The sequence below is a fragment of the Strongylocentrotus purpuratus genome, unplaced genomic scaffold (assembly GCF_000002235.5).
Source record: "Strongylocentrotus purpuratus isolate Spur 01 unplaced genomic scaffold, Spur_5.0 spur5_scaffold_1, whole genome shotgun sequence".
In the NCBI taxonomy this organism is placed as follows: Eukaryota; Metazoa; Echinodermata; class Echinoidea; order Camarodonta; family Strongylocentrotidae; genus Strongylocentrotus; species Strongylocentrotus purpuratus.
The window spans coordinates 28,720,268-28,779,372 of NW_022145594.1; the positions used below are offsets into that span (position 1 = coordinate 28,720,268).

The 59,105-nt window shown below is 36.6% G+C and overlaps 2 protein-coding genes across 2 annotated transcripts; one reads left to right on the top strand and one right to left on the bottom strand.

Annotated features, from left to right (window-relative positions):
- The first annotated feature begins 6,216 nt into the window (after nucleotides 1-6,216).
- On the top strand, nucleotides 6,217-42,853 carry LOC765108 (SID1 transmembrane family member 1-like). Its single transcript, XM_030978671.1, has 23 exons — nucleotides 6,217-6,604; nucleotides 13,325-13,446; nucleotides 15,791-15,946; nucleotides 16,392-16,437; nucleotides 16,900-16,998; nucleotides 17,481-17,567; nucleotides 17,682-17,781; nucleotides 19,212-19,277; nucleotides 20,561-20,651; nucleotides 21,539-21,585; nucleotides 22,188-22,243; nucleotides 24,676-24,813; nucleotides 26,173-26,246; nucleotides 27,086-27,191; nucleotides 28,254-28,365; nucleotides 29,028-29,164; nucleotides 33,060-33,162; nucleotides 35,237-35,355; nucleotides 38,450-38,502; nucleotides 39,179-39,284; nucleotides 40,016-40,123; nucleotides 41,613-41,726; nucleotides 42,128-42,853. Exons 1-23 carry the CDS (start codon nucleotides 6,305-6,307, stop codon nucleotides 42,188-42,190), a joined length of 2,403 nt encoding a protein of 800 aa, XP_030834531.1. The 5' UTR covers nucleotides 6,217-6,304; the 3' UTR covers nucleotides 42,191-42,853.
- Nucleotides 42,854-51,658: 8,805 nt separating this feature from the next.
- On the bottom strand, nucleotides 51,659-53,260 carry LOC105444932 (tripartite motif-containing protein 3-like). The gene has a single exon (XM_011679823.2). The coding sequence runs from the start codon at nucleotides 53,258-53,260 to the stop codon at nucleotides 51,659-51,661; it is 1,602 nt and encodes a 533-aa protein (XP_011678125.2).
- Between the last annotated feature and the right edge of the window lie 5,845 nt (nucleotides 53,261-59,105).

The window sequence follows — 59,105 nt, forward strand, 5'->3', positions numbered from 1 at the left end:
GAACACTTGTAGAGAATTTTCTATTTTTTATAAAGAATATCACATACATTTTAATGAGAATCTACACATCAATAATAGATTATAAAAACTAATATGAGGTACTTTCACAGCTTTTGAGTTTCCTATCAACCTTTTATCAATTTTAAGAAATATTGAATTTGATATACTTTGACAGTTCCATGATTTTGTATAAGGAAAGTTTCAGTCATTCCATCAGAAATCTATTTAAAATACATTGTTTTCAATATACATTTCATGAATGGTTGATATGAAACTTAACTGTTATAAAAAAATATATAATAATAATATTTTTACTTTTTTTAAATAAATAGGATCATAATATTCTTCTCTCTAAATTAAAAAAATCTCTTAAAATGTCATCCTGTATTGCTAGGAATTGACCATTACATAGTTAACAGAAATGTACATGTATGTAACAATGGGGTACAAGTGTAGTGATTTATCATGGTGTAGGAAATACTTTTAGATTTAAGTGGTGATAAGCTGGGAACATGAATATGTTTACTGTAATTCTCTGTAGAAGGTTGTATGATGTGTAATTAAGCATTCCAAATGTTAAAGGCCTAAACACTCTTACCATACTCACGAATATACTGGACGTGTATTCTTTTCTGCTGCATTTGTGCAACAGATGGAGCTGTTCCATGTCTCAAATCAGAGCCATCTATACACAGAGTTTGGCTAACTTGGTTACACTTGGTCACAACCACTATGAACGTGACGGACAAAGAAAGAGGACAAAATATACAGTTCCTCAGGTAGACAAAGGAATTTCCCTTCACTGCTATTATGTAAAATTGAGTAAAACAGGTGAATATGCATGTGACACCTGTTCTACACATTTTTACATAATAGCAGTGAAGGGATGTTTCTTTGTCTCCCTGAGGAACTGTATATTTCGTCCGCTTTCTTTGTCCGTCATGTTCATAGAGAACAAGGCGTGTACTCTTTTGTTTTGTGCTTGCCAAACAAAGCAGTATTTCGCCTTAATGTGCCCCACTCGAACGGGGTTGGCCAAACTCTCCTAATCATTGGTTTTGTCCTAAGTTAAGTTTTGCCAACCATTTTGTTCCTATTTTTGAATAAAAATTTACAGAGGGAAAAAAATGTTACAAGTGAAGATGTGCTTTTATTTTATCAATGTGACCATTTATGTAATCACGTAATATATATAGTTTATTGTCCCTACATTATGCTATGGTCACATTACCCAGCGGAGCGGCGAGTTTTTAACCAATTCTGCCCGGCGGCTGCCCAGCCACCGAGCGGCGGCCGCCCAGGCAACGCTCGTTTTTAGGACATCGCTCGGTCGCCGCTGAAGTTTTAGCGCGGAGTTAAAATTTGGGCAGAGCCTGCTCACTTTTCACTCGCCGCCCGAAATACGCTCGGTGCCTGGGCGGTCGCCGCCCGGGCACCGACCTAATCGCTGGGCGATGCCTAATTCGAGCAGCGACCGAGCAGGCTACTGATCGGTCGGTCGCTGCTCTGATTTGTGACCATAGCTTTACACAACTCATTCTAAAGTAGATGAACAGATGAGAAAATAACCGTACAAGACCACTTTTTCTTTTTCCATGGAATTTCGAAATACGTAAGGGAGCTAATAAAGGGAAGAGACGGAGCCAGAGGATAGGGCGGGGAAGACATCAATCTAATATACCTAAATTCTTCCCTAACGCCCCCTTCACAAAGGAAGCTTTTGACCCCAAAATGCATCTTTAACCTGATTTTTCCCTTCAAAACAATCCTTATTCTATTTTTAGTAAAAAGGTTGACAAGAACGAAGTGATGATACGTCATATTAAACAGAAAACAAGTATAATGGGAGAGAAAGAGGGGAGAAATATATAAATGAAAACAGAAGGGGAGAAAATTGAAGAAAGAAAAGGACTGGAAGAGGGAGAGTAACTGAAAGAAAATAAAGACTAAAAAACGAAAGACTGAGAGGGAGAGAGAGAGAGAGAGAATAAAAGGAAGAGGGCGTGTGGACGAAACATAGTCTGAAAGAGATAAAGAGAGAGAGAGAGAGAGAGACTGAATGGGACTCACAGAGTATGAAAATGAAGACAGATGAGACCAGGACCTATCAATCCATCTTCATGAGCGCGAATGAAGATTTCGAGTACCCTCACGTCCACACACTCACAACTGTAAAAATAGGATATGTATTGTCGTACCTATTTATGACCAACAAAACATTAATAAAACGCATAAGCAGTATTCAAGCACTCAACCTTATTTATCGCAAACAAATTTGCTTGCGCATCTCGTAATGTGCTCCAGTTTTGATGGAAATATCGCCAACCGTGTCGAATAAATCTTCAGGGGCGAGGCTCGGAGAGGGGCGACCGTGACAAGGCTCTTATAAAACGGTTTTCGATAGGCTTCTTGACTTGTTAATGGAGGGCAAACCTGATTGAGAAAGATGTCCGTAATGGCCGGTTAGCAAGAGCATAGTGATGTCACGTCTTATTGAAGGGATAAAGAATAAAATGGGAGAGAAGAGACAAAGAATGAGAAATAGAAAGAGAGCGAGAAACCCCCCTCCCCCTCCGCCTGTCAGAAAAGAAGGGGAAGAACTAAAGGAGAGAAGAGAGACTGAAAGAGGGAGAGAGACTGAAAGAAAATATAAAGACTAAAACAGGAGAGACAGAGAGAGAGAGAGAGAGAGAGAAAGAGAGTGAGAGAGAGAGAGAGAAAGGAGACTAGAGAAAACAAAGAGAGAGAGAGAGAGAGAGAGAAAGAGAGGGGATATAGAATGAAAAAACATACTTGATATTCAATCACATAATAATATTAATAATGATAATAATAATAGGCATTTCTAGAGAACGCCGTCTATCTAGAAATTCTATTTCGAGGCGCATTTATTATTACCCCGGCTTTAGCCTATAGCTGCCATTACAGCGCTCCAGCATTTCAAGGAATTAATTCCTGCTAGATATCCATTCACTTCACCTGGGTTGAGTGTGGCTAATGTAGATCAATGTCTTGCCAATAGCTATAACCGATCATGCAGGATTGTCCGGGAGCAAATCTTTTTCATTTGCAAGCAGCAACATCAGCATCAAGGTAACAGCAAGAACGACATCAAAAACATTTTTTTCTCCCTTTTAATGCTATTTATATCCAGATTTTTCTGCCAAATAAAGAAAAAGGGAAAATGTGAACGTAGGAGTTACTTTCGGGGGTTTAAATTAGTATGGGTATGCACATTTCTTTTGCACTCAATATATTGTTCCCTTCTTCGACAGAGAGGGAAGGGGGCGTGTGCCAATCCGCCCCACCCTGAACTGCATGTGAAACGGGAAAAATATCCTTTATAAAATGGGTAGCATATGAAGTCCTGCAGACTACTAAAAACATAGAAAACCTAGTATAATTATCGAAATATCGGAGAAATTGACACAGTGAAGGGCTTTTGGTATACACGTACTAGTTTGAGTGAATATATGCGCATCGTGAACTGCACCGCGGAATAGATCTGAATTAACTAATTACATGTGTAATTTTTATCAGCAATTATGTCAACATCAGATTCGGTAGGAAAGGTAAAGGAAGATCCCTATCTGAGGTCCATCCGTATATATCGAGATTTATAACCTTATCTGGACTTTGTAGAAAAGATGAAAGATTATTACATTAAAATGGGAAAATGCAAATTCAACTTTTACAAATTATGTGTTAATGAACATGACAATTATGGCCTTTCTGATGTTTATCATGAAACTGAAACAATTGAACGTTATTTAATGGCCAGTAAGAAATATAAGAGAGAGAGGGGAAAAAAGTTCAGGAAAACCGTCTGTACTAGTTTGGCGGGATTATACCACCCAGGATTGTCACTGACAGATGGCTATCTCATCAACTCAGCTCTCAATTAATATAAGAAAAAGAGGATCATGGGAGACCAATGGTCACCTATTAGGCATTTTTTTCTATATAGGGGGAGCAAGTAGCTACACGTAGTACAGCGAGGGCTTAAAGGTTGAGAAAAAAAAAAGAGTTTACATAATGTATTGGGGGAAGAAGATCATCTGCACGCTCTGATGGCTTTTATAAAAGCCACAGATAGATATCGCTCATTGTAGCTGGTGAGTTATAATGAACTTTGCCAAGGTGATGTAAAGACCAAGTCGTATTTTTTGATGTACATAATCATTATATAGCCCTGTACGCCAATGTTTATTTTCTCTCCTAAAGGAAGGAAGGTACAGTATAGTTAAGCACTGCACAGTTAACCTTTGTTAATACTCGCACTGGCTCTATAGCTCTTAAGTCGATTCGACTAATAGTCGTTATTTTCCCACTGAAAGACATTTTCAAGCCCCCCTTTTAGGGAAGTTCTAGATTAGTATTATCTTTCGAATGCCGTTGGAATTTTACTTTTTCATTTTTTGGCCTGCAAATGGGACATAGTACCTTTAAAGGGACTTAGTTACATTGTTCAGATGAGAGAAAATGGTGCTGAGGTAGTGACTTCAACGCTAGATGTACAAATTATTAAAGATAATCTGAAAGTTTGTGTGAAAACGGACTATTATTAACGATAACAATTGGGAAAACTGATCTGACGATTCCTTAATTCTCCACACTATATTATTACAATTTAATTACATTTTAGGTGAATGTAAATCGTCACAAGGTAATGAATTGGCTCTATATACCATTCCAGACATTCAAGTGTTGACAGATTTTTTATAGCCTGTTTTATGATTTATTTTCAAGGAAAAACGGTTGTTGAAAAAATTGTGTAACTTTTGTATGAAATGTTACTTATTATATTCTTTTTACTGTACTAACCCTGTAACAGGCAAAAGATCCTGAGAAAATCCTCAAACCACAAATATATTTATGGTTTTCTATGAAGGTGTCACTGGTCAACACCTTCTAACAGTGATTAACAGAAAATTCTCCCAACCATTTTTGAATTTTCCCAACCGTTTTTCAGACCAACGGTTTTCCGTGTTTGTAAATAAACGAGCGTTGCATGTTCTTGTTAACGTTCTGAAGTGCGCATGCGTCAATCTCGAGATTATTTTTCGAGCTAGTTCGTGATGAGCGTATCGGTCTGGTGAAGCGCGATTTCAAGCATTGCCTTTATATCCCGATTTAGTCCAGAATCTGGCCTATTTAATTTTGATCTCCACCACACCAACGCTAACCTCTTCCTACTTACTTGCTACCAGCCGATGATGGCGTGATCATTAAATTAAGACGCCATGCTGGGCTGGTGAGCATAATTATGAGTTTGTTGATAACGCCATCTTCGATGGCTTGAATCAAGTGTAGGGAAATTATAAATGACCGTGCAGATTCTGGACTAATCCCGATTCTGAAAATATCGAGATATTTGGCAATCTTGAGCTGATGAGGACAGGCCTCATGAGGCTGCGCGTGTGTGTATTGTGTGTTGATGCGTATTAAACTTAGTCTTAGCTAGCTAGAGAGGTGTTCTGGCGTGAAAGTGCCTGGATGGACGAGCTTAAAACAAGCTTTTTTATTCTCACTGCCTCCTTCAGTATAATCTTATTCTATTCATGCAACATACTTAACATTGTGATGATTGTAAACTGTTATGTTAAAATGTTATTATTGTGTCTGTATTCAATTCATTTATATACATGTATGCACCTTCAAATTTCCGAAAACAAATTTTATGTATTGTTTACATAACAATACAAATTATCTTATCTTTCTTTCTTATCTTATTTTAAAGTGGGATCTACAAAAGTTGGTATACTTTTTGATACGCACTGTACATTATATGCGTAGTTAAGAACAGGCTTAATGGAGGTGACCCTAGGATGGTTGCATTGGCTTGATGGGGTCGATAGCTTGAACGAGAAAGATTGTATCTGACTGATCTATTTCTTCTGAAAGAATGTGACATAATATCAATAAAATCATATTTTTAACGTCATATATAGTTCCATGTAATATTTTGGTTATAGGCTGGTGCAATACTGGAGCTAAAATACTGAATGATAGTTCTACGAAATGGCGCATATATGATAACGAAAATTATACATAATTATGGGGCTGCTACTAAATTATAACTCCCGCATGCAGCGCAGGTTGAGCGACACGGCTGACGTTCGTGACGTCATAGATCATGTTTGTTCATGACCATCCAGCCTAGCGCCTAACAACATATAAAATGCGTGTACAAGTAATTAGTAATTGTCCAATTACATGATTTACTATATTGGTATAGCTGCCACGGATTTCTTGTGAAAATAATATTCAAAACATATATTTCAAACTCTCTCAAAAAGCCACGATGACATCCAAGATGGGAATGATTCGACTCTTCATATGTCTGGGCGTCATTTTGCACATTGGTGCTTTGTTTTCCAGTGCCACGAGCCCAGGAATCCAGGCGGTTTTCAACCACACCTATTCGGGAAGTGTTTCGGAAGGCAACGATATCATATACCCGTTCACACACAACACGTCCAATGTACCGTATCGTAAACTGAGACTGAGTGCGGGATTTGAGGCGGTTTTCAACCAAACCTATTCGGGAAGTGTTTCGGAAGGCAACGATATGATATACGCGTTCATACACAACACCTCAAAGGTACCATATCGTAAACTGAGATTGAGTGCGAGAGTGGGGACATGGTCCAGTATACTATGTGAATGATTGATAATGCATATTATGTACAACATAGAAATAACCGTCAGGTATCGGAGGGAGTTCTTTATCCAAACTGACATTTTTCAACCGTGCCTTATCGAGGGGGGAATTAACTTTCCGGAAAGTGCCCTTGTTCGTTGGTGCCCCCCCCCCGCCCCACTTTGGAAGTCGCTCGGCCGCCCCTGACCGAAACTTTATGTTAGTGATAATGAATAATAAGAGAGGTATATGTAGTAACTAATTTACTATATATTGGCTTTGCTTAATTGTGTCCCCCCCCCCATGTTTAAAAAAAAAATTGACGCCCCTAACTACTAGTAGTACAAAGCTTCATGAACTATATTACTGGTGCTCGTGCTTCTTCTACCGCTGTAGTGCTAATAACAATTCAAACAAAATCAATATCAAATGATGAGGATGATAATGATAATAATGGTAATGATGATTATGGTAATAATGACGACAATGATGATGATAGTAATAAAAGTAATGATAATAATGATTAAAATAATACAAATATAGGGATGATAACAATATTAGTAGTAATAATAAATTAAAGACAATAAACAGGCCGATACCCGTACTATAGCACCACCATGGTTGTCGATCCGGGGGGGGGGGTGGGGGTGGGGGGAAATATCCCACAAAAAATATTTCAGGTGGGGGGATGGCCGGTACAATCATCCCCTCAATAATTCACCATCAAAAAAAAATGAAGAGAACAATTAATGATGAGAGCCCGATGAGAGTAATTAATGGTTATTACTCTCAAGATGACCATCAATATACACATTTTGCTATCTCATTTTCATAATACATACACCCCTGTACATATATGAAGAGAAAACGAAGTAAATGAGACAACCGTATATGAGACAAGAATAAATTGAATTCTCGCTCATACGGCTTAATCAAGAATTGATGAATTTATTCAATTTATTCAATCAACAGCATCATAGGGATGCAGTACGCCAAATGCAAAGCCGCAGCGTTAAAAAGTAACGAGCTAAATGTTAAGCGCGAAGCGCAAAAGAGCAAAACAAAAGTAGAGAGTGGGAGAGATAATGAGAGGCAGAGAGGATAATAACCCAGGTAGCAAGCCCATGCGGGACCACATGGGTCCCATATGAAAATTATCAACCAATTCCTCAATATAAAGAACTCTTAAAGGTAAAGGAAAGCATCTGAGCAAGAATATCACATGACTTTTGGCCAGTTCAATCTGAAGTGATTTTTAAAGCTGTGTGGGGTTAATGATGCGTTTTTTTCCTCTTCATAATGCAAGTAAAGTAATAAAATATTGTATCATTGAAGACAAAGACGGTTTTGTCCAAATGGCAGCATGTAGGAGACGGAACTTTCAGTTTGTTCCGTGATTCATACTCAGTATCTATTTTGTTTGTTTGATTTCATCCATTTCTCTGTTTTATATCTCTACATGTAAAACATTTGAAGAGCTATTTACCGAAAGGAGCAAAATCTTTTGATAGCAAATGGAGATAATGATAAACATTTTTCTCTATTTAACTTGAACAAAATTATCAATCTAAATTGCGAGAGAAATTATGAACACATGCATCTTTTAATAACAATTTTCCATAGACACCTGAACAAAATCGGGTAAACAAAGAGTCCTTTCTTAAATTACACACATTGATCTAGTGCTTCTTGAAAATAAGCTCTTTGTATGTACATAAACAAGCAATACAACAGAATACTCCAGTTCGATATTTTGGAGAAAGATTATAATGTCACAACTTATTTTTGTTTTATTGAAAAGCTGATGTAGGCATATGTTTAGTATTCAATCGTAACAGGCATAAGATAGTTAAGGTGTTTTTGAAGGTTAGAATGTTATTAAGTTTGAAGTTTTGTTTCTAACACCGCTTCCAATAATAATCCACTTTCTAAGACTGGTTATAGTTTTTGAAGAAAAAAATAGTGCTCTGTTCAGGGCCTTAGGGGAATATTATACTTATATTTTAGAGCGTATCTGGTATGATAAGTATATCTGGGTGACGAAGGAGATAATGGAAGTTTGTTGTTTGGTAGTTGGAACGTAAGTTTTATATTATGTTTTTTAAGAAACAGACAGTTTGTATGAGATCAGGAGTTTAAATTTTCTGTCATTTTGAGAACCAAATTTGCATCAGTAGTATTCTGTATCATTGAGTTGAGTTTCCCGCAGAGAGGATTCAGTTGGTTTAATTAAAGAAGGAAGAGAGTCAAATGAAAAACCAAAAGCAATATGTTTTTCATTTACTAATGAGAGCTATGTTTTTTTGAGATCTCCTTGCACAGAATATTGGAATGGGTTTTTCCCGATGAAAGTTGTTTGGAGACATCAATATTCATAAAATGTATGTTTCTATCACCAGGAAATAAGAATTTTCTGCCTACATGATCCTTTCCTGGTTGCGTATTAATGCATTTGCCCACTGGTAACATAATACTTTCACAAGTTGATGTCCCTAACCATTGGTTTTTTTGTTGGTAATGTCTAAATTTCGTTTAAAAATAGATTAAATTAGTCTAGTAGGTTTACACTGCAGGCAAGAGTCAGGACTAATATTTAGCATGTTATTAATGTTATTGCCACTCTTATATTCTCTGAAATGTTATCTTAATTGAGGGTGACTTGAAAAGGTTAATAACTTGCAAGGGAGGGAGTGCAACCTGCCACACACTTCTACCTCTTGGTTGCTTTGAACCATTGCCGAAAATATTTTGGCACCTATCATCCCCCCCCCCCAACCACGGATACACATCGACACCCATGAGTACCACTATTACTTTTACTACAAATGTGCATTATGATACTGCATCTATTACCACTACTACTACTAAATAATACAAGATGAAGAAGAGGAAGGAGAAGAATAATTTCGGCGATATTAGTGATTATTTTCTCTATGATCGAGGCACACAAGCACAATACATGCTTAGTGGTAATAAGGAAGTACGCAAAGGAAAGGGAAGCCAATAACAAAGAGAGAGAGGGAGAGAGAGAGAGAGAGAGAGAAAGAGAGAAGGATATTTATTACACTTAAACAATACCATGAGACATCAAGCTAGGTAGAACTATGACCGACAAATATCATTCTGTCTTGGAAACAGTCAGAAACCACACATTTCTTAACAACAATTAAAACTTCTCCCGGGGGCCTGAAATGTAATCTCTGTTTTCCATACAAATAGCATTGTAAAAAACGATAACAAAAATACGAATGCTAAAAATACATCGTCGTTAACGTTGGGAACCTCCACTTTTATCTCTTTTTGCCAAATATTCCGAACAATAAGACCAACCAAATGGAATCGACTGTGAAATGAATTTATCATGAGTCCGGAAATATTGATTTGCTGCTAATCTTATGACAGTTTTAAAGAGCAGCAACGGCGAATAATTACCGCTAAAATTCGGCAATCGTTGCTTTGAATGCTTTTCCCTGAATAATGCTATGGGCATAAAGCTAGATAGAAGTATGATCGACAAAAAAAATTATCTTGAAAACAGTCAGAAACCATTAGAACTAGAATAAAAATGATACAAATAATAATAACAATAATTATCATAATCAAAATCATCTTATTGATACTCATACTAATAACAACAATCAAAATGATAATAAAAATAAGTATAACTGTATACTACTCCTACTACTACTACTACTACTACTACTACTACTACTACTACTACAAATATAACTACTAGTACTACTACTACTACTACTACTACTACTACTACTACTACAAATATAACTACTAGTACTACTACTACTACTACTACTACTACTACTACTACTACTACAAATACTCTCCTCTCTTCCTTTCACTATTTTTTCTTTCCTATCAACGTTCTGTTATATACAATGTAATTTTCATAATAATGTCTATAATGTTCTTTCGGTAACTGTGTTAATTTATTATGGGCGTTCCCAACTCAAGCTACGCTTTCCGGGTTTTCGCCTCCTTCCGTATCTGAATTAATTACTGTATACTCTATGTTGAAATAATTGTTACATATATCATGTATATATACATTGTGTTTTATATTGTGCTGTTGAGAAGGAAATAAATGTTAATAAATACAAAATACAAAATATAACTACTAGTACTACTACTACTACTACTACTACTACTCACTAGTACTACTAGTGAAAATTATGTGACGCTATACATACATGTTGTTTATTGTTCTAAAGATATTTTTTGCTTACACCCAGTAGATTAATAACTTATGCTCGATCTTGTAACTTAAAACAAGTTAGAAAAGAAATCTTGAAACCAGCGGGATATTCTGGGTGCAAGCCAGTCAATTCTTGACAACAATTGAAATCTTTCCCAGGGGGTCTACAATGCAATTCTTTTCTTCTTTTTTTCTTACTCAAATAGCATTGTAAAGACGCTGAAAAAACAAGAATACCAATACATCGTCGCGAACGGTGGGAACATTCACTTTTATCTATTTTTGCCAAATATTCCGAACAATAAAACCAACCGAAAGGAATCAACCGTTAAATGAATTTATCATGAGTCCGGAAATATTAATTTGCTGCAATTTGGCAGGAAAATTTTAAAGAGCAGCAGAGGCAAACAATTGTCGTCAAAATTCAGCAATCGTTGTTGTGCTTGCTGTCCCCTGAATAATACCATGGGTATAAAGCTAGATAGAAGTATGATCGACAAAAATAATATTGTCTTGACAAATTTGTCAGAAATTATTACAACTAAAAATGGATAAGATATAGCGCGATCATTTATTTAAAGACCGTCAATACTACTGGGCCAGAAGAGATTAGACAACACAGCGAGGTCACTGACATGTGGCTATCTCATTAATTCAGCTCTCAACTAACATAGGAAAAAGAGAATCATGGGGGACCAAAAGGCACCGATTGGGGAAGTTTTCTATATAGAGGGAACAAGTAGCTACAAGTAGGACAGTGGAGCTTTAAAGCAAGTTCATTTTGACTTTGAGAATTCTCCAGTACCAAATATCAAAGCACATCTCGAGCCAGCTTCAAATAAATCTAAATTTGAAAACAATATATAATGACATATTGTCTAATGTCATGATTGTGTTCTTTATTTTTATCTTCTTTATATTTTACTTTATTAAACAAAACTTTTATTCTAATGTATCTTCTATTATCTTGATAATATTCCAGCAACGAAAAGATAATCCTGGTAGACACCTTGGATTTGGTATAGCAATACATTCTGGGCACATGACGTATTGCAAAAGATCATTACTAGCCCTTCTAATTAATGTACTTATACACTACTGCCGTCGATGTTTATGCTGATGGTGCCAATGATATGGCGTGGAAGTGCCTCGATGGACGAGCTCAATAACAAAACAAAACAAGCTTTTTAAACTGCACTGCCTTTTCCTCAGTATTATCTTATTCTTTTAATGCAACCTTCTTAAAATTGTGATGATTGTTAAATGTTACGTTGAAATGTAATTATTTTGTCTGTATTTATGTCTGTATGTAAATGTATATCACCTTTAGATGTCCGAAATCAAATGTTATGTATTTTTTACATGACAATAAATATCTTGAATCTTGAATCTTGAATCTTGATATTATAATAATGATTCAGAAAAAGATAATAATAATGATAACGTAAAAGATAATAATAACAATAATTATCATAGTCATAATCATCTTTTGATAATCATACTGATAACTATAATAATAATAATAATAATAATAAGTATAATAATAAGTATAATGTCTACTACTACTACTACTACTACTACTACTATTGATACTAGTACTACTATTACCACTACTACTACTTCTACTACTATTGAACTACTACTACTTCTACTGCTCACTACTACTACTAATACTACTACTACTACTACTACTACTACTACTACTACTACTACTACTATTGAACTACTACTACTTCTACTACTCACTACTACTACTAGTGAATAACATGTGACTCTACATACAATAGTAACACAGTGTTGTTTATCGTTCAAAAAACATTTTTGGCTTGCATCCAGTAGAATGATAATGTGTGCTTGATCTTGTAATTGAAAACAAATTAGAAAACAAATATTTGAACAAGCGGGATATTCTGGATGCAAGCCAGAAAATTCTTAACAAAAATTAGAACTTCTCCCAGGTGCCTAAAATGTAATCCTTTATTCCATACAAATATCATAATAAAAGGACGGAAAAAATACGAATGATAATAAATACATCGTCGATAACGGTGGGAACCTTCACTTCTATCTCTTTCGTCTGCTAAATATTCCGAACAATAGAACCAATCAAAAGCAATCAGTTGTGAAATGAATTTATCATTAGTCCAGAATTATTAATTTGCTACTAGTTGTCATGAAAGTTTTAAAGAGCAGCAAAGGCGAATAATTATCGTATAAAAATCGGGAACGGATTGTTATGCCACATGTTCGTGTAGTCCCATATACATATTGTTGTGTACAGTGCTTGCAACTTTACCAGGACTAGGCCAAATCCCACAATTTGCAGTACACACCAATACTTAAATGCTAGATGATCAACCTTTTCTGATCGATTTTACACCGTTTCTTGCAAAATGTAATCGCATGACCATAAATCAACGTTATCTTTGACAGTAGCTTTCGTATTTTCCCCACCTTTCAACCTTTACCAGGAAACGGCGATCCGATTCCACTTCCTCAGCGATGATGCAGTGCCAGACTTCCCAATCCTCGTCGTGGTAAAACAACCCCGGAGTGTCTTCTCCTGGACTGTACCTTATGTCTCACCCGACGGGTAAGATACATGAAGGAGCATTTGTATGGGTTCTCGTAGTGGCTATGAATGTGTGGGAACCTGCACAGTTTAATACCTTTGTGTATTAATTACACAAAGGAAGAATAAGGAGAAGAAGAAGACGAAGAAAGAGAGATAGATATATATATATATATATAGAGAGAGAGAGAGAGAGAGAGAGAGAATAACATAGAGAAAGAAAAAGACAAAGGAAGAAACTAACAACTAAACCACTCCTCCAAAAAAAGAAAAGAGAGGACGAGGACAAGGACGAGGAGAAACAGACACAATAAGATTTTATAGTTCAAGAGCATATTATCGATATATCAGCTATCAGCAAACTTCTAAATTAAATGTGTAAAGGTACCATGTCTTATTTGCAGGCCAAAAAATGAACAGGTTAAATTCCAACGGCATTTGAAAGATAATACTAAAGGTTGTGGTGTGCAGGTAGGGTATATCAATGGGAAAAGTGACACTTTTTGCCGTCACTAAGCTGCTTAAACCAGTAAGCATTGATACAAATGGAGTGATTGCAATACAAAGACATTGACAGAATGTTCCGACAATCTACTCCAAATTTTATAGCAAGCCCATAGGCGGAGATCCGGGTGGGGGGGGGGGGGACTATGTAATCATCCCCAATGTTATGCATATCTTTATGATCTAATGTTCACCGTAAAGCCTTTCATTTAAATTTTGAATTTACATCTTTTAAAGAGGAAAAACCCCAATCCGGATGTGTTTATAAGTACATATCCATAACGGAAGACTGAAAAGACATATAATTATATTATCTATAAATGTGAGCGAGCGAGTTTTGGGGGAAATTACTCTAGTCGATTTAAATTAGGGGCACATTTAATGACGAGAGGAAAGTGGGACACTTATCGGAAGGGATGAGACACTTGGATATAAGAAAAGAAAAGGAGCACGTGTGAAAGTGAAAAGGGTAATCTTCAGAGTTGAAAATGGGGCACTTCTTACACCTAAAAAGAGGCCCTAACCAGAGATGAAAAATAGCATTTATGAGAATTGGAAATGGGCATTTGCAGACGGAAAGGGGGCACCCATCATATTTTGATAGAGACGTTTATTAGAGGTGAATTTGGTGAATATGGAGAATTTATAAAAAGAGGATAGGTCCCTTATTAAAAAGGAAAAGGGGCACTTGTGAAAATAAAAAAAGGGAACCTACAATAAAGGAAAATGCGCATTTGTTGAAAGAAAAGGGGCGCCGATCAAATTTTAATAGGGGCATTTATCAGAGGTGAAGAGGGTGCTTTTATAGGAAGGGGGGAGTGGCTCTTACCAAAAAGAAAAAGAGACACGTCTTAAAACAAACGGGGCACTTATAAGAGATGAAAAGGGGTAATAATGAAGTAAGGAAAGGAAAGGAAAGGAGCACGTGTCTTCAAATTAGGAAGAGGTTACTCTAAAATGGGGAAAGGGCACTTCTTACAAAGTAAAAGGGGGTCCTCTCAGATTTGAATAGGGCAATTATCAGAGGCAAAATGAAAAATGAAAAGGGGCACATCTCGTAGCTGAATAAAAGCACTAACTAGATATTAAAAAGGGCACTTATGAGAATGGAAAATGGACACTTTTGGCAAACGAAAATAGGAACTCGTCGAAGGAAAAGGGGCAGGTGTCTATATTAAAGGGGCACTTATAAGAGGTAAAAAGGGGAAGGGGGACTTTAACAAAGTAATAGGGGCACTTTTCCTATGTAAAAAGGGGCTCTTCTTACAAAGTAAAAGAGGCACGTTTGAAGTACTTGACAAAATGCCACTCTGCGCCCCCCACCAAAAAAAAGACAATAGACGGGGGCTGAATCCACTCCAGCCCTTTTAGTATTCTATAAGAGTTTGAGCCCTGCTTTGATATGTCACATTCCAAAAAACATAATCTGAACAAATCAATTTTCAACGCACTTTTAATAAAATATTACAAAATTGGTATGAGTATGAATAATTTTGTTGTTTATTGTATATTTAGCTATCTTAGATTGAGACAGTAGAAATGCTGTTGTCTATTGGATATATCAACGGACTGTGGCTCGTGGATCAAGTCCCGCCTCAGCCACAATGCATCTACATTTGCCTCTGTCCACCTGGTGCTAAATGGGTATCTGGTAGGATGAGAACGTTAAAGTGGATGGTTAGATACATGATGCAGGGCTGGAATACTCTCCAGTGAGCGAAGGATGTACACTATCATGTGCAGATTAGCAATTGAATCCAAAGACTGGAGTAATAATACCAATATAAAGTGCTTACATATGTAGTAAATGTATTAAGCACTATGAAAAAGTCATTATTCTTTGTTGTTGTTTCATGCTCAGCAAGAAATATGGCTCAGTAAGCAAGACCCTGTGCCCTGATTCCTCCAACCTAAACGCCAGTGTGGAGGAAACCATCATTGTGGTCGTCAGCACATCATCCGCCATTGAAGTCAATTTCACCCTGACTGGGATGTTTGTAGACGATTTCAACCTTCAGTAAGTATGATTTCATTTTGGAAACAGTTTTATTTTCCTTCTCTTTCTATATGTATCTTAACAATTGAATGAACTGTACTGTACATTAATTAACCTGCATCGATTTTTATATCTGAATGTCTCTTACGCTTATTGAGATGTTCGTGGGCGGGAGGTTTTGAGTTTTTTTTTTTGTGTGTTTGATAAAATAAAGTCATTGAAGAAAAAAAAGGCATAAAAAAGGGAGAGGGAGAAAAAAAAAAGGATATTTCATGAAGTAAAGTACACTTCATATTATGTACAGGTGGCTAAGTACAGATTTTATTTTTACAAAAAAATAAAATTTACTACATGTATTGATATGGTTAGGGCTATCTGTACAAAACACCTGCTTCTTGTTACATCTCCTGCTCCGTATCAATATCAAATTATTATTGGCATTAATACTTCCCTTTTGTCTCTTCAGATCCGATACAGATATCACATTCTCAAGTGATCCATCTTCACCTCAGGTTAGAGATTTTTAAATGGTAGGGTACAGTAATGATCCCCCCCCCCCCCCACACCCATCTATTGGATCTACTTGTAAATGCAGTATCGGGAATGAGAAAATTCAGTTATAATGTATTTTTTTGCTGAAATCTTGTCAGGAGTATAATTTTATGTACGTGCAGTGGGAAAAATTATAAACTATCTTTATGATTTCCTTTCATGTTTTTCCTGAATTTATAATTAGTCATATAGTTTTTATCTCGTTTTGAAATTTTTTCTGCTACAGACCACCCAGATTTATTGAGAGTAGAAATGTATACGAACTTGCTAAGCTAAAAGAACATTACATTTGTAATATTTCAACGGACACGGCAATGCAATTTATTGAATTTTGTATTTGAATGATGTCACTTTTTCTCTTTTATTTCATGTACATATATAGGAATGATCTGATTATGTCTTTTTTTTATTTTGTATTACAGTTTTATCAATATGAATTTCCAGAGGGAGTCAATATGGTGCTGGTGAGAGCCAAGTCACCAAATGATACATGTGCCTACTTTTCAGTGCAGAAGGCAGAGGTGAGTAGACCTGTTTAACCTACCCCATTCAACTGGTAGAAAATTATACATCAATGACATATATCCCACATGTACACGTACCTTCTTGACCTTTTTATTTCCACCTCCTTTCATTTCACTTTCTTATTTGTCCAGTTTCCGCCTTTTGATCAATATTGAAATCCCTCTCTTCACGTTTCTTTATCTCACCATTATCCTTTGTTCTTGCCCCACCCCTCCTCTTTCTCTCTTTCTTTCTTTTAATAATATTCATGATTATCCTTGTTATGGCATTTTTGCTTCAAATACCTTCCACGTTATCAAACTTCACTGAGTCTTTGTTTCTCCTGTAGGGAAGAGAACACTTTTCCAATTAGCCAATTCTTGCATGGGAGCAGTTGCCTCTTTCCTACTGGCAAGTGGGAAATATCAAAGAAATATCAAGAAATATCAAATATTATATGAGAGATTAATTGATATTTGTCTTTATCTTTCTCTCCCAGTGTCCGATCTTTGAAGATGTTTCCACCGTGCGTTACAACGCGGGGATATTTCAGACGATGACCTTGCAGGCAGCAATTACAGTTACGGTAAGTCTAGGACAATTGTAATACCGAATATTCATTAGTTATTGTTTAATTGACCCTATACCGCAAATATGAATCGGGAATTATCCCGTTTATGTTATTCAATTTTGTTGACAGAGAGACAAGTATAAATCGGGCCGTTTCTATGTTGTGATGGTCGTGCATTCAAACGATGACAGGTGCGAAAATGACTACAAGACATTCACACCTCTCGAAGGTAAGGGATCCTTACTTTCTATGTTGGGTTCAAATTGGCAACATTATTCTCATCATATCCTTTCGAATGATGGTGCATCTAATTAATTATGTTATGATTCTTTGAAAATAGTAGATACATGTACAATGTTTGTCATAAATGTGGAATAATGTTTTTTACCCCAATTTGTGGAATGCTTTTGACAATGATTTATTCCTAAAAGATCTAGTTTATAGTATACATTCTCAGATTTTATTGAATGATAATTGGCGAATGTATGTTTTGCGTGACTGCTAAAGCATGGGTAGGTTACTATGTTTATCAACCAGGGGACCTACGTCCTTAAGTCATAAATGACAGTAATGAGGATTAATGCCTCACAAAAGTGCACTAATATAGCACATCGACACGGTTTTGATCCTTGAGCCTAACAGTTACTAGGTCATTGCTTTGCCACTGAATCATGACTGTACGCAGCGGGGTTAGGGTAGGGGGCAGCCCCCCCCCCCCCCCCCCGCCAACAAAAATGCAATCAGTTAGCAATAATTGATTGCATTTTCCCCAGGTTCCCAACAGAAAAAAAATCCCCTGTGTGGCCATGCCTTGAACCATAATGCATGGCCGTTTCCCGTTTCAGATATTGTATACGCATTTCGAACATATAACTTAATAGTAGAAATGAAAAGCTTTCTTAAGTATGTTGAAACTGAAGCTGATATCTAAAAATATTCAACAAAGGCCCCTTTTCAACCAGTCTAGCTTTATAGGTAATACAAAGTTTTGGTATTGGGTCGTACAATATTGGAGGGTATTGGACCCTACAATATTTAGTGATCATCGTCGCGGTTAAAATCGAGTCTAAAGTTATGAAATTGTAAATAATAAACTCTTTATGTTGTATAGCTCCCTCTCAAGGTCAAGACATTAATTAACCTATAAAACAATGTTTCTTGACTAAAACCGACCGATTAGCTATTCCCGTTTGGAAATTATATATCACAACTACATATTCTGAGATTTTCATGGTCGCAGCTACCATCGTACGGTCGTAGACGCTAATTGAAATGTATATCAAAATTTACCGGTAGTACCGGTCAATTTTTATATTCAATTTTTCTCGAAAGCAGAAGTGTTTTAGGGGCTAAATTTTCTACTGCTTATATTACATCCACAGGGGTATCCAAATACATCAAAATTGCAAAGAATCACTATCCACCCATTTTCAAAATTTTCCAAAACTTTGTATTACCTTAAATCTTTGAGTTACGAAAAACACAAAAAACAAACAAATGGGGTATGAATATTTGAGTTGTTGACTGTATGTATGTACTATGTGTGGCAACATTGGATTACCTACTGTGCATTAGCTATATTCTGCATTTTCTATTATTTCATAATCGTTGTTCTACTACCCGATGTACTAACTATTTTGTTTGATTGTATTCTTCCAGCTCAATATACAGGCTTATCAGAACGCACAAAGATTGTAACACTGAGAGTGGAACACACACTAGAAAGTAAGTACTATATGACATTGTACTGCTTGTTGTGATACAAAAAAAGGCTTCAGCGATATAAAAATATTATCAAAACCACATAGATTTAGTGTAGATGTGAATTGCAACATAATTCGCTGGCATCATGTTCGGTGGAATAACCAATCACTATGTGTGCACAGGTTTTCCATTCAGCGAAACTCGTTGTTCCACCATGAAGAAAGTACTCCTGCTTACTTTCATATCTCGAGTTTGAGGGAGATTTTAGTACGATGAGAATTCCTTATGGCATTAGGCTCCAGGCACGGTTTTGTATACATAAATGTAATAATGATTGCAATTTGGAAACTTTATGATTTGATAATTGATACAGTGGACTGCACTGTCGTTTTCCGTGGACAGTGAAACTTGCATATAAATACTGCTCAAGGGAGACAAGAAAATCAGTCTTTATTTATTATTATTATTTATTATTTATTCGGCAATTCACACAAAATATAACAATGTAAATATAGGTAAACAAACATTAATAATAATAATAATATTAATTGGAAATGCACAATTTTCCTGGAGGTCCTCTGAGTGCATCAGTTGGCTGCCAGGGAAGAGGAAAGCAAACTAAATCACTGTAACCGTAATGGTCCCTCTTCCCGACCAACTGGTGAATCCAGAAGACCTGCAAACTATAGCATGAAGGTAATTAAAATGTATAACATTTCATAAACAAACCAGCTAACAAAAACAAGGCAAAAGGAGGAGTTCAAATTAATATGTATGATGACACTAGGTCATGACACGATACTGATCATTAACATGAGGAATTAAGTCTGGCTTAAAAACTATTGCATAAAATGTCTAGTAGGTAAAATGAAACCATGAAGTATAAAACTGAGCAAAGAACCAAATGTGAGAGCATGAAGTAGCGCACTGACAAGAATGTCTAAAATCATACAGATTAACCGGTATATAAAGTTACGAGGTATATAAAGTTACGAAAACATGGTAAAGGAAGTGAATAGAGGCTTAGTGAGCTTCAGTTATGAGCTGGTAGTATTTATGTCAGGCTCCTTTAATACAAGTTTCAATAGGAAACTATGCTCAATGGACACCAAATAATGGGGTCTCTGTAGTCTGGGTCGTCACTAAAGTAGGTTTGACTGTACTTGAAAATTGTATTCAGTCACGTATGTCTGTATAAATCTGTCAATCCGTTGCTTGGCTAGTATTTTTTACCAGGTGTTATACTAAAAGTACCTATTTCACACGAATACTCAGTATTATCTCATTCTTATCTTGTGCTGCAGAATATTGGAAGCCGGTCGTGGTCACTTTAGTGGTGCTCATAGCCATCGCTATCCTGTCTTTTGTTATTATCTTTGCTGTACCCGTTTTGATGTAAGTGCGTCGTACTTTTATCTAAACCCAAATATTTCAGGGGGGTGTTTCACAAAGATCCTAAGTTGAACTTATCTCTAAGTTGGACTTAAAAGTTATGGAAAGCCATTAGCTTCATTGAAAATATTTTGTAAAAGTTATTTTAAAAGGCATAACATGTTGATTCAAATCATTTATATTTTCTATTATCATGAAAGATTTCATGTTCTTGATGTGGAATTTATGAAAAGTCTAAAATACTTCAATTGTTGCTTTTGAATATATTTCATTTTAAGGCTATAAATGGCTCTCCATAATATTTAAGTCCAACTCAGAGTTAAGTTTGACTTAGAATTTTTGTGAAACACCCCCCTGGTATCTTAGTCAAACTGAAATTTAAACGTTCAATTTGCCTCCTATTATGGTAAACTATAGTGTACATTTAAGACATGGTGACAAGCTTGTTGATTTTCAATTAAATATGTATTAGAACTTTAAGAAAAGTATTGTGATGCTAATAGGGGACATACACAAATAATTATAGTAACAATCAGAAAAAGTTTTTTCTGACCATTTGAACTGTACCCCGAAATCGTTTACCTTGTAATTTCTGTCATATTTAATGCTATCATTTTGCCATTATCAATGCAATACACAAGCAGCTAAATTAATAAATGAGAAAATTGTATATGCCTTACCGTTTTTCTAAACAATTAATCGTATTTGAAGTAATATATAAATACATGCGTGTACAATTATATTCATGATTTCCTTGTATCTTTCCAATTCTTGTGTCTATATTTGTAATAATTACAATGCGTATGTATTGTAAGAACAAATTATTCATATACTATGTGAATTAACTTTTCTAATAAATACAAAAACGACGTTTCGATATCCATTTTCAGACGAAAGATGGCAAAATCTTGTGCTAGGGCAGTTGATTCACAAGAAGGTAAAAACGATTCAACAAAATCCCTTTTGTAAAATGACTTTGTCATATTTTATTCATTATATCGCTACCCTTTTATTCTTCCTTTCTATCATTTTAATAAGTTGGCAAGGTATTCATGCATTCATCCATCATGATTGCCATTTCTTTTAGACAAAAAAAGGGCTGAGAAATTTCATATTCTTGCCCCGAAGTTTTCATGATCACGCTGTTCATGCGTACATGTGAAGACACTTGGCATTCTGCTTTAGTTCCAAAGTAATATTTATGCTAAAGTTACTGCGTATAAATAGCAAATTTGAGTTGATTTATCGATTTTTTTTCTTCAGTTTTCATAGTCATGGAATGCATTAAACTGACTTTGTATTTATATACATCCATCTATATTTTGTATGTTACATGCATACATTTGTCACTTTAGTTGACAAATGAACTAATATTATCTTCAGTCAGTGTCATAGAAATTGTTGTATTGGTTGCATTTGCATCATGTACACTTAGAAGAATTGCTTTCTTATTGTAATATATATTAGCTAGTATGGATTATTGCTTTAGAGAGACGTACAAGCTCTAAATAGTTTTATTATTATTTACTATTACTTCAGAGAGCATCCAAGCCGACGCCAATGAGAACAACATCGAAGCAACCGGTAATACAGAGGTACGTTTACTAACATTCATGATATTCGTTCCAAACTAATGCCTATAACATGCGGTGTTCCTCAGGGAAGCATTTTAGGCCCAATTCTATTTTATTGTGTAAATTGCATGTTGTGTTGAAATGTCCTAGGTGAGTGGTTTAAAGGCGTATAGGAGTCGGCTCTCATGGGGAAAACGACACCATTCGGGTGTTTACCCAATAACAGGTGCTGTCAGTCACCGTGATTAGCCTTCGGTTTTATGACCAACAGGCCTTATGGAATGCTTTGCATGTTCCACCCATCCCCCCATTTGGTAAAGTCCTAATCTTATAATTCCCTCACTCGGAGACTCTCCGAGAGACTGGGGGGTATTTCTTGATATGATTACGGGTTTGCAGTGAACAGACTTGTACACCCAGCATTAATGGTGTCAGCTAATTATGGCCTTCTGCACAAGGAAACTGACGACCCTCTCCATTTTAATGCCAAGTAAACAGTTTTGTTTTCCTTCATGGAACCAGTATTTTTCTCAGCACGGTATTTTCAAATGCTCCTGTATACTATAACTAGATACACGTGTAGTAATTTCGTTATACAGCACTTAAAGCCCCACTGTCCTACTTAGAGCTACTTGCTCCCTCTATATATAGAAAACTTCCCAAATCGGTGCCTGTTGGTCCCCCATGATCCTCTTTTTCGTATGTTAGTTGAGAGCTGAGTTAATGAGATAGCCACCTGTCAGTGACCTCGCTGTGTGGTCTAATCTCCTCTGGTCCAGTAGTAATGACCATCTTTAAATGGCATGTTACTCAAGCATTGTCACTTCATTGATCATGTTTGTTTTTGTTTTTTGTTTTTATACAAATAATCACACGTGACGAGTGTTGATATGTGCAGATACAACAAACTAAGAAATAAGGGTGCAATTCTGCTAAAAAACAACACCCTCTGTCAAATACTCGTAGGTGGATGCCAGTCTGCACCCAAATTGCAACCTAATTCTCAGTGTGAAGAATGTCTTATATGTTTCTGATATGGATATTAATGTCATTACATCTAAGCTCCAAGCAGATTTGTATGCTATAAATGAATGGTATTGTAAAAATAGATTACGTATTAATACTAATAAGAGTAATATTATGCTGTTGAGTAGTAACATACGAGGTAACGATGAATTAAGTCTGAAGGTACATATTGATACTGAAACAATAGAACAAGTAAGAAGTATCAGATATTTAGGGATTGAAATTGATGATAGATTATCTTGGGATATCCACATTAAATCTCTTACCAAATCATTAAGTTATAAGATTTTTACTTTGAGAAAGCTCAGTAATTTTTTAAGCTCTTCCATTTTAAATAAAATATACAAATGTACCATACAGCCAATCTTAGATTATTCTTGTTCCGTATGGGGCAACTGTTCTTTACAAAACAGAAATATTCTTTTAAGACTGCAAAAAGAGCTGCACGTATTGTCGTAGGGAATTTTGATTATAATGTAAATAGCTTGAGTATAATAAATTCATTAAAATGGCAATCCATTGACACTAGACGGGACTATTTTTTATCATGTATAATGTACAACTGTATTCATGGAAAAGCCCCAGTACGATTATGCAATGAAGTGGAAATGGTTTTTGACAGACATGGTTTTAACACTAGACTTGCCAATACGCTGAATGTTGTTTTACCTAAGCCTAATCTTGAATGTTTTAAGAATTGTTTTAGATACGCTGGAGGTAAAATCTGGAATAGTTTACCTTCTGCTTTTCAAAATGCTAAATCTATCGATGTTTTTAAACGTATGTACAAGGACAAATTTTTTAAACCTGTGTAATACAATGCCGATTCATTTACTGCTTTGACATGGCTTATCTCTCTCTCTCTCTCTCTCTCTCTCTCTCTTTCTCTCTCTCCATTTCCCTCTCCCCTCTTTCTTTCTTTCTTTCCCTCTCCCCTCTTTCTTTCTTTCCCTCTTTCCTCCTTTACTTTTTACCAGTTTCCTTATATCTTCTCTCCTCTTCTATTTTTTAGGGTGATATTTTAATGCCTTTTATTAAAGTGATTTGATATTTTTTCCGCTGTTAATTTCATTTATTTCATTGTCATGTTTGTTTGTTTTTTTGTTTTGTTGTGCTTTTTACTATTTTTTAATGCGTATTATGCTTATGTTAGTTTTATACTGTTCTTACCTTTGCCTGTGAGCTTTGGTGATATTCGTTATTTATATTTCCGTGTTTTTATCCTGTTCAGGACCATGATGTAAAACAGATTTTGTATCTACAATGTATATCTGATTCTTGATATCCTGATTATATATATTTCAATAAAAATAAATTCTCACCCCACTTATTGGCAGCCATAAGAATGAATTAAAATTTAAATTTAAATTAATACGTCATATTTTTCTTTTTTGGGGTGCGCTTTGCATTTATCAACTTTGTTACAGGTTGTGTTTGTTAGTAACCTATCAACGAAGAAGTTTGAAAAAATGGAAAAGAAGTACAACACGTACGTCTGGGATATTGTAACGGTGTCCGTATTCTACGCTCTTCCAGTCGTTCAACTTGTCGTAACCTACCAAGTGGTAAGATTTTTAGTATGTTCAGGCCCCCAATAGATTGTAAGTGGACCGGACGTAGGGGTGGCTTTTTAATTTGGGCTGTAGGTGAAGGCAGGTGTACTTTCCAAGGTCATAAACGTATTTTTTTTTTTATTAAACTGTATATGCTTAATGTTTTATATCTCGAAACTGATAAGATTTAACAAAATACACGTTCACCTTTTTTTACATATTGGATGGTCCTTCCATTTAGCATCCCGTCAAAGTATTTGATTAAAGAAATTGTGATTTTGTTTCTTATGGTAATAACTGGTACATTCCGGCGAATAAGGGAGTGCCAGGTTAATTCCACATATAATACTCCCTAGTCAAAGTTGTCAAGACTATTTATTTTGATCTGAATAACCCTGAATAGTGTAATCATCAAACACAATTGTGTCATTTCATCTGTTGTGTTATCGTTTTCATTCACATGTTGCTTTCTTTTTACAGAAAACTCTACATGTTCCATAAATAAGTGGGCTATGTTAAAGGGCAAGTCCACTCCAAAAATAATTTACTTTCAATAGAAGCAGAAAAATCAGACAGAACAATAAAAAAAAAAGTTTGAGCAACACCGGACAACTAATAAGAAAGTTTTGAATTTTTAATGACATGAAAAACTTTGAAAATCACTAGGCGAATTGGCAACTCATTCATGAGTCTATGACGTCATTGCCTCACTATCCACTTATTGTGTTCTTTATATTGATAATATAAATATACAATAATCCCTCCTAGAAACCTTATTTCCTTAGCATCCAAGTTATATTGATAGCAGTAGTCCTTATGTTTTCGTGTGGATGCACTAACACAGAGTTGTCTTTTAATTCTGTTAAGTCATGAAAAATTCGAATTTTAATAAACTATTTATATGAAAATCAATAGTATAAAATCTTCTAACTTCATAACAGATTTTGTGAAATGTCATGCACGCAATATGATACGAATCATATACCCTGGGCAAACACATGGGGAAACCAAGTTTTGGCGGATAAAAAGGGAAATTAAAGGGATAAAAATACTATATAAAGCAATTGATAAATAGTGAGGCAATGACGTCACAAACTTATAACCAAATTTGCAATTGTGAAGTGATTATCTAAGTTCCACAGTTGTTCATACCTTAAAAAAAATCATAACTTCCTTATTATTTTTCCCATTTTATTCAAATTTCTTTTGCTCTGTTTCTCTTGTTTTTCTACATCTATTAAAAGTTGTTTTTTTTTGGAGTGGTCTCAGCCTTTAAGTCAGATATAATTAAGTCCACATTCGTGCTTGTAGTGAATTATTATTTGGATTAATCTTCCCCATCCTACCTTCTTAATTTTTGTTCATCTGCAGGTTACCAATGTCACTGGAAACCAAGACTCGTGCTATTATAACTTCCTGTGTGCAAAGCCATATTCATGGTTTAGGTAAATGTTCCCTGCCTAAATGATCTTTCCTTCATAATGAAAATAAGTTTGTATTTGTTTCCAGATGCAGTTTCCTTAGAAAGCACTTTTTTAACGATCACGCGTTGGGAATGAAAATGTTTGAACTATTACAAATGTAAAATAATGCATAAACAAATTGCAGTATTGTCAATTAAGGTTAGAATTGTGTAAATATGTAATAACATATAGTATGTTTAAATTATGGAGATTTCAATGCTAGCAGTAGTATCCTATACCTCAATTTGAAGATGAAACTATCCTGTTCATTAATGAAAAATTGTTGGACTTAACGATTATGAAAAGCCGTTAGCCTCATTGAAAATATTTTGTAAAAGTTATTATAAAAGGCATCACATGTTGACTGAAATCATTCATACTTTCTATTATCAAGGATAAGGATTGATGTGGAATTTTTGAAAAGTCTAAAATACTTGAATTTTTGATTTTGAACATATTTTATTTTATGGCTCCAAATGGCTCTCCATAATGTTTAAGTCCAACCTAGAGTTAAGTTCGACATAGGATCTTTGTGAAACACCCCCTGATCACAAAATTACAATGCATGGCTGAGAAGTCAGCCAAAAGGAAACAGCCTTATTGACGCTGGTACAAAAGGAAAATGGTATTTACAACGTTACTTCAATCGAGAGAGAAAGACCTACAAATCTTTATTTTTCGTAAGCGACTGTAACAAACTTGTAGGACACTACATGCTAATGAAAATATGAAGCAATAGTGAAAACGTTTTTTGATATGGGCATCTAACAATTCCTTTTGCAAACCTGACTGTTGTGTTTACCTATTCCCTTTGAATGCAGTGCCTACAACAATGTGTACAGTAATGTTGGCTACGTCGTGCTGGGATTTGTCTTCCTTGTGCTTGTCGGGATAAAACACTATAACCGAGTACACAACAATGAACTGGTATGTATTGTTTTCTTTATAATCATTTTCATTATCATCATCATCAGCAGCCCCATCATCATCATCGGCTTTACAGTCACTAATATCATTTGTACAGTATCGTTAACATCAATCTTCCTCCCCATCATATTCATCACCATCATCATCATCATCATCATCAACAACATCGTCATTAGCATCATTATCATCATCATCATTATCACCATCACCATCATTACCACCATCACCATCACCATCACCATCACCATCATCATCACCAGCACCATCATCATCACCGTCACCGTCACCATCATCACCATCATCATCATCATCATCATCATCATCATCATATTCATATTCACTATCATCAGCAGCAGCAGAAAAATTATTTATAAAAAATTGAATGAAATAAATGAACAATTGACCTGCATAAACATAATGTGCAATGAATTAGGGTATATGTAATGATATTTCTCTTTTCATGAATCCTTCATCATTCTTATTGTTTTTATTTAAATCTGAATGTTCTTTTCTGCGCCTTGAGCATTTTTTGTTATTGAATTGGTGCTTTATCAATACTCAGTTTCTATATATTTCAATTTTTTTAATATCATTTCTTTATTAAAGAAAAATAGAATACACTGGGTAGTAAACATAGTACAAATATACCCAACATAGCTTTTTCAAAATAAGAAAGTATTTGACAAAGTAGTGACATAAACATGATAACACGACAGTTGCAATATACGAGATCCGTTGTTTATAAAGGCAGATGGCAGGTTTGCATGATATTACCACATAGTTATATATTCATTAAATGTACGAAACATGTTTGTAATCTGGTATAAATAATCTTACATAATGGGCTGGCTGTACAAGGATGATGAGTAAAAGCAAAGAAATGAAGTCGAATGTCCTTTACTTTTAAGCAGAAGCCTACATAGGTCTTGTTTGATATTATAAACATGATTTAATATCAATGATATATCAAAATGTAAGCGATTTTTTTTTTTTTTTTTTTTTTTTTTTTTTTAAATTATTTTTTAATAACTATATTTGCATTTCTTCCATTTTCCGGCCCAGGGAATCCATAAACACTATAGTCTCCTGTATGCCTTGGGCTTTGCTCTCATTATGGAAGGCGTTATGAGCGCTTCCTACCATGTCTGTCCAAACAGGGCCAACTTCCAGTTTGGTAAGTATATGAAAATTGTGGTTATTTGTTAGGGAAATGAAAGGATAGCCCGTCTTTCGGATGGTGACGTTAAAGCTAGGTCGGTCCCGAGACGTAAAAATGCATATCTGATTGATACACGTCTGTAAAAACCCAATTACACACACAGGGTAGCCCGTGCCATGATTCATCTACAAAGATATATGTATGTGTACCGTGATTACAACGAATTTATGTAACCATTGCATCTGATTTAATGCTGCAATGCTGTAAGATGCATTTTTATTTAGACTGTAGCCTCAGTTGCCTAAGGCTTACAATAAATGGTGATATGTTCATGGATACTTTACTTGCTCTAAGCTCATGACTTTGTAGCTTTCTCGTAACGTCTTACTAAATTAAGATATGTTCATATTGCAAACTAAAAGTCGTGAACAAATGTGATGGCGTAGTGAACCATTGGGGAGCAGTGGTCTTGAAACTGGAAGGTCCTGGATTCGAAACGAAATCAATGTACTTGTTTATCATTAAGTCCCTCTGAAAGTTGTGAAAGCCTTAGGTCTCCCGGTTTGCTCTTTACGAAAAAGGATATAATTGCTTTATTTAGCTTTCAGCCAATTTAAGCGTCAACGTATCAATCGTGTTCCCCCTGATCTGGCTCCTATTTTAATTGGTTGCAATAGATACCTCCTACATGTACATGATAGCCTGTCTGGGGATATTGACGATGTACCAAAAGAGACATACAGATATCACCGCCTCCGCCAACAAATCATTCGCTTTGATTATCCTCATTATCTTTACTGGATTCCTGGGGATGGTAAGTTTGCCTAGAGTTGGAGGGATGATTGATGATGGTGATGATGACGATTGTGATGATGATGATGATGATGACGATGATGATGATGTAGAATGAAGGGGTGGTGATGATGAGGATGATGGTAAAGAAGAGGACGAGTAACGGTGGGAGTGGGATTATGATGAGGAGATGATGAAGATGATGATGAAGTTTAAGGTGGCGTTAATAATGATGATAACGACGAAGATGTTAATGATGATGATGATTAGGATGAGCCTCCCGGGTACCCCAATGCTGGAAAGAAACGCACTTTTTAGAAAACTTCACTTTTTCATGCAAAAATGCTAATTTGTTCTATGCACGCAAGTCAGATTGCACGGATGATACAACGTTTCCATATAGTATGCAAAATGACACCAAATCAAACGAGAATTACCTGTTTTCCCCATCCCTTCAAGCAGGCGCGTACGCAGAGGGGGGGGGGGGGGGGGTGTCCTGGGGTTTAACCCCCCCCTCAAATTGTTTCCATCAAATCTTTTTTGTTGTAGTGCTCACTACCCCCCCCCCCCCCCCCCCCCCCCCCCCCCCCCCCCCCACTGAGCGAAATATCGGCCGGCGCGATTTTAAAAGTTCGAAGGGCAAAACAGAAGAAAAAAAAAATAATGCACACTACCCCCCCCCCCTCCCCCTGAGCGAAATATTGGCCGGCGCGATTTTCAAATTGGCAAAGATCCCTCTTGAAAAAATTCTGCGTACGCCACTGAACTGCCTTCAAGGCCCCTCACATAGTATAGTATTAATGACTGCTTTGAGAGAAATAGTTGTTTTTATACGCTCAAGGAAAGGTTAGAATTGTGCTATTACCCGAGGCGTGCCGAGGGTGATAGCCCAATTGTAACCTTCCCGAGAGCGTATAAAAACAACTATTTCTCAAATATAAAAGCGGTCATTTATACTTTTATATGCCCAAAAAAAAAATTAAAAAAAGAAAAAAGAAAAAAGAAAAAAACTTTTTTCGAAGATGGGATTCGATCTCTTGCGTACTAAAGGTGATGTGACTAAAATCAGCGCCGTAAAACCGCTCGGCTATCGCGCTCTGTTACCATTCATAGCCGTTTTTTCTTATATATACATTAAAATGGATTGAAACGGCTTCGCGTGGTGGATGCTTCGCGGTTGCTCCATTAAACAGGCCCTTCTTTTACTTTTGCAATGCATATTGGCACGAATTTAGATCAAGATCTATCGGCAGAAGTTGTTTTTTTTTGTTTTTGGAAGTTTATTTTCGTCTTCATGTCAACAATGCAAGATAAAATTGTCGGTAAGATCGATCGAGATTCAATAGGCCAGTTTCGTAATGTATTCAGAGACCTTTAAATCGCATTACGTAATCGGAAGGTCGGACAAGCAAAGAACTCGCGGTGCGTAGCAGACTACACTTTGCGTGCATACCATACATGACTGTGTTCGCTAGGTGTGATTGTATCGTTTGTTTTCGCTATTTTGAGAGAGAGAGAAGAAAAAGGAGGCAGTTTCAAACTTGAATAATAAATATCTTTGAGATGTGATTTTGTTCTTCATACATTTGATCTTTAAAATCGCTGAGTCTTAGGCAAGAATAATAGAAAAGCATTGCTGGTACAGAACTAGCGATTCACATCTTGCAGCTAAACCTGTTCGGCCAAGTCCCCGGTACAGGCAGCGCACGATACCCCCTCAAAAAGAAGAAAAAGGAGGTCGATGATACAAGCGATATTGGCTTGAAAGCCAGTGATAAGACAGAAAGCGAAGCACCAAAATATAAGTTAGCTAGCCGATATCGGTAATTTCCATTCAATTTTGCATTTACCTTAGCTTGAATCTGAGTACAAATTAGGACGTAGAAATGAAAGAAGTGATGAACTATTTTCCACTCGTTCGCACACACAGTCACCTCTGCTTGCAGAAGCGTGCGCGCGTACCACGTGTTCGTGTTCGTGTAGGCGCGATTCACATTTTCAAAATGAAAACAATTTTACGGATTAAAAAATGTTTGTGAAACGCCTCGATACGGACTATTTCAAGGGGGACGAGAAACGGCTAACGAGATCGAACCAAGCACTGACCGCAGAATCAATATTATTAACAAAAGCAACGAGAAATAATGACAATAAAGGTAATAATATAATATATAAGGTCTTTGTTAATAAAATAATATTTATAAAATAATATCGTCCGATGACAGAGAGCTAGAATAAGAATGATGAATAATGATAAACAAATAATTTTGAACGGAAAAAATGAAGAAAAACAATGAACAAGGAAAAAGAATGATAGAGCAATGGAAAAAGGGAATAATAAAAGTAATAAAAAAAAACTTATGATGGCAAGGAAGAAGAATCAGGATGATGAATAATTTTATTGTTTAGAATAAGATTAGGAATTAAGTTTGATTTTCATAAAATAAAAGTTAATAGTCTAGCATTAGACTACAATTATGCCGGACCTTCGTTATTCAACTTCAAGAAGCAATTATTATTATTTTAAAAAAAACATTTAAAAATAAAACTGTTATTACATTTTCTATTAGATCTAGACTAGTCTAGACTTCTACTTTTTATTTGTTTATTATTTATATATTTTTTCTTTTTGTTCAAGTTGGTATGTTCTGTCTTTTTGCGTCGGTTTGACCTGTATAATCTAGTCACAAGTCGCTATCATAAGCTGCCGAGAGCTAACTAGAGGGAGGATTGTACTCGAGCTTCTCCAGACCACATAATATGGCCATCGGGAAATATCAATCGAAAGTCTTAAAAGCCTTCAGTTTTCGACGATCATAAATGCATGGTCCGCCATATTCTCTATTAGATAATTGAATACGTCATAGGTCCCAAAGTCAGGAATATCGTCAAACTTAAGGGAGGTATGTAACTAGTTCACTTAACGAAAATCCTGCACGTTGTAATTTCCCGATACAGTCACGTCTACCGAGTGACACGGAGCCCGTAGGTCATGGGCTACGGGCGGGCTAGTCCGCTACTGCGGACGCTAATTTAACGAGTCTTTTCTCGGGTGTATACCGTAGTCGAAACTCCTCTTTTTCTTAGAAAATATTGCAGCTGCCTGAAACTCAGCTTGATGAATGGCAAGTTGGAAGACATTTTCGGCCAAAACAGAAATTCATATATATATATACACGCAGTTTTTATAGAAAGATATGAATGCAATTTAACGGCAAGAACCGACAGTCTAATACACAATGCACAGATTCAAAATGGTGATTTGACAAAGCTTGTCGGGCTTGGTTACAGTAACCGCGCATTACGTAACCGCCGAAACTGGCCTATTGTATTGAAATTACCGACCAATTCTTCGCACACGTACGGTATCCTCGATCGCTCAGACCATTTTTTAACATGTAAACCTATGGGGTAACCATGGAGACTGACCTATTTTCCCAATAACCATGGTTATTGGGATTTTGAACTGTTTTTTTAACCATGGTTACCGGGAATTTTCGGGAACAGTTAAAGTTTATCAATGCAATTTCGACCAATCAGATTGCTGGATTACTTAAGTGAGGTATATAATATAGCATAGTATCCCACGTATTACTGTACAGTACGTTTTCTTCCGTTTGTTTGCATCTCTTTTTTTATTGAAATTACTACAAATTAGTTTTCTTGTAGTTTACATCCATTGATAGTGTAATTTGTTCCACACCTCTTTCTCTATTGTATATTTCGATCATATTTGAAATCTATCACATGTTTACCGAATTTAGGTTGTTAGTAATTAAATGAATCTTTATTTCAATATTTTCATAATTGTTTCTTCCATTGATTAATGTAATTAAATGCTATTCTACGGAATATTTATTTTGGATTCATTGATGTTTAATACTGTTATATAATACTTTCATCATCCCTTCCTACAGGTCTTCATTGGATCACTCGTCTTCTATATCATCTTCTTCTTCGTGCATATGCTGACTTATATCGGGTTAAGTGCGTTCATGTACTGTAGTGGAACCACACCAGGTATGAACATCGTACAGGATGGACAGATATAAGCTGCATATCGCATTCTGATATAACATCCCACAGTAGACATACTTGTACTTTATTATACAAAGAGCTTAACTGGTAGTTATCATGATAACCCTCCGCCAGGCTTTAGCTGCAGCAGCCATGATCATTGCACAATGCATATCAAGGGTAATCCTACTAGATAGCCGCATACTACTCCTTGGTGGAGAAAGGCAAATGAAGATTAATTTTCTGCCAGAACATTAGTGTCATGGGGGATGTTTAAGCGGGCATCATACCCGTACCGTAACGCACCAGAGGAGCGCTTAAATGCTCAGAAAGCATACCGTGCCGCTCCATGGGGCCCAATCACATCTTTTCAAACAGATATCAGGGGTGCCGAAGTCTGCTGATGATGAGACAGTCTAACTGCTCACCAACCTCCTGCCAGTTTCTGTGCAGATAGACCTCGACAGGCTGTTGCTTCTAGGACAACCTATCAAGCTTGTACAGCCGTTTTGAGTTCAGAACATTTTAGAAGCCCTCCCAACGGGTACACCCACAATACTGGTTCTACAAGAGACAGTGAGGAAGTATGATCTTCCATACCTCCATAGCTTTTTCTCGAACTCACCCCTGTACTGAACCTGGAAAAGGATGATCAAATACAAAGTCAACCTGACGGTAAAACACCATACACTACAAGGAATCCGCTCTAAGTCCTCTCTCAAGTTCTGGATAGATAACACTCCACCCTCTGCAAATCTCCTTTATCCAAAGAATGCACCATCTCCTCCCATCCGAAGAGCTCTTATAGTGAGAGCTCAACTACTCACATCCACCTACTTGACATAATGTCGTCCCTTTATGCTAAAAATCCCTTATCCCTATTGAGGACATTCTCTTTCACATTACTATACAAGTTTTGCCATCAAATTGTGGGGCTCCAACTCTTTTTGATGGGCTTTCAGATTCTTGTCTCAAAGAAATATTGCATGCTTTCATGAAGAAAAGTATTTGTAAAACAAACAAACAAACATACGGACAAACAAACAAACAACAACAAGAAAAACATTTATTCCTCGATTCATGCCCAGCCAGGTTGAGCCTTTTTTTTTGTCTTCATTGTTCCCCTCACCAGGTTTCAGTCAGGTGAAGATAATTAACGGAGTAGCGCTTAATATACCCAAGTCACGAGCTTGGGAGAGGAAGCAGCGGAAGAAGAAATAGAAAAGGGTGAAAAGAGGGAGAAGAAGAAAAAGAAGAAGAAGGTGAAGAAGAAATGAAAAAGCAAGGGAAGAATACAACAAACTATTCGTACAAAATGCTTCTTCTTTTTTCTGTCTGCTTCTTCATTTTCCTCCCTAGCCCCAGGTACATTTTATATCATAGATCAATGTGGAAAGAGAGGATATGGGCGATATTATTGAAGTCGTGTTCACGTTGTCTCCGGTGTTTGAGGATGTGCTGTTGCCCGTTGCGCCCAGCTGTTGTATTGTCTCAAAAAGTCTTATAGTACTCATCTGGGGGGGGGGGGGGGGGGGTGTTTCACAAAGATCCTATTAAAGTTGAACTTAACTCTAAGTTGGACTTAAATATTATGGAAAGTCATTTTTAGCCATAAAATAAAATATATTCCAAAGCGAAAATTCAAGTATTTCAGACTTTATAAATTCCACATCAAGAGCATGAAATCTCCTTGATAATAGAAAATAATAGAAAATATGAATGATTTGAATCAACATTTTATGCCTTTTAATATAAATTTTCAAAATCATTTTCAAAGATGCTAATGGCTTTCCATGATTTTTAAGTCCAACTTAGAGATAAGTTCAACTTAGGATCTTTGTGAAACACCCCCTGGTCATGTCATTGTACTTTAATATGCAGCATTTTTTTCTCTCTTGTCAGGTGTTTAATTATGATATTTTAAAAATGTAATAACCATGAACTGTTATAGTCATATTCATTCTCCTTTTTTTTTTAACTCATGCGTACAAAAAACATTAGAAGCTTTGTCAAATTTCAAAATGCAATTATGTTTTTCCCTTCTCCTTCCCCTCTCTTAATTTCATTTGTTCTACAGATACAGATGTGTTTTTCTTCAAGAGGATAATCGGTCTTTACAAGAAGGCATTCGCTGTTTGCAAGTCGGAATTCTATGTTTGCAAGTGTGTTTCCAAGTCTGAAGTTTCAAATCATCTGGTAGGTATAATGTATTTGTGTTCTATTATGAGATACACATTACATGGGAAGAAAGGGACAGCTAGCGTGCCACAGATAAAGAGTTGGTGAGACAGCAGTCACACACACACATACACGCACACACACACACACACACACGCGCGCGCGCGCGCACCCCCACACACACACACACACACAAACACACACGCACACACACACACACACAGAAATAAACAATCATAGACTGACATCGACAGAAAGGGGAAAAGAAGGACAAATATACAAAGTCATGAAGTTGCAGATGTAGAATGAAAGGGAAAGGCTTGTAACAATAAGAAATATATACCTATATATATATAGAGAGAGAGAGAGAGAGAAACAGAGAGAGATAGAGAGAGAGACAGAGAGAGATAGAGAGAGAGACAGAGAAAAAGAAAGAGACACCAGACAATTAGCGAGAGGCAGAAAATTATTGAGTCAAAAGTTTCAAAATCCAGTGAAAGCTTAACCAAAAGAAAGATTTGAGGATATATGTGGAGGAGATCTTGCCACGATTGCCGCCGCCCCCTCTCTCTCTCTCGCTCTCTCTCTCTCTCTACATCCTACTCCAGATGTATTTATTTGTTATGTCAATGTTGAATTCATGTATCACGCAAAAAATCTACTCTTCTCAAACTTGAGAAGAGTATATGAAAGTATAAAAGAATAGAAGGGTATATTTAACCAGCATGAGTCCCTTATATACATTCACATTATCAGCCCCATCCTCCCCCTCCCTTCACTTTCTCCTCTGTTTATACCCCGTCTCATTTAAAGATATCTCATTCGCCTTCACACTCTCTCTCTCCCTCTCACTCTGTCTCTCTCGCTCTCGCTCTCTCTCTCTCTCCCTAACTTTCCGTTCCCCCACCTCCCCTCTTCTCTCTCTCTATCTCTCTTTATCAATTCTTTGTTCTCATGTCTCGATTCTCACCTAATCCTCTTCCTCCCTCTCATCCTCCTCTTTCCCTCCTATTCCTCCCTTCCTCTTCCTCTTCCCCTACTCCTCTCCCACTCCTCTTTTCCCACTCCATCTTTATCGTCACATTCCTTTTCAAATCTCTACTTATTTTCTCTCTTTCCCTTTGCATGCTTTGAAAAGTTTTGTTTTGTTTTATTTCCGTATAAAAAAGACATCATGCATTCAGTAATACAATAACGAATAGAATTATGAATTACAAAATAAAGTAAACGGCTGGATAACCCATATTCAGCGGTATCGTTATGATGCCGCTGGTCTTCTATCTTCTAACTCTATCTGTCGTCCATGGTCATGGCCGGAACATGTTTGCTAAATTTAGTCAAGTAATTCACTTGAAGACTGATATTACTTGACTTTGCTCAAAAGAAGACGTAGACGGCGATAACCAGTATTTGCCATGACACACTCCCTTTAACCTCTTCATTCGATGCCGTTGGTGAAGTTTGTATTTGAGTGGTGAATGTATGTGTGAATAATTGACCGCAGCTTTTTAAATTTAAAGCTATGGTCACGTGCCCCCAAAAGTACCCTGCTCAGCGGGAGCGTCTTAATTTGTTCGCCTATGTCGCCCGGACACCGATCGGGGGCCGCCCGGCTACCTCTTGTTTTGCGGCTCGGTCGCCGCTGAAGTTTTAGCGCGGAGTTAAAATTTGGCGGCGCCTGCTCACTTTTCAATCGCCGCCAAATATACGCTCGGTGCCCGGGCGGCGACCTTATCGAGCGTTCGCCATCGAGCGATTTGGGTTAAAAAAATCGAAGTCTCTAGGTCAAATGCTGCCGAGCGGTCGCCGCCCAGTAGCTGTCCGGTCGTCGCGGGAAGATCAGTCGGTCACTGGGCTGTGAGTTCAAACTCGGTCGGCAGCATTTTACCTAGCGGCTTTGATTTTTTATCTAAATCGCTCGACGGCGAACGCTCGATTAACGCTCGGGAATAGGTGGGTCATCAGTCGGTCACTGCTGGGACGCCGCCCGGAGAAGCTCCCCGATTTTGCCGAGTTTTTACCTATAAAAATCGGCCGGCGACCGACGGGAAATCGACAGAGCACTGCCCAGGTATCGCTGGGGCTCTACAGCCTGCTCGACTTCTCCAAAAACGGGTCCAAAAATCGATGGGCGATGCCTAAATTCAAGCAGCGACCGAGCAGGCTACAAATCGGTCGGTCGCCGCTCTGAGGCGTGACCATAGCTTAAGCGCCATTTTCAAATTAAATTAGAAACATTTTCCATGTCATATTTGTACACCATTAATTTCTTTCTAATTGCGACCGTTTGTGAGTTTGCAGAGTGACCTTGGATGACCCAAAATTATTTTCACTTAGACTTAGAAGCGTTATCATTTAGTAACTATGCTTTGCTCAAGCTTGACATGGACATTCATAGGTGTAGAAAGGCTTCTTGTTCATTAAGTTAACTTGATGTAACGGTCAGATATATTAAATCTCAAATATGAAAGGAACAAAATAGATTGGACTTGGATGAATATGGTTTTATGTATAAAAGTAGTGGAGATGGTGAAAATTTCACAAGCCAGCTTGATATCAATTTGATGACCGTATCTACTATCAACGTCTCACCTGTTAGATATTCTGGTATGATAATTTAGGAATTGGTGTATGGTAAAATCCACGTGTATATAACATTTTAAAAATCCATTAATGAGAACGGTGATAGCATTGACGACGTGTGATGTTGTCAAAACAATAACGCGAGAAGAAGTGAGGAAATCTTCCTGCTCGAGTTTCTCCGCGGTGACAAAAAGAAAATAACTACATCTGATTGGTTAAGAAATGTTTATCACGCGGTGAAAATAAGGTGATTGGTTAATTAAAATAGTATATGGAAACTCCCGATGACAAAGAAAGTTCAACAGCTGAGAAACATGAAACTTGGAACTAAAGACATGTTATTTACAATAGCATCAAGTGACTACACAGCTATCATAATGATGAAATAAACTTAGGCTGGTGAGCATAATCACAAAAACTGGTTATGCATCTGTATAGCTCATGCCACTACAGTAAAAATGAGTTTAGATTTTGTTTCCTTCCTGATATTAATCAAACTGCATGTATCTGTTTTCTATTTTTATTTCAGGCCAGAGGCAGAGTAGTTCCTCTGATTGTTGGATTCCTGGTTAATTTTGCATTGTAAGTTTAAATATTTTCATACACTTTTTTGTATGTATGTATCAGTCCAGATTTAGTTCAGTTGATCATTGCCTACCTACGCCTAGTAGGTCACATTTGCTGTACGGTTAGGATACGGCGGCCGTAGGTCCCCGAAATCGAGAGATACATGCAGCGGCCGCAGAGAATCTGCGATGGCCTTAGGGTCACTCTAGGGCGTATCTCTATGTTTACAGGCCATACGGGTCGCCGTGGGATTAAAAAGCGGAGTTATAACTTGTTTTCATTTGTAGGTTCGCCGTAGGAATTCGACAATTAGACACACCGTAGCCATGCCGTAGAGCGGTATCACGGGGACCATACGTTGGGCTTACGGTGGCATTGCGGCTACCTTGCGTCTGCTTAGGTATTTGTCAAAAAACCTACAGCCACCGCAGTGACGTCCTAAGACGACCGTGTGTCATCACTTCAAAGGCCGTACGGCAACCGCAGCTAGGTTTTCTGTCTCCAAAAATTCAAAATACGCCGTGCGGCTACCCTATTTGACTGTTACCTTATGTGGCCCTATAATTGCTATTGGCCGTAGATATTTTAGACCCCACGACCGCCGCGGCAAATGTAATACACATCACATCTCTGTTTCTCGAAAAATCACACATGTTCTTGTCATTGAATACACTTATTCATTTGTTTACAGGGGCGCTTTGGGCATCGCCACAAAACCTTTAGACTTTGCTACCCACCTCCTTTTTATTATGATAGTAAACATGGTGTTGTACATGTTGTTCTACCTCTTTATGAAGGTGAGTAATCGTGTATAAAGTTGTATGAAGCTGTTATCCTTTGTTCTCCCGTGTTTCTTCCCTTTATTTCTCTCTTTCTCTTTTAAACTTCTTCTACGCTATTTTCCTTTTCTCCGTCTGTATTTGTATTCTTCTTTGCATTTATTTGTCTATTTTCCTGTTTCTCTCTCCCATCCTTTTTTCTCACTGTCACTCTTTTATACCTCTCTCTCTCTCTCTCTATCTATCTCTCTCTTTCTCTCTGTAGCTCTCTCTCTCTTTCTCTCTTTCTCTCTTTCTCTCTCTCTCGCTCTCTCTCTCGCTCTCTCTCTCTCTCTCGCTCTCTCTCTCTCTCTCGCTCTCTGTCTCTCTCTCACATATCCTCTTTTCTCACTGTCGCTCTCATTTCGTGTTATCTGTCTCCCTCTCACTCTCTCACGATTCCTAATTTTCATTTTTTTTTTGTTCTCTCTCTCTCTCTCTCCCTCTTGCTCTCTGACCACCTTGATCTCCTTCACATGCATTTGATACCATGAAGTCCAATTAAATTGATAAAAAAATTGTTTTTTTTTGTTTTTTGTATGGGGCATACCAAATTATGATATCATACCCCATTTTGGAAATTGAGCAAGATATCTGTGCATTCACAATATGTACATGTATTAAACGTCGAGACCATTTTCTTTTAACAACCATGGCTTTCGGGATAAACTGTATGGATAAATTGACTTAATAACTCTTTTTTCTTACAGGGTATGTGTGGAGAGAATGTTCTACCGTCTTTTTTGCTATTGGTACTGACGATCGCTCTTTGGGGCACAGCTGGGAGCTTCTTCATGAAAACGAACAGTGGTTGGCAGGTACGATCGGAGATCCAACTTTTTCTCCTGTAACAACAAATGCTACGGCGATGATTGCGCTCTCATCGAGATGTAGGGTTAGGGTTGAGATTGGTGTGCGTGTACGGTTGTAGGGGTATATAAAGAAGGTTTGGTATAGTTTATGGTCTAGAGTTCAAGGTAGGAATGCATTTTGATATTGGTGATGGTGGTTACTTTATCTGACTGCTAAGAAAGCATAAATACTTGTAAGTAAGCAATCCGACGGCCGACGGCTTTAGGTCCTCTCCGAGGGACCTGGTAATGAGGATTTATGCTTTACCAAAGGGCACTAGCGCATCGCCTTAGTTTCGAACCCGGGTCACCGGATTATGAGACTGAGATATCGCGGTGGTTGTCTTTTGAAATGGTCTTGAGGTCAGTATGGAGTTGCCAGAATCTGAATCTGAGTCATAATAAAAAAATAATAATAATACCAAAGGCTGGTACGGCGCACTTCATATTCAGGGAAAATATCAATACGCTTTACAATAATAAAACAACAAAATTACAGTTAGCTCCCAATTCATGGACTAAAGTAATACCAAATTAAGAACAAGATTAATCATTACACTTATCAACATCAATGATTGTGAAATGAAAGCAAATTATGACAAAGTACAGTAATCTAGTTTAAATTATTATGAAATACAATAATTGATCAAGTTTATAGAGAAGGTTGAGTTCTGGGGAGAAGTGACAAATTATTTGTGAGCGTGTTCATTGTTAGTATAAGTGTGGAAGAACATCAGTCGAAAAAATGTTCCCTGAAAAGCTTGGCTCTTTAAATGCCTTCATATTCTAAATATGACATGTAACAGCTTTAAAAACGAGGACCTCATTTTTATGCCAAATAAATTGCTGATGATTCCAAAACCTTGCAGTAAAACAGTGTATTTTCTCTAATCAATTCCACACCGTTTCTTTCACAATGCAATTGCATGACAAGAACTCAACTTATCTTTAAATGACGTTAGAAAGCATTTTTGAAATAGTAAGATTTCGATATTGTGATTTAAAGGTAGTTAAGTTTCAAAGATGCTAAGCTGCAGATGAGAATTATGCTCCAGCATAATAATCCATAATAATAATAATAATAGTTATTTCTTATATAGCGCTTTTCAGGACCGAAGGCCCTCTCAAAGCGCTTTACAGATATTATATATATATATATATCATTACCCCGGTCATCGGATTCAGGCTTACCCGCCCAAAATGTATACACATTCTCCACTCCCTGGGGAGCATTTCAGCCAGGCGTCATTTTTACAAGCGCACACTTACTTATCATAGCACATTAGCTTTCGCATCCTACCGGGTATTTTAACACCTGGGTGGAGAGTGGCAAATGTAGACCAATGTCTTGCCAAAGGACATTAGTGCATACTCTTCTATATAGACACCGTGCTATTAGTCAAGTATGACTACTAGTAATAAATTTGTCCCCCCCCCCCCCCGCCTGATCTTGCAGGACTCGGCAGCTGAATCCAGAGAAAAGAACGCTGACTGTTCAATCATGGGCTTCTACGATGCGCACGACATCTGGCATTTAATCTCAGCGTTCGCCCTCTTCGTCTCCTTCGTTGTGAGTATGCTCCCTAATTGTAACTACGTTTGAGATTTGAATATCTTTCACTTTAGGTCTTACTCTAAAAGAGGAGATTCCCAGCTCTGAAATGATATTGACTCATTACAATTGGAGGTTCCTTACAGTATGGGTAAACAAGAGAAAGTCTAGTCTTGAAGAATGTTGGTTTATAGAAAATGGTGGCTGAAGCCTGTAGTCAATTCATGTACTCTGAAGCTCAAGATACAATGTCTTGTTCAAAGGTGACAAGAGGGGCATTAATAACTCTGTCGAAATTTCAGTGAAGAGATTTATTGTCTAAACACTTGGCACACCAATTACTCACATTCTGTTCTTCATTTCGACCAAGTAACATATTGTTTTTCTTAACCTTCTCTTTCATTCTCTCTCTCTCACAGTATTTACTTCTCCTCGATGATGACCTGGACCAGACCCCTCAAAAAGATATCCCGGTCTTCTAATTCCAGCTACCAGACCCACGCCTAAAGACGCAGTCCTCATATGATAGAGTCTTTTGAGACGGTTAATAAATAGGACCTGAGCCATCTATCTCCAGCTTTATAGCTTCCAGAGCCTCATTTACAAAATAGATAAAGTGATGCAGTTCTGATTGGGTTCAGATGGGTATACGATTACTTTGAACATTAATTTTGGGACCATTCACAAAAGGATCCAAGTCACCTTGCTCCAGGTACCAGAGCCGTGCCCGCAGATGGATGGCAGTGACGCAGTTATAGATTGGTATGAAAACACTTACAGCCATACAAGATCCAATGCAAGAAAGTCTAAGTCCTCGAACTCCAGATAATATTATGTGCTCATCGTGCTGGTGGATAACATTGATGGAGTTCGCATTGGTCTAAAAACCCTTTTAACCATCCGGGATGCTTTGTAAGAGGGTCGAAGCCATCATGTTTCACCTATCAGAGCTACGCCCAATGTTAGGTACCTGTGATGCAGTCCTAATTAGTAGAAGAACACTATAAAATGACAAGCATTTCAGAATATTTAGAGTCTGAAATGCTTGTCATTAGGATGAGGAACTTTTGGCCCCAGCTAAACTAAGAACACTTTAGATCCTCTGAAATGCTGTTTTCACAATGGGAGTGAATGAAAATAAAAGGATGAAAACGTTTATTAGGAAAACCAATACACTGTACATTCTCCTGATTCAAAAGTTTTAGAAGTTTAGATTTTAGATCTCTCGGGAATCAACAATACTCGACAAGCGAGAAACTAGTCGGTGAAAATGTTCTGCCTATTCCTTTCAAATATAATTTAGGATGTTTCTCATGCACTGGAAATACACTGTATATTGACTATATCATTATAAAAGTTATTGATGTGAAATATACATTTATAGGAACTTGAGCTCAATGGTTCTCAAAATAGTACTAATGTGCCTATGACAGTAACATCAATCATTTATTGGTTTGAGGAAATAGCAGATCTATTTACAATTACTTTTCTTACCTTTATGATTAGATTACCTGTATAAAATCTTTCTCAATGATTTTTTTTTAAATATTATTTCATAGGGATATGTGAATATTAGTGCAGTTAGTACTTGTGATTCTTCCATAACTTCTGAAGTCCTTTATAGGAGCTTAGAGCTCAATGGTTCTCAAAATAATACTAATGTGCCGCTATTAATAGTGAAATCAATCCTGTATCGCTTTAAGGAATTAGCAGATCTATATACAATTATGTTTTTAAACCTTTAGGATAAGTTTTACCTGTATAAAATCTTTCTCAATGATTTTTTTTAAAATATCATATTATAGGGATATGTGTATATATTTAGTGCAGTTCGTACTTGTGATTCTTCTATAACTTCAGTACTCTATATCTTTACATATGTATTGGATCAATAAGTATCAATTGTATCAATTGTAATGTAACGGTTACATTTTATGATTAGATTTCTTACCTTTATGATTAGATTTTTTACCTTTATGATTAGATTTTTTACCTTTATGATTAAATTTCTTACCTTTATGATTAGATTTGTTTACCTTTATGATTAGATTTCTTACTTTTATGATTAGATTTTTTACCTTTATGATTAGATTTTTTACCTTTATGATTAGATTTTTTACCTTTATGATTAGATTTCTTACTTTTATGATTATATTTTTTACATTTATGATTAGATTACCTGTATAAAATCTTTCTCAATGATATTTTTTAAATATCATATGATAGGGATATGTGTATATATTTAGTGCAGTTCGTACTTGTGATTCTTCTATAACTTCAGTACTCTATATCTTTACATATATATCGGATCAATAAGTATCAATTGTATCAATTGTAATGTAACGGTTACATTTTATGATTAGATTTCTTACCTTTATGATTAGATTTTTTACCTTTATGATTAGATTTTTTACCTTTATGATTAGATTTCTTACCTTTATGATTAGATTTTTTACCTTTATGATTAGATTTTTTACCTTTATGATTAGATTTCTTACCTTTATGATTAGATTTCTTACCTTTATGATTAGATTTTTTACCTTAAATATGATTAGATTTCTTACCTTTATGATTAGATTTTTTACCTTTATGATTAGATTTTTTACCTTTATGATTAGATTTCTTACCTTTATGATTAGATTTCTTACCTTTATGATTAGATTTTTTACCTTTATGATTAGATTTCTTACCTTTATGATTAGATTTTTTACCTTTATGATTAGATTTTTTACCTTTATGATTAGATTAACTGTATAAAATTTTGTTAAATGATATTTTTTTTAATATCATATTATAGGAATATGTGTATATATTTAGTGCAGTTCGTACCTGTGATTCTTCTATAACTTCAGTACTCTATATCTTTACATATGTATTGGATCATTAAGTATCAATTGTATCAATTATTGTAATGTAACGGTTACATTTTGTTTTTTCAATAATTGTATAAAAACAAATTATATGGGACTAACAGGTCAATTCCAAGCGTTACGGAACATTTGTAGAGAATTTTCTATTTTTGATAAATAATATCACATACATTTTGATGAGAATCTACACATCAACAATACAATATTAAAAACTAATATGACGTACTTTCACAGCTTTTGAGTTTCCTATTAACCCTTCATCAATTTTAAGAAATATTGAATTTGATATACTTTGACGGTTTCATGATTTCGTAAAAGGAAAGTTTAATCATTCCATCAGAAAGCTATTTAAAATACAATGTTTTCAATATACATTTCATTAATGCTTGATAGGAAACGTAACTTTTGTAAAAAAATACTTCATATCAGTTTACATATGATAACATGTATTTTCCTTTAAAAAAATGTTCATGATATTCTTCTCTCTAAATTAAAAAATTCTCTTAAAATGTCGTCCTGTAATGCTAGGAATTGACCATTACATATAGTTTACAGTAATGTAAATGTATGTAACAATGGGGTACAAGTGTAGTGATTTATCATGGTGTAGGAAATACTTTTAGATTTACGTGGTGATAAGCTGGGAACATGAATATGTTTACTGTAATTCTCTGTAGAAGGTTGTATGATGTGTAAGCATTACAAATGTTTAAAGCCCCACTGTCCTACTTGTAGCTTCTTGCTTCCTCTATATAGAAAACTTCCCCAATCGGTCCATGTTGGTCCCCCGTGATCCTCTTTTTAGTTAGTTGAGAGCTGAGTTGATGAGATAGCCACCTGTCAGTGACCTCGCTGTGTGGTCTAATCCCTTCTGGCCCAGTAGTGTTGACAGTCTTTAAGGCCTAAACTCTCTTCCCACACTCACGGATCTACTGGACATGTATTTTTTTCTGCTGCATTTGTGCCATGTTCCATGTCCCAAATCAGAGCCATCTATACACAGAGTTTGGCCAACGTGGTTACACTTGGTCACAATCACGGCATATATTCTTTTGTTTTGTGCTTGCCCAAACAAAGCAGTACCCCACTCGAACGGGGTTGGCGAGACTCTCCTAATCATTGGTTTTGTCCTAAGTTCAGCTGTGCCATTACGTGTATTTTGTTCCTAGTTTTGAATAAAATGTACAGAGGGAAAAAAATGTTACAAATGAAGATGTGCTTTTATTTTATCAATGTGACCGTTTATGTAATCACGTAATGTAGTTTACTGACCCTACATAAACTAAACAACTCATTCTAGAGTAGATGAACAAACAGATGAGAAAATAACCGTACAAGACCACTTTTTCTTCTTCCATGGAATTTCGTAATACATAAGGGAGCTAATATAGGGAAGAGACGGAGCCAGAGGATAGGGGCGGGGAAGACATCAATCTAATACCTTAATTCTTCCCTAACGCCCCCTTCTCAAAGAAGCTTTTGACCCCAAAATGCATCTTTAACCTGATTTTTCCCTTCAAAACAATCCTTATTCTATTTTTAGTAAAAAGGTTAACAAGAACGAAGTGATGATACGTCATATTAGAGAGATAACGACTATAATGGGAAAGAAGAGACTACGAATGAGAAAGAAACCACCCCAAAAAAGGGAGAGACTGAAAGAGGGAGAGTTACTGAAAGAAAATATGAAGACTAAACAAGTTGAGACTGAGAGAGAGAGAGAGAGGGCGAGAGAGAGAGAGAGAGAGAGAGAATGGAAGACAGAGAGAGAGAGAGACCGAATGGGAGAGAAAGAGATAGACAGAATTAATGGGAGAGAGAGAGGGACAGAGAGTGATAGACTTTAATGGGGGAGAGAGACACAGAGAGAGAGAGAGAGAGATAAATAGAGAGACAGAGAGAAAAAGCGACTGAATGGAACTAACAGTATGAAAAATTTAAGACAGATGAGACGAGGACCCATCAATCCATACCATCTTCAGGAGCACGAATGAAGGTTTCGGGTACACACTCATACATGTAAAATAGTATATGTATAGCCATACCTATTTATATGACCAACAAAACATTCATAAAACGGACAGGTACTTAACCTTATTCATCGCAAACAAAATTGCTTGCGCATCTCGGGATGTGTTCCAGTTATGATGGAAATATCACCAACCGTGTCAAATAAATCTTCAGGGACAAGTCTCGGAGAGGGGCGACACTGGCAAGGCTCTTATAAAACGGTTTTTAATTGGCTTCTTGACTTGTTAATGGAGGGCAAACCCGATTGAGAAAGATGTCCCCGTGGTGTTGGCGGTTGCCATTCTGGGGTTGCTGACATAGGGATGACAATCAGAATGGGGTCGAGAGGAGTCAGAAAAAGAGCCCAAAGGGAGAGGCTTCGAGGAGGATATAGCGTATAAAGGAGGAGGGAACATCATGAACGACAGATGGCAGTATACCGTACGTAATGTAGCAGAGCCATCTATACACATAGTTTGGCCATGGCCAACCCTGTTCGGGTTGGACACGATATGGCGACTACTGCTTTGTTGGGCAAGCACAAACAAAAGAATATACGCCATGTTGTGACCTAGTGAAACCAAGTTGGCCAAACTCTGTGTATAAGATGGCTCTGATATGTAGTAGTGTCAGTACAACACACAACTTTTAAGTATTATTAACACTTGTACAAAAAGAACCCCCTTATTCAAAGCCTAGTATAAGCTGAGAATACCCCAAAAGTTATAATTTTGACATTTTAATTATTATCAAACAATTACATTTTGTAAAGGTAGTTTATAGTCCGGTTTGCAGACTTGTGCAAACTCCATGGAATTTGGTAAGTGTTTAAAATATTCCTTTACAGATATCATGTCTAAAATATTACAGTCATAGTTTCTTAAACTTCTTTATAAGAAATAATTATTTATAGCACTGTTTTCATATTGTTTTCATATTAAAAGACATAACGGTCGTATTAATTTTCAATTACGCAAGAATATTTTTCCATTCTTGAAATAAATATCTAGGATTGAACAATCAAAATGTATTCGTTAAAACCCATTCCCCTTTTTCTTTCTTTTTTCTCCATTTGGTGGGAGGTTCCTAACAATTGACCTCTTCTCTATATTACTAGATTCATGGAACTTCAGGATTTTAGATCTGCAAAAGGGAAAAAACATCTTTAAAGAACCATGGAAATACTATTTTTTTAACATTTCCCTTGCTGTTCGGTTAGAATACTTTTCTAGAAATCTATATACCAATGAAGTCCATAAATTGTTCAGTCATTTCAATATTCTATTATTATTCACTCATTTATTTCAATACCACATCGCTCATAAAAATGTAACTAGTCACAAAGTAAATAGAAAATGACTTACATCTCCAAAATGCGTAGATATTACAGCGAAAGATTTTAATATTGAAATTTTCAAAATAAACAGAAGCTGCTATTTAATACAAGTAGCATAAGTGATTGCAGAAGTATGAGTACTGAACGAAATGCAAAGATGTGACAGCGGAAAATTGATTGAAATTATCAAAAGAAAAAGATGTTCTCATGTAAAATAAATACAAATAGGATCAGTGATTGGAGAAGTATGAGACAATTAAGACAATTATATTATTTCAGTATACGAGGAAAGATCAGAAGCCTTAATTGGGCCAGTCATTAGTATGTCCATGGTTTCACTGAGGTAGGGCTTTTCAAGTAATGAATAACGTAGCTACCAAACCAAAAAACAAACAAAAGTAAAATAAAAATAAGAGAGAAAAAAAACACAAGACAAAAACCATTTCACGAGGTAATTATTATGAGGTATTAGCGAATGATTGTACACACTGTAGCCCCTACAATTTAGTTTGAATAATGTTTTCTTACTTCTTTTCATGCTTTAATTCGAACGTTTATAACTTATAACTTAATTGATCAATCTCTATTACTTGTTTAATAGCTTGATCAATAACATTCTGACTATCTATAACCTCTTTATATCAAGAGTAAACCATATTGTCACAACCACTTCATGAAAAGGTGTAAACAATAACTTATATAACCACATATTTTAATTTTAGTAGGGTAACATTGAGCCAATCAGCCACTATTGTACAGAGTACACTATCTTTTAGCTGTTGGTACAATATTGGGATATGCAGTATAATAGTGCGAATACTGTAACCTAGTAGGCATTAGTAGACATATATATACATATATATAAAAGAAAACCTTGTGAATAATTTAGCAAATTTTGTTTCTAATGAATTCATTTTGCTTTAGCAATAAAAGTGTAATTTATTGATGAATCTTGTCCAATAGTTATGGACGACGATTAAAATCCGAAACGTTTCAATAAATTTTATTTTTTGTGAAAGAAGTATAAACAGATTATAATTATGAATATCATGACCTGTACTTTCACACTTTCAAAATTCATATTCACACTTTCAAAGTGTCTATACAGTATTACATGAAACATGTTTTTAGTTGCTAAATATGATAAAAATTAATACACTTTTTGTTGTAAATATAAGACTTACTCTATAAGAGGTGACATGTGACTGTATATTTTACAATAACACATAACATATTGACACGACACATGATTAAATATTTGTGCGGTACAGAGATAAATGCACTTTCTTATGGTACTGATATTTTAGACGTGTTGTTGTACGAATGGTCCTTGGTGATTTTACAAGCATGACCAGGGAAGTGTTTCACAAAGATTTTAAGTCAAACTTAACTCTAAGTTGGACTTATAAATTACTTATGGAGAGTCATTTGTAGCCTTAAAATGAGATATATTCAAAAGCAAAAATTCAAGTATTTTAAACTTTTCATAAACTCCACATCCACAACATTTTATACCTTTTAAAATAACTTGTATAAAATATTTTCAAAGATGCTAACGGCTTTCAATAATTGTTAAGTCCAACTTAGAGATAAGCTCAAATTAGGATCTTTGTGAAACACCCCCATGAATAACAATTGTGTTTAATTATATTAATTTCATTCCAAAGGGGACGGGGGGGGGCATAGAAACCTTTGTGACCGAGACAGGGGAGGTATATAATGCCCCCCCCCCCTTTGATGAAGTAGAAGATTTTGCAATTTTTCATTATAAAAACATATTACTAGCGATGACATCGACAAATATATGTGGGGTGTTTCAGAAAGAGTTCGTAAAGTTACGCATGACTGTACGAACGGCTTGTATATGAAGTGCCAGATAGGATGCCCAAAGCTTTTTCTGATATTTCCAATAACCTCAATTAAATTATGGCAAAAAATATACTTTGCATTAAAAATGATTGTTATAATACAAATATTAATCTACATCTGCACAGTTCAACTTAATAAATAATAATCAATAATTATTGATCATCCCATTTGGCTTTTCATATACAAGTCGTTCGTAAAGTCATGCGTAACTTTACGAACAGCTTTATGAAACACCCCCCTGGTTGCATAGGACGAAGCGAGAAAATTGGCACTTTGTAAAATATGTATTATTACCCCATTCACAGTGGCCTCAAACACCGCGACAGCAGCGGGACTGTCCCGCTGCTGTCGCGGTGTTGTCTTCAGTGTGAAGGCTCGGACCCGTTATAAACTATCGCGGGATAACATCGCCTCGCGATAACGCCGCGACAAACTATCGCTAGGTTCGCCTAGCTACAGCAGCGGGACAGTCCCGCTGCTGTCGCGGTGTTTACTCAGTGTGAAGGCTCTCCGCTATAACACCGCGACAAACACGTGTGATTTGTTTACTTACCTATCACTGACCTCTTTTCTCCAGCAATGGGGAACATAAAGTGAAATAGAAATAAAGTAACCAGTGGATTCAAATTGATTTTATTATTATGTAGATATTATAATTATCCAAATAAAAATATTTCACACTTCAAAAAATTAAAATATTCTGACTGGAAGCAATAAAAATGCTAGTTTTTTAAAAAGTAATATGATCGAGGATACAAAAAGCAAACCCGCGCTGAAGTATTTCCGGTCATATCGGGGTCGCTCGCGGGTCATGAGCCATGCATACACGTGTTTGTTACGGAGGTAATAAAAATCACCCGCTGCAGCGTGAATGGGTACATGATATTTATCCCGCTGCTGCAGCGGGATAACTTTTCTACTGTGAATGCATTTGTAGCGGTGTCATGGCGGTGTCGCCGCTCCGCTACAACGCCGCTACAAATTTCAAAACCACTGTGAATGGGGTATAGTACAATTTTGATCACACACGAATATTCAAGTCTGATCTTAACGTCCACAGACTTTCACTTGCCACTTTAAAGGAGGTAGCATTACATCACTTTTTATACATACACTTTAATTCTTTCCTACAACTTCTACTTTCCTACATCATCTGCTTTACGTTTCTATTTTTATTTTTTTGCAATTTTGTTTTTTTTTTTAAAGCGAATGCATAATCTTACCCTGTATTGCATTTCATACATGTTTAATATTTATATTAAACAAATATATTTTTTTTTAAATGGTCCCGCACGGCCGCACCAATAATATTTGCTTTCCATTTGCAATATTACCACGTTTAAATTCATGTTATTTCATTTTAGAACTAGAATAATGCGTTGTGCAAGTTAAAGACAGAATTGCCTGGACATCCTGCCTAGACAGGCTGAACTCATGATTTCATTGTCCGAAAGATCATGGCTTGAATAAATATTATAACATGCAGTTCACGATATTTGCAACGATGTTGGGAATAGATGACCCTATTTGGTATCATTCGCCATGTTTGCAGTAAGTGTGGTGATATATTTAACCACTGCTAAAAAATGTGTATCAGTTATTACTTTTAACTCGATACGGTGTCATTATTGTCCTCTGTAGACACGTAATCGAACGAGTGAAAACATGAAGATTAGAGAAGGAGCAAAAGTCCAAAAATATCTTTAACCTACGGGGAAATGTGTGCGACATTAAACATGATTTCAGCCACCTAGCTCTTCGACAAACAGACGTCTGCCACAACCCGGAATGCTTCCTTAAAGTTCTAGGAACTGCCTCCTATATACTGGGTACCCGTTTTCTACACCGGGGTTGAGAGTTGCAGTTCAGGCAGCAAGCTCTATGAAATACAAACGCCTTTTGCTTTTAAAGGCCAGCATGTTGGGGGTGAGACTCACCATGTAAGACCAAAATGACTGACATGGGCTATGGAGTTTGAGGGGCACGAAGGCCACATCCTCAAGGAGGCGTGTTCCGTCAAGGGTGTACCTGGTCAACCCTATGGTGTCGGACCCCACCCTCACCCTGGCTACCAACACACTGTCATCACCATCTACTGCAGCTAGAAGATATTCTGAATCATCACTGGCTGTGATGGAGCTACCGACGTGACCGTCTCTGTCAAAGACAGTGACTGTGCTTGGGGTCATGATACAGGTACAGGTCACCATGATGCCTGTCTTGGTGACACATATCTGCGAGGGTTTGATGTTACCGGTGTGGACTACTCTCTTGGGATTGGACTTGCTGCCGTGGAAGATGTTGATCTCGGACGATCGACCCACTGCGTAGATGTTGTCCTCTAGGTCGCTACATATCATCGGGCACATGCCTGCCTTGTTGCAGATGTACTTCATGCCTCCGATCCGCTTGCCTTTCCGATCAAACACAAGGCATACATCTACATCATGGGAAGCGACCGTTCTTCCGTCCGCAAGCATTGCGATGTCATATACGTTACCCACCTCGCTCTTCAGATGAGTAATCTGGTTTCCTGATAGGGAGAAGCAATCGGAACCCTTGCCGTTCCAGCCATACCCAACAACCACTGCATCCTTGGACAGTGCTGACATGCCTGCCAAACCTTTGGGTAACGGAATTTCTCCTACAATCGTCATTGAATTGACCGTTGGAGTACTTGTTTGCAGCCCCTCTGCATTCTTACCTCTTACAGATGAAGCAGTCTGGTCATGTTGCCTTTCATTCGCCGATGCATTCATTTCAAGTTCGATGTGACCTAGGGCAAGAAGCTTCTCATCCGCTTGACAAAACAATGCACTCTTTTCAACTATCTCGTCCGAATTCTTTCGTATTTCGTTCACCATTTTCAGTAACATTCCTTCATCTTCCTGGAGAATCATTAACTTTTTAACAAAGGCATCCCTAATTTCCTTCTCCAAATTCCCAAGGTGTTGGTTCGTATCCTGTCTGAGATCATCAGCATTACTCAAAGACCTTTCAAGTAGGAATCGTCTTGCCTTCCTTCGAATAAGAGTGTTTCGCCTTTCCTTCAGGTCCCTTTCCAACTCTTCTTTCTTTTTGATAACATGATCTTTGTGGCCGTTGAGGTAACAAGTAAGGCAGATGAATTCCGCGCAATCTTCACAAAAGATGTCCTTGTAGACTACACTGTGCAATGAACAATACACTGGTCTTCGACCAGCAACCTCTAAGTTGATTTTCTCCACGAGTCCCTTGACTGAAAAGTTTGGAATTAGTCCTGCCACCCGATCCTGACCGAGACCGGTCACACCCCTGCAGACGGGACAGACTAGGTGATCAAGATCATGATGTTGCTCGTCGTATGCTTCCAGGCACTCCCTGCAGAAGGTGTGGCCACAGCCAAGGATGGTAGCGTTCTCGAAGACGTCAAGACACAAGGGACACACCAGACCTTGAAGCTTCTCCCCTTCCACCTTGCTAGCCATTGCGGTTGGTGGTCAGGATATATCTATAGGATGAAGATACAGAATTCTTTGTAAAATACGTTCATGGTCTGTATCAACGAAAACAATAATAACGAAATATTATACTGCATTACACATTGTTGTTTGGAAGAGGTCTTTTAATCGATCGAATTAAACCAGGGGGGCTCGCAAGACCACGACACCTCCAAACATTTAATATTGTGAATAAAATTACTTGTACCTTCCTCAGAGGCTTACTGATTAAATGTAGCTAGATAATTTGCAGGTCTTCCATTAAGACATACTTAAATTGCATTCAAAGTCACTCTTTAATAAACACATTTACCGAACAGACACGAAATACAATGGCATTCTGTTGCAATTCATTAATGATTTAATTAATTCGTGTAGGCAAACTAAACGAAATCTTATAAGTTAAGTTTAATACAATCATTGTTATCTTACCGGAAAGACAGGCCTGCAATTCTAAAAGGCATTCCTTGCAGAGTAGTAGAGTTGGCCCTCAGGTAGGGGCGGTGGTAACCTAAAAGATGGATAATACAGATATCTAGGAGAGATGACATAGCCTTGACAAACTTTCCCTTTCTTCTTCTTCTTCTTCTTTTTCTCTTTCTCATCCCTTTACTTCCTCTTTTTTTCCTGTCAAAGTATTTGTATTGACCCTTGTATTTTATTTTGGGTATGTCGGAGATTGGTTGAATATTTAACGTAAAAAGAAAATAATAATACTAAATAAAATAAAATATGTAAGGGCAATTCAACCTCTTTAATAGGTTCATTTGTACGAAGGCAGAAAAATAAGAAAAAAAAACAGAATGGTGAAAGTTTGAAATAAATCGGACCAATTACAGTTATGAATGTTTGAAATATGACTTTGTATGTGCATCTCAAATTCGCAAGTTGTACAGTTGTTTGTGGCGTAGTCACCAACAACTTCCCCGTTTGTCGTATACAAAAATGTAATATAAAGTAATGTAATTAATTTCTAATATGTGCCTTCTCCCTTGGGTCACTACTCAAAATATAAAATTGATAAGATATTATATAGGTCCTCTAAAAAGAATAGGCTCTCCTGAGTTACACATGTTTCAGATTTGTGGAGGCATTTTGTTCATTTATTTGTGATTTGAAACAAACGGGAAGGTTGTACGGCCCTACGTCACAGTGCCATTACCTTTACAGCCAATGGGAGGTGCCCATAGTGATTTCGACTTTTAAAAGCTCAAGACATTTTGAATTTTTTGTTCGAATTAGTTTAAACTTTAACATATATATATATATATATATATATATATATGCTTCTGTGATCTTTTAAATTTCTTTTACAGTAGTTTCAATGAAGACTGGGTTTTCTTTAACGAAGTGAAAGAAAAAAGTACTCTAATACCTATGTAAAACGTTTCCCTTTTAGCGTATTCAACTGCTGTTCAAATATAAAGTATGCATTATACATGCAAACGCCGCGGTTCCTCGAAATGCGGTAGAATAAATTTCGGTTCCTCAGATGCGTGAGAATAGCAAGTGTACACAACTGAACCCTAAAATGCTACTTAACCATGCTTACTTGGCAGGTTGCTAGCTCTACGTGAGAATTGTGGCGTTGATGCTTATATAGATAGGCAGCGCATAAACAATAATACTACTAGCATTGCGTTCTTTGAAACGTAATTACAAATTTAGAACAAAGTTCGACTCATACTTCATTGCGCAATAAAGGTTGGGTGACATCCAAATAGAAGTTGATTCCTGTTGATGTGCAGAGCTGCATACAACTAATATTTTTTTATTCAAACATCTAAAATATATTTCATAGATTTTTAAATATTTTTTTGAAATAATTTTCTCAGACCTGCTATAAGCTCCACCCTAAAAAATGCACCATATCTCATTCATCTTGTGACATCATCTTTCAATCATTCGTGAACTATACAAGAGAGAGTATAGATGCAGCTTAAATGCGACGAATATATTACTGGGAACTTTGCCTCACAAAGCCATCATAGGCTTCTTCTTGTTTACTTCTCCTTTTTCATTTTATATAAACTATTAAATGAAACATTTTGTATACATTGCCGATGATATTGATTACTCTGTATTTCCTTTGTTTTGTTGTATAAATGTTTATTTGCTTCGATTGTATTTTTTTTTATAACAATGAAATAAATAAACGATTTAGCAATTGATTTCCCTTTTCCATTTTTCATCGAAAGAGACGTTTCGGGCAAATAATGTTGACTTATTTGTGCCCCCCCCCTTTTTTTTTTCTCTTCATGTCACGATTTCCCTTCGTTTTAAGGTAAATTGCTTGAATCTCGTGCATGGAGAAGACAATAAGGGGTAAATGATTTTTCTAAATCAACCTACGTAATACAACATAAACAATAATAAGTCACTCTCTTAAATAAATCACCCTAGTCTTGCGTTATTAGCTGGGCGTAACACTATCCCTATTTTCCCCAGCTCGCATGTATCTCGTATATCAGATGTACGCGGGCATTCTAATCTATCGATGCATGCTTGCAATGTAGAAATAGAGATTGTACTGATGTCCTCAGCGTAGAGATATCAACGTAAACAAGGTCATGGAATATTGAAAGATTTATTACCTATCTTCACATCATCATGAAAGGCATAATATTGAAAGAATGTTACAACTTACGTGTTCATAGATGCTTTTAATAGTAGACACATGCAGCCTCGCCTCGCCCCGTTGTTGCTATCTTCAGTTCCGGGTTGGGTCATTTTATTACCATGATTACCCTTTTCCAATTTCCCCGTAGTCTGTCATCGTTCGATTGTAAATCAGATACAGCACATCAGATTTGGTCATACCCCCCCCCCTCTCTCTCTCTTTCTTTCTCTTTCTCTCTCTCTCTCTCTCTCTCCTTCTCTCTCTCTCTCTCAGTCTCTCTTCCTACTTATACCTCCCTTCCTCTTTCTATTTCTGTACCTTTTTTTTCTTCTCTCTTTCCATATACCATTAAGAGGCTTATCCATATACCATTAAGAGGCTTATGCTCTCTCTCGCCCTTATAAAGTACACACGCTCGCGCACTAGATATTTAATCGCTCGCTCTCGTTTTCTCTCCCTTCTCTCTCCCTTCCCTCTCACTTACCACCCCCCCCTCTCTCTCTCTCTCTCTCTCTCTCTCTCTCTTTCTATTTCTCTACTTGCTCTGTTTTTTCGTGCTCTCTCTCTCTCTCTCTATTATTATATACACACACAAACACACACATAATATTTATATCGCTTTATCATCCCCCCAGTAGCCGACGAAAGTGTTAGACCATGGACGTGATCAAGTCCCTTCTTAGATGAAGATAATTCAGCATTAGCCGAATAATTGTGTATCGTCGAAAGGGTTTCCAGTGTATACCGTGCTTTGTCAAGGTCTGGTGCGTGTTGAAAGTGAATGACTCACCAACTCATCACTCATCCTTAACTGGCTTCATCATCTTGTAAAATTGACTTAATTTGCCACTTGAGCAGCAGCTCATGGAGAACACGTCCGCCATTAAAGGGATCGGGTATCTTTGTCTCAGATTCTGAAACAAAATCCCGGATTTAGCTCATACTGTAATCCTATAACTATAAACCTTTAGGTCAGTCAGGAATCCCATAACTTTTACAAGGCGATCGCCTGTCTGATTATCAATATATTTTTGATTGGAAATCGAAAAAAAAAAAAAGTTTTTATAAAACTACAGTATATCGGGGAAAATTATCATGGTAAAACCGGTCACTCAAAGATTTGTTTACTTTTTTGAGGCACGTCATTACAATTTTGAAGCGCAATTTGTTTAGGGCTTCAATATTACACCATATCACAGACAATGATACCACGTAGGGCCCGGCATCTCAGATTTAACATTGTTAAACGACGCCTTTAAGGTATGGCGTGTTTGTGAGTTTCCTCTCGCTCTCCTTTCCTCCCCTTATCTCTCTCTCTCTCTCTCTCTCTCTCTCTCTCTCTCTCTCTATGGGCGCGTTTATCGGGGCTTGCCACTAGATATGTACATATCGTACCCCACTATTAAACCCCACTATCATACCCCACTATACGATCGTGATTTGCGGGATGTCGCGTTTATCGTCCCTTCACGATTCAAAATAAAGGCCTTGTGTCTGCCCAGCTGTTTTGACCCGGGAAGCAGACAGTTTCTCGGAGGTCAACTTCACACACATGCTTGTACACAACACCTGGGTGGTCCTATTTGTATATGAGGTTCAAAACAGCGTTTATCGATCTCTCAGAAACGTGATTCTGGCTGCATGTCACATACAAAACACACCTTTTTGCGTCTTTAGATATGCCCATATCTAAAGCCCTTTAAAAAAGGCTTTGCGTTGAGAAACCTGATTCTAGCCAAAAATTTGGTCGATAAACGCAACCTATATCTCTCTTTCTCTCCCCCCCCCCCCGCTCTCTCTCTCTCTCTCTCTCTCTCTCCCTTTCTCTCTCTACCTGTCACTATATTTCTCTTTTCCATCCCCATCTTTTTTTTTGCTGTCTATACTCAGTTTCTCTTGCTGTTACGATGTTTTTTGAAATTGGGGCGTTTCCAATACTGGTCTTTACCTTTAATGACTCGTACGTGGTCTGATTTTCCCCGATAAATAGGTAGATAGTTAAAATAGTATATAAATAAATATTCTACTCGCCAGACTGACAAGGGCATGCCTCATGAATAGCAAACCACTTTTGCTTTTCAGAAGAACAAAAATGGCGCCATGCATGCACGAGGTTTCCGAGTCAACTTTAAGGAGGGTCGTATTGCATGGATAATGGGGCACTTTATTTTCCAAAACGATTATCTCTAATGATGTTAATGACTGGCCAGCTTATGTGACATTGCAAGGCCTCAACGTCCTGTCGCCACCACCAACGTTATGCATCAACGTACTAGATAAAAATGTTCCTACCTTGCTAAATTACCTTTTACCATGTTTACGATAATTTCTAAAGAGGGTACCGTTTGGATTATTGTCTGGCCATAATTTGAAAGCGTATGAAGACAACGAAATAGAAATATCAAAAATAATATTATTCATAATAATAATGATAATATAAATAATGATAACGTAAGTAATAATGATAATGATAATGATAATGATCATATGAATATACACATTATCTAGTAGTCTTTCATTTATATAATAATATAATTTTTTTTTATTTTTATTGAGCTAGACAACTATTATTTTCTCTTTTCCTTTTCGTTATATTATATACATAGTCTTGTAGTCTTTCATTTGATATAAATATATATTGTATGTGTGTTTGTGCGTGTGTGTGCGTTTTTGTTTTGTTTTGGAATTAATGTATACCATTGTCAACTCTTGTCATGCTTGTGCGAATACTAGAACATTGTGAAAAGAAATAGGAGAATAATTGGTTGCATACCTTAACGCAGCCATTATCCACTCGATTGTAAAAAATCACTTGTGCATACAAATACAAAATGAAGAACTAAAAATCACTGAACTTCACCGCTGTTCATTATTACGATTATTGTTATCATTAATAATAATTTAATATGTAAAGGGTCGAGTTTCAATTACACTTATTTTTCAATCATACCTGTGTATTAAGAAGGCTGATGGCTGGGGGCTGGTGACGGACTGTCAACGGGTTTTGATGAACAGCCTTACTCTTGATTAAAAGTCACTTCACGAACATTTGATTTTATATTTATATATATCCTATCCGTACCTCCAGTTAAAAATCAGACGAGTATTTTGGAGGACCAACCAACCAAGAAGAAGAAGATATTTTGTATTCATTTTAGGAACTTGTAAGATATCAAACGACAAGAAAGAAATATAATCATATACAAGATAATT

Excerpts from the sequence above, each read along its gene's own strand:
- LOC765108 (XM_030978671.1), top strand. The coding sequence starts at position 6,305 with ATGACATCCAAGATGGGAATGATTCGACTCTTCATATGTCTGGGCGTC. Across the intron at positions 26,247-27,085 it reads AAGCCATATTCATGGTTTAG|TGCCTACAACAATGTGTACA; the intron begins GTAAATGTTCCC and ends CTTTGAATGCAG. Across the intron at positions 40,124-41,612 it reads AAACGAACAGTGGTTGGCAG|GACTCGGCAGCTGAATCCAG; the intron begins GTACGATCGGAG and ends CTGATCTTGCAG.
- LOC105444932 (XM_011679823.2), bottom strand. The coding sequence starts at position 53,260 with ATGGCTAGCAAGGTGGAAGGGGAGAAGCTTCAAGGTCTGGTGTGTCCC.